We start from the raw sequence: 69,016 nt of genomic DNA, 5'->3' as shown, positions 1-69,016 counted from the left end.
ATAAGAAGCAACATGAGGCACCTAAGTTGACAAAGAGGGAAAAGTTTTGCATGAGTCAATCAAGTGAGATGGTGGCAATGAAGAAATGGGGAGCCACAATAAAGGAGGACTAAAGGGTAAGAACATGCATCAAAGCAATGTGGTAAGACTTTATACTATTTACGATTGATATTATTTATTATTTGCCACTTGCATTAGTTGTGTTATCATCAATCACCAAAAAAGGGGAGATTATAGCGAAAATAACCCTATTAGATCATGATTATGATTTTGGTGATTAATGACAACATAGTCATTGGGACTAACATGTTTGCCAAGAATATATATTAGTAGGTCTCATGGATGTAATACATTAAGAAGCCACTACAGCCGGGACAAAGTTTGATTGAATTAGAGAAGTCTCAGGTGAATTGAACTCACTGGATAGTCCGGTGCAGTAGAGTATGCATTCACCGGAGCATTGTGCATAGAGACCGATAGCCTCACCGGATAGTCCGGTGTTCTCATGTTGAACTTATCAGAGTGTTTCTATCAAGAGGAGGAGATAGAGGACCTCACCGGATAGTCCGGTGTCTGCACTAGATAGTACCGGAGCATTTCTTGCAGAGAAGAATGTAAGTGCAGAAGACTGAAGATCAACCTGCCAGAAGGTCCAGTGCTTGGTTTATGCTCACCGGATTATAGCACCTGAACATTTCTTGCGGAGGCGACTGCAAGTATTAAAGAATGAAGAACAACCCATCGAAAAGGTCCGGTACTTGGTTTATGCTCTCCGGATTATAGCGCCAGAGCATTTCTTGTAGAGGAGATTGCAAGTGTTAAAGAATAAAGAACAACCCACTGGAAGGTCCGGTGCTCTGAAGATCAATGCACCAAAGCATTTTACACGGAGAAGAAATGGCGCAATCTGGCTCAAGATAACTCACCGGAAGGTCCAATGATAAATTTGAATGCACACCGGTATATCTGGTGTCCACAGAGGTAATAAGTGGAGTTCCAACGGCTAGTTTATGAGTTTATACTCACCAGATGATCCGATGTTAGTACTATTATTCTCACTGGATCATCCGGTATTAATAGTTTTTCTGAGTCGTTGGGAAAATAACTAGTTGACAGGTTTGAGACTATAAATACTCCTTTACTCAGTCATTTGATATGTGACATACTGCTGAAGTCTAAAGGAAGCTCATACATATTTGAAAAGACATCTAAGCCACCAAAATGCTTAAATTATTCATCTAAGGCAATTTAGCACACTATTAGAGATTAGTACTATTAGACCTAGAGAGAAGTGTTCCTAGGTGCTGCAGCCTGGATAGTGGATTAAGGAGTGATTCAACTGTGTATCAAGAGGTACACCGACACCTTGAAGTTTTTTTGACTCGCCGACAACTTGTTGACCCTCCTACTTAGTGTGGAACGGCGACAAAACATGTGTACTGGGACATAGAGACCTTTGCATTGGTGGCTCAAGCTCTGAAGTGATCACGGCGGCGATTGACGGTAAGAAAGGCTAGCGGTGAGACCATACCTTGGTGGCTCATCCGGGTTAAGACATTATCTTTGTGACTTGGTGGCTCAATAGCCATGATCGGGTGCTGACTTGGGAGCATATCCTTTGTTAAGCTCTAACGTGGATTAGAGGTGATATTTATGTCATTGATATCACGTGATAAAAATCTTTTTTACCGAGTTTGTTTCTCTACTTTATTTACGTTTTCGTATTTACTTACTTACAATTTATCTTGCTAGAGTACGTTGCAATCCTCTTAAATGGTAGAGTAGACACCCTAGATAAATTTAGAGCATATTTAAATAGAATTTGAGATATATTTATATTGTAAAGTTTTTAAAATTAAATAATTCATAAATATTCTAATTCATCGTATTCTTAGAACATCAACGTTCCTCACACATGACTAAGGGAAAAAAACATGGCCAGCATGGGGCTACATGCTGCCTCTATCACTGGCGGTAAGTGTGTGTGGGAGACCGCAACGCCGGCATTAGGATATGTTTAGCAGAGCTTCCGATTCAAATTCTCTGCGAAAAAATAATTTTTCTAATAAGGTAATTTCGTAATTAAAATTGATTCTCTATGTATATTTTATGAAAAAATGATTTCACTCTGAAAACTAATGTTTGTTCTGCCAAACAGGCCGTACTTGCGACGGGGATCTCTCCCGCGGTCAGCCAACAACTCTTGGCATTTACAAGGTCACCGGCCGCAGCAGGTTGGCAGGTTCTCGTCAGGCAGAGCCCTTGTTGGCTTGTTCCGCGTGACTGCGTCAGATGCTCGTAAATGCAAGGACACGGCTCCGTCGATATGCTCTAAACAGTTCCCCAAGCTTCTCCGAGAACATGCACGGAAGCAGGCAATACGAGCAACAAAAGAAAACTGGACGCCATCTATCGAGATCACAGTTTCACAGACAATACAATATCGATGGGATTACCGTAAAAATTCACAAGACCACAGCAAAATTGCCCTCAAGAACCTAGATGCAAAACAGCCCCCTTGAACTGGAGGCGCACGCGCCGTGCTCTCCCATGTAACAAAAAGGTCTTTACACTTGATGACCCTCTTCTCTTCTGACTGAGCAGCAGTAGTACATAGCACGACCGGGCAAGCGCGCCTGTGATACAGAAGGGTCTGCCACGCCCCTGTGGCTTTGACCACGACGCACAACCGCCGCCCGTTTGCCTTATACCCATTCCCATTCCCATTCCAATTCCACCACCCATATTTACATCACTAACAAGTATAGCAGCACGCCGAGGCAGGGGTGAGCTTCCTTGTGCTTTGGCCACCCGCCCCGAGAGCTGATTGGCTGGCTGTAACCAGATACAACACCGGTGGAAAACAATTTTTCAGAGAACGCCCATCTCTAATTTACATCTGGTTAGCCGCGTATTTCATCCATCAGCGTAAGCTCATTAGGATACATGCCACTACGGCAAAAAGGACCCAGCAACAGGAAACATTCCATGTCCGGGTGGCGTAAGCTGCAATAGCAAATTAAGTAGTCAGTGAACAATACTATTGCTATTATGAGGTAAACATGAAATAGTAAACATGGTAATAGTGTCTGGATGAGTTCGTCAACACCATTTTATTACTATTAGCTGATCAGTGACACAAGTTTCCGTTCATAGTGACTGAAAAAGGGAAGGAGCTGTGCATGATTCTCAAATAATTGAACAACCCAGAGCTACAGAGTTCTGACTCCAGTACCAGGTTCCAAAACCTTGGTTCATGTCTTATTACCTTATGTCATCATGGAAAAACTATAATTTTCTTTGCCAACAATTAATTCTCAATCCATGCAAGTATTCACAGAAAAGAAGTTGGCAATTTAATGTCAACAAAATATGTAGGCAACTAGGCTTAAGATCAGATGTGTGATCAAGTGAACTGGATGTTTTTTTACGGAACCGAAATGGATATATTGTATTATTCTCATGAGTAGAAACTGTGATTAAAAAGGAAAAAGAAAAAGAAACTCAAATGAACTGTTCAAATCCTCCTGCAAGATATATAACAGTAGACATATTACCCATTGAACAACATCTTACTTCCCCAACAGTTGTGAAAATATAAATGGAAAAAGAACTCACATGAATGAGGTGCAGGTGCCACTTGTGACATCCCATTCCCAGCAGGACCTGCTTGCCTAGCCTGTTCACTTGGAGCAGGACTTGTCTTTGTTCCATGTTCACTTGGAGGATGTGCATGAGCAAATGAAACGGTGGGCAAAGGTGGCTCTGGTAAAACGGGAGGGGATGGAACAGGGGAGCCGCCGTGCGTATTGGGATCATGTGGAGGATGACTAGAAGGTGAAGGTGACCATCGATGTGGTGGTGAAGCAGTGGAAGCAGAATGGTGATCATTAGTGGCAGGCTCAGCTGCTGGTGTTATGGGGCCTCTTTTCTTTGGCTTGTTTGTTCCATACGGACACCCAGATGGAGGTGGAGCACCATATCTGGGTTGCGGGACAGGGAAATGCATTGGAGAAGGAGCTGGAGCCAGATGTCTGTTGCCGTCATGACCGTGGCGCTGGTGATGAGCATGATGATGCATGGGTGCAGGACTAGGTGCATCAGAACCGCCCCCACTATGTAAGGAATGCCTAAGATAAGACGAAAGGCTAATCTGCTTTACTCTGCCAAATACAGTATGATTCAGACCCAGGTTTCCAGAGGATGAAGATGAATTAGTAATTGTCCGTGCCAGCTGCTTCATCCTTGGCGCAGATGGCTGGTGATTTCCAACTTCACGAACAATGGATGTCTCAACAATAGTGGGAGGAAGAATAGTTGAACCTTGTGAATTCGTCAATTTGATATACAGATTCTGAAATGCAAAAAATCAGAAACTCAATTGAAGGGAAAAAACAGAGTTGGTACATTACTCATTTATGACTAGGCACTTTCTCCATTCGAAATTGCTCTCTTGGCTTAGTTTAGAACCACAGGTCCCCAGCAGTGCACAAAACAAAGTGCAGCAACTGTTTGTGCTTGTTCTTTTTTATGCAATTCTTTAAAAGAAATATGGTAGATAATTCCGTTCTGTGATTCCGTGAACCTAGTACCATGTGCCTGCATGATCTCTCATATTTACAGAATATTTGTTGGATCCTATTTGCAGTTGCATGAATGCCCAGCAAACTAATGAGTAAATGTCAGAAATTCAAGTCACAAATTGCAACATATCTACGAGATTATATGCACTATTTGCATCACACGCAAATTTTGTATAAACATTCATAGACATGAAGTGCCAGAATTACCAAATGACTAAACTTCTGGCACAATGAAGGCCGCTAGAGGGGGAATCAAATGAACAAAACATACATGTAAATGGGTATCCTCTTATGGTGTTATTAGATTGAAGTGATAATTTAGACAGACAAAAAGGAAAGTAGGCCAGAAGGTACCACTAACCTCGTATGGATCGAGTAGCAGTCCTGCTTTCATTTGATCCTTTAACTCGTTGGCTCTGTCTTGTATTTTATAGATTGGGTAGTTCAGAGTGAAATTAAAAGTTGCATGGGGCTTCTGAAGAAGAAAAGCAGTTTGTGGAGGGATAATTGTTATTCCTCCCGGGAATTTAAGTACTTCAAAGGAGGATGAATTCCCAAATAGAGACTCAGTCAAGTGGAGTGTTGACTGCCGTACAACCAAAGACATAAAATATGATCTCAGAATGCTCAACCATGTTGATGATATAGCCAGGTTTTCTGGGTAAGGGACAATGCTGAAGATGACGTTTGTCCAGTTTGATCCAACTAATGGATGTAGTAATTTCACAACCACCTGTACAGATATTTAAGCATCAGTCCAGATCACAAGGACGCAAGTAGCAAGAAACATGTAGATAAAGGATGTTGGAGGGCCCACAGTGGAGTTAGGGATGCCAATTTCCTCGTAGATGTCCACTGCGAGCTTAGATGTATTTTCACTCAGCTCAGGAACTGTCTTGTGCAGCCTAAAGCTTGCCATTATGTCATCTGCAAAATATAGGTTCATTAGAAAAATATGCTAGGATAAAGTGCTTTTTTTAGATGATGAAATAAAATTATCCCCACCTCTGTTGATAAAGTGCATAATTACATCATACAAGCTATGGACTCTCCAAATGATAGTAAAATTCAAGAACACCGCATGGTTTGGGAATAGACTGCAACTTTAATTGCTATCTAATGATCTATCAGGGCTCAAAGAGGAACAAGAAGTGACCAGAAATATCCAGTGAACAATTCCACAGCCTATGGAAACTTATTTCGAATAACGAGACAACACATTGTTAGTCAGCCACACAGAATCAGTACCCCTAACATCATCGAACATGACGAAGTATAGAATCTAAAATGCAACACATATCGACGATCAATGCAAAATAGCTGGGCACATTTTGGCAAATTCGGTCAGTGTTTGTGACCACGACCCAACCATTAGACAACCAGGGCAGCATAGTTGTCCATTTTTGGCAGCGAACGTTTTCCCCATATTTCCAAACTTACTATTTTCACCAAAAAAATAGCACCAACGCATGCCAACGCAGGTTCCTTTCTTGCAGTTGATTCAAACTTCCAACCATACACACAACCAATCACTCATTTCGGCAGAAAAGTTTCCAAAAGAATTCGAACCATATTCAATTGTGACAAAAGGAAAAAAGAGCACCGACACATGCCTAAACAGTAGAGATCAAATTGAAGCATAAAAATCCAGCAAAACCGAGCCATACGCGACTAAATTTGCAGGTTTTGCGATAATAGCAAGGCGAGACTACAGCAGAGAGTTCTAGACGATCCAGCTTGCGCTCCGAACCAACCAGAATTTACAACGCCCTGACCAAGTTCCTCGCAGTTGATTCAAATTTCCACCCCAAAGCCGCAACTATTCACTGCGTACAACCAGATCCAAAGCTGAGCATTCACCAGTAACCACCCGGCGAAAACTAAACTGAAATCGAACAAACAGCGACTACTCGTCGACCACTGCCACAGACGCACGAAACGGATTTGAACCTAAACCGAGATCTCGCAATGCAGACCCGCTCACCTCCGAAATCGTCGCCCGGATCCGGCCCCTCCGCGCCCCTGCCCCGCCGGGCGAACGGCGGGAGCCAGAACACCGCCGACAGCAGCACGGCCACGCCGAGCACGAGCGCCGCCACGCATTGCAGCCGCACCACCCTTCCTCCTCCGCTTCCTCCGCCGCCGCCGCCCGCCCAGTCCGGCGGCTGCTGCTGCTGCGCCTCGCCGGCGTCCTTCCCCATGCGGCGCGATCTCACGCATCGCGGCCGGCAACCGCGGCCGCCGCCGACAGCGAAGAGACGAGGCACCCCGCCATTGCTGCCGCCGAGAGTACCAGTGGCTGGGTTGGTGATGGCGCTAGGGTTAGGGTCGTGGGTCGCTCGCTCGTGGGCGTTGCTTAAGGAGGAGGCGATGGAGGTGGGCGAGGAAGGTGAGAGAAAGTGAGGGGTAAACCGAAGCGAGGTGAAATGGAATGGAGTGGAGGAGAGGGAGGTGAGGTGGTAAGTAGAAGGGCAGCAGGCGGTTGGAGACTTGCTTGAGGGAAAGACATTAGTGGTAGTGGTACAAGATTATCGGCTAGATAGTGGTGGATTTATAGTTTTTAGTTAGCTAAAAAGTAATTGTAACGGTTAAATTTTGGTTATTAGTTTTTTTAATAATTATTTATTTTCTTAACTCACTCAAAAAAAAACTAAAAAGACAGTCAGAACCTGTTTCTCAACTTTTATTTTATTTTAACTATAACTACTTTTTCAGTTAGCTAAAAATCATCCGAAACCGAAAACAGAAGCCAGCTATTTGTATATGTTCTGATTTTTTCAGAGAAAAACTAAAAAAACCTATCAAACAGGGTAAGAGTGATTAGTGATAAGCTTAGTGGGTAAAGCTCGTTTGGATGGGTTATTAAAGTCGTTAATCTGGTTGTGGTTGTGTTATTGTGGACTCTCTCTCTCTTTTTGCTTTTTGATTTTATGTGGTTGTTTTCGTTAGCTTGTTTGTATGCGTTTTTGTTGGGGATGGTTTGAAGATTTTGAATTCAGAAGCAGGATCTTCTATGGTCAATGGATCTGTGCTTTGATTATCACGGGGTAAATGTTCGATTGTATTTGTTATATATATCCTCTATAGCAACTTTAGTTTTAGTTCTACACATTTAATCTTAGTTTTCAAAATATATGCTTGATTTTGTAAGTTAAGTTAGACGGAAAGTAAGGTTTCACGTGGGTTTACGGTTTATCTAGAGCTTACCGCCGGTGTAGCAAATGAAGAGAAGAATGTAGAAACATCAAGGAGCATTGAACTTTCTAGATAACTGAATTAGCTAGAAATGAAGAACTGACGTTTCACGGAAGTAATCATACAGGTAGGCAAAAACAAAATGGAACATGGAGCGATTGCCGCATCCGTGAGAGGGCACGTATCCACCGTCACATCATCAAGTGGATTGCTGCGTCACCCAGCTACTGCCGTGCCACAGGAGATCCCATTGGCGTTTGGGTGCAGATGGATGGATGGATGAGCGACCCGCCGGAATCGCAGAGACCCGTGACGGTGGGCCCGGGCCCCCTCCCTCCCCTCTGGCTTTCTCGTGGTTTTCTTTCTTGCCACTTCCACCTCCCACGAGCCGGTTCATGCGCCTGGTCCACTGCGCCGTCACGGGACCCTAGCAGCCCCGTGCCGCCTGGCCGTGGAACCATTTGAAGGCCAGGTCCATAGAACCAAGGTGCACGGATGGATGGATTCCTACAACTTCTCAAGCCGGTCCACGTGCTTTCGCGTAAATTACGAAGCGTTACCACTGTGCGCCCTCGATACCGTGGGCACGGCGCACGTGGACCCTCTCCCACTGACTGCGCGGGCCCAATACGCGCTCTGGCGAGACGAGAGCCTGGTGCAGGGAGGTGTCGGGCCGTCGGTCGCACGAACGCCGATGTGAACGCCCGACGTCGACGCCGCGGAACAGCTCTCCGGCGAGCAGATGGAGCAGCAGAAGCTCCTCTCCGTGCCCGTCACACCGTCCTGCGGGCCCAGAAACTACAAGGCCCACCTGTCAGCGACTGCACGCCGCTCAGTCAGAGATGGGACTGTGGGTTAGGGGCTCGCTGTCGGCGATTGAGGAGGGGGACGCCACTTGGAGCCGGTCGCGTCCGCCGTTACAGGGACCATGCAACTGACAGGTGAGCGTGCCTCGCCGGCGTCGCCGCTCGTCAGCCGTCTCTAGAAGACTGGGGAAAAAATGCACCAACCTCCCCCATAAGTCACTCCATTTTTGAGATTCCCCTCATAAGCCATTTTGTTACAAAAACCCCCCTAACCGTAATTTAGATTTGCAAAAAACCCCAGCAATTGTTTAATCCAGAAAATAGGTTTTCTTTAATATAAAAAATATGTAAATTCTTTAATAATTTAGATAAAGGTTTTAAAAATAATTCCTTTGGTGAAATAAATAAAATGAAATGTTTTTAATTCTATTAATCTTATATATATATATATATGTTTTTCAATGATAAAATAAATGTTTTAATTATGAGAAAAATTTAGAAAATCTAGAATAATGTTTTAATAGGTTTTCTATATTTTTAATTATGGAAAAATGGTAAATAATTAGAAAATAAAGGGAATTTTTAATTTTTCTAGGTTTTCTATGTTTTTAATTTTAAATAACACAGAAGGCAAACGTATAAGTTGCAATGGTATAAAGAGAATCTTCTCTAATTTGTTCGGCCAGCTTACCCATTGGCATGGCACTACCGCATTCCAGCGCTTGGCCTCTCTTCCGTAGATACAGAGAGTTCGACAAGATTTAGCATCAGTCTCTATTGATTTGTCGTTATTTGTGAACGCAAATAATAAATAAAATTATATCCTTATTCCTCTAAGGGACATAATTAAAATATTTATTTTATCATTGAAAAACATATATATAAGATTAATAGAATTAAAAACATTTCATTTTATTTATTTCACCAAAGGAATCATTTTTAAAACCTTTATCTAAATTATTAAAGAATTTACGTATTTTTTATATTAATGAAAACCTATTTTCTGGATTAAAAATTTTCTGGGGGGTTTTTGCAAATCTAAATTACTGTTGGGGGGTTTTGCAACAAAATGGCTTATGGGGGGAATCTGAAAAATGGAGTGACTTATGGGGGGTTGTGCATTTTTCCCAGAAGACTGAGATGTTTCTTCAGCTTCTCCCCGTGCGTGCAGCGCACACGTGTGGGCTCTCTGTTCTCGCCTTGTCGGTCCGTGGACATTGAGATCGATGAACCGTCCATGCTTTCACGGATCAAGGGGCCTTAATTGGGATTATTATTACGATGTTGATGACCGATTAAGATTTAATGTACGGTGATAGTGTACTGCACTTAATTTATTCTCTACTTTGGTTTCATTCATTGAATTGTCGGTACGCACTGGTATAATTTGTAAATTCCCGCGTCATTTTCAGCATGTACTCTTCAATTTTATAATACCAGCAATTGCATTGCCACCGCTTTGAGATCTGCCCTTTATTATATTATACAGCGGCCCGAGTAAATCCAGTTGCCCAAAGTACGACCTGATTTGATGATTCGTGATCTGTTTCATCAAAGATGGATTCAAGCCCCTCTCCTACCGGCCGATACCACTCACCAGTGGCGGAGCCAGGTCTGAGTGGAAGGGGGGCTGATCTCCTTCTTCCTCCTTCAGCCCTCCTCCTTCCTCCTCCAGCCCCCCTTCTTTCTTCCTCTCCTCCTCAGGGGCAGCACATCGTAGGGGGGCTTGAGCCCCCAGAGCCCCTCCGTGGATCCGCCACTGCCACTCACCGATAGCCTTTTTTCATTTTTTGCAAGGGAAGTTGAAGAAAAGTAAAAGGAGATAGAGGAGGATGAATAAAAAGTATATCAGTTCTCTTTCACAACTTCGCTGCATCCATCACTGTATTTCATCGATAATGACATAAACATTGATTAGAGCACTAGTTCAGTTGGGGGATTGTAAAACTTGTAGAAAATCTCTCTTTTATCACCATAACACGCTTTTTGAATGAAAATAAGGTCAGGACTTCTCGCCCAGTTTGCTTGAAAAAAACACAACAATGTAGTCCTCATGTATATTCAAGAAAAAAAAAGAGTAAAAACATTAGTTACACAAGCTTCTTACAGCCTCCTCATAGTATTGAACTTAAGCTTGGAAAAGGAAAGGGACTGAGGGGGATTTATCGTACTAGCAAACTAGTAAGGTGGTGACTAGTCTTGATTTAATATTTTTATCATGATAATTTTTTATTAAAAAATAATCGCTTTAGTTTTTTTTTACAAAGTTAGTGCTATTTAGTTACAAAATGCATAAAAATAGAAGAAGAGATCAAATTTATGTTAGTCAAAGAGGAAATTATTTATGCTTCAAACTTGTATCTAGATCATATATATGTATTGGTTCAATTTGTATATGATTTTATCAATTGTCAAAATTGTGCGTCAGGTGTAAGACAACCCAATCAAAATAAAAATATATTTGCTTTACCTGCGTGATATATCTTGTCTGCTACCTGCTTGATGCGATGACCTTAAGCTACACTGTGTTTCTTAATCTATTATCTTAATAAGAATTTTGATTTTTTTCATTATTTTTATTATAAATTTTAGCTATTGATTAATTGTATTTTACATGGAATCTTTATTTAGGTATTTAATGTTTATAATACTTTTTTCTATGACTATATTTTATATGAATTCTTCTTTTTTCTATTATAACCCTAATTTCAATTATTATTTATTTTATTTTATTTAGACTCTTTATTTATATTTTTTCTTCCTAAACTGTAGAGAAATCGAATGGTTAATTTCTCATATCTTTTAATTCCGAATTACCTAATTGTTAATCGTATTTGGTATAAACTCTTTATTTAAATTTAGACCATTAGATATTTATAACAATAAGTAATTTATTTTTTAAAATTAACTTAATAATTTTGTGACTTGGCGTGACTTATTTTCCCCTCAAATACTAAGATAACATATATTCACGGACCAAACTGTCCAAACCGTCAGATCGAGACCTCACGGGCCAGATCAACGGGAGAAGAACCCCAGGCCCCACCCTCTCGAGCACGCACTACTAAACTAGTCAACGCGCCGTCTCCTCTACCGTCGCAGTCTTGCTGCTCTCCGATCCGATCCGATCCGATCCGAGGGTTTTCCGCTTTCCCTTCCTCCTCCGCTAGGGTTTTACTCCGTCGCCGCTCCAGCCGCCCCACCATGACGGCCACCGAGGCGCAGGAGGAGCTGCTCCGCGCGCAGCTCGAGGAGCAGAAGATCGAGGTGATCGTCCTCTACCCCCATCAATTTGGTGGCTTCTTTCTCAGCTCGAAAATACCATCATTTGTGCTTATGGAGCCCCCTAGATCGGTGTGTTTATTTAGATCATGGATTTATTAAGCAGCTAGATCTGGTTTGTCGACTAGGTTGGAGAGCGTTCGTTGGAGAACTGAGGGTGCGGTACTTGCACTATACTTTTCTGATGATCTCTTGTTGGCTCCTGCAACCTGGAGTTCGTTTCAGTGAGCGAAGCTTCTATTCTGAAGGGTGGCGGTTTTGGATGATCTTCGGGTACATTGATTTTAGATTCTACGCACATTCGTGCTGTCCTGTTCTGTTGTTGTGATGACTTTGTTGGTTGTTTCGTGCACAGATGCTCTGTTATTTGTACAAAGCATATGGTTATCTATCACAAAGTGCAATAGCGCAGAGCAGGGCACACATGAGTTTTGCAATGATGAAAGGATTTAGTGTTGGAAGTTTATTTAGAGCCTCAATATCTTGTGTGTTTGCACTTGCACTGTTGGACGTATTTCTGGTAGCAGCAATACATAGCAGCGTGCACTTTGTATTAGCAAATACTTCTGTTCTCAACGAAATGCTGATTGCTTCGCTTTTTTCTGCACAAAACCTTATTTATCATTTCCCTTTTATGATCTTCTCCCAGTACTTACTCTCGTGTGTCTAAGTCTGGTGTTGTAGACAAATTCACAAACATCCTTTTTTGGAAGGGTCTTGCTTGTTGATCGTGGCAGTCAAATTACATTTTTCTTTCTTTCTTTTGGCATTCTCTCAGGGAGATGAGCCTATTGTTGAGGATGACGATGATGAAGACGATGATGAGGATGACGACGACGATGATGCAGAGGGTATATTGACTTCCTATTTAGTGTATTAGTTGCTTTAGCTACAGAAATACGCATAATATATCATATTATTAGTTTAGTCCTTGTTCTAACATAAAAATATCAAGTTCATACTTATTTTGGGATTAAGGAGCGACCTTTATTTCTTTAATTTATCTAGTGTTGAGTACAAATTACCCATTTCATTGTCAAGCGGTTTTGATGTGATCTGTTCCTGCATTAATGCTATAACTCCATATTTTTCTTATTATGGATCATTCGACCTCTTACTGATTGAAGTAACATAAGCTGCTTATAACCCCCCCCCCCCATGTCCAGAATTCCAAATGTTCCATTATTTCTGTAATAGTTTTATTATGAAGTAGCGCTTGCTGTTTGCTTTGAATGTCTTTACCTCTCAACTGTGTCTGCAACCTTGTCTCAACATCTATATCTATTACCAGGTAAGTTAATGATAGATTACGTATTTAATGACAGTGGATGACTGCTTGAATGTCATATCTTGATTCCCAATAGTAGTCTAGGTGGAATTTGATGGATGGATTTGTTTGTCCTGCATTTCATTATTTAATATGTTAAGCTATAATGGAGTTTTTTCTTTATTCAAGGAGCTCAGGTGACAAAACTAAGAGGGGCACGTAGTTCAAGATGCTTAATTTTTTTATCATTAACTCTCAAGTTTTGTTTCAGTCTAGTGAGGCATTTTAAGAATGTTGCACTTTCCATTGCTGATGAGTGAAAATAATGATCAGTCATATGAATTTCTGGCCTTTTGTAAAATGTATTGTAGTTGCAAAATCTGATAAACTTTTATGCTTTCCAGCACCAGGAGGTGATGCTGGTGGAAGGTCTAAGCAGAGTAGGAGTGAGAAAAAGAGCAGGAAAGCCATGCTGAAACTTGGCATGAAGACCATCACTGGCGTGAGCCGTGTAACTATCAAAAAGAGCAAGAACGTGAGCTTTCAACTGTTGCAATTCCATTCGTCCTCTTGACACATTGTGTTAATAGTGCTGTTGCAGTTGCTTTACTTTCTCCAAATTTCCAGATGCTCTTCGTGATATCAAAACCAGATGTCTTCAAGAGCCCCAATTCAGACACCTATGTGATTTTTGGGGAGGCAAAGATTGAGGATCTGAGCTCGCAGCTGCAGACTCAAGCTGCTGAGCAGTTCAAGGCACCAGACCCGAGCAGCAGCATCTCAAAGGCGGAGCCATCTGCAGCAGCCCAGGATGACGAGGAGGTTGATGAGACTGGTGTTGAGCCAAAGGACATTGAGCTTGTGATGACGCAGGCCTCCGTGTCGAGATCCAGGGCAGTGAAGGCGCTGAAGGCTGCAGATGGTGACATCGTCACTGCCATCATGGAGCTGACTAACTAGTGAATTGTGACACTGTGAGAGGCAGAGTTTGTGTCCCAGTAGACTTGCTGGTTAAATTTCCCGTCGTTTTCATGTAGGATACATATCGAAAGTTTGATATTGCAAAGCTGGAAGTCCACTTATGTTTCCTTTTTCCAGCTTTGTGGCATGCAATGCTATCATGGCATACATTTCAATATTAGTATCCTCTTTGAATTGCTCAAATCACAACTGCTATTCCTAGTACATTTCTCCATGCTTTCATGAAATGAATTTCGAAGATTGAATTGCACGTTTGATTGCTCCACTTCCTCCGAAGCGTAATTTGTTCCACCACGTTTTTAAATGTTGATTTGTGCCCAACAAAAACTTCTGTACACACTGTGGTCTCTCACGACAGACATTACTCCACACAACTTTTGAAAGAAGCTTTAGCTAAAACTTACAGGGTTTCTGTCTAAAAATACCATAAAGGTTTTCAAAGTATGAATCTATCTTATACGATGCACCATTCGGAACTCAGCAGTTGAAACCTCGAGACGTCTGCCCGTGTTGGTGAGGCAGTAGCACAAACGGCACCAATCATATGCATATTACTTTAGAGAAATTTTGAAAAAAAATATATATATATATAGCGGATGGTATTCTTCGTACGCCTGCTTTTAGTTTTGTTTTCAGGCAATACCTTTCATCCGTCCAATCTCGATCAACACATTTCTTGCTTTCTTCTTCCCCGCACTCTCTTGACCTATCAAGCGCACACTCTCCCACCATCTCGTCTAATCCACCCACGGTCGGTGACACCCCGTCCCACCGCGCTAACTACTCTATTTTAGAGCTCGTTACATCAGCACCAGCACACTGATCGTCCTTCGCTACGAGCTAACTGATCCGCTCCCACGTTCATCTCCTCCACTAGACCAACCTCTCTCTCCCGAACCTCTAAAGCCGGCGAGAAAGGAACCTCCCCCGAATCAATCTCCCGCCACGAACCGCCGGCGAAACACGCCTCCCCATCGTCGGCGCGTGGTCACACCGAGCGCTTGAAATCCTTTGATCAGTAGTGTGAGTGAAAAATATTTGTTTATTTTGGGGCTAAATATGTTGGGCCTGGCTCCGTCAAAAGCAGGCCCGGTCCGATTATCCGAAGGCCAGCACTAGACCTGAAACCAGCACGGCTCAGGCGCTCGCACCACCGTCCTCTTCCCCAGCGCCGACGCCGTCGAACCCGCGTCCAACCACGTTCGGCAAGCAAGCCACCAAAGAAATATTCGCTCGTCTTCGTCGCCGTCCCCGCTCTCGGTCTCTGCTTCTGCCTTCTTCCTTCCGCACGCGTCGCCCATACACCGGCCGGCGCTCTCGGTCTCGGCTTCTGCCTTGCGCATGCGTCGCCCATCCACCAGCCGGCGGCTTCTGCCTTGCGCACGCGTCGCCCATCGCAACGTGAGCGCTCCCCTTCTACCCCCCTGATGCTGATCGAGAGAGACTGCGTTTCTGACGGTTTCCTCCCTCTTCTGGCGGCCGCCAGAGCTCGCCGGGTGGTAGATCCGCTCCTGCTCGTGACTGATTCCTTTTGTTGGTATGAACCCTAACTTGCTCCGATTGAGTTTCCTTTTATTTTCCCTTAAATTGGGTTGTTCCGGGAGATCTTTTTACTGATACGAGCAATCAAATCCATATCCTTCTCTTTCCATCAGTTAGTGGCGGATTTTTTTAGTAGCGCTGAAGGTCCAATCGATGCCCCCGAGAAGGCCGGCCTGCACATCAGAGGCTAAAGGGTTGGTGATCCAGAGATGCGTTTTTCTGGAAATGAGCTGATAGGGTTGGCGTTCATTGTGTTTGGCATCACATTGTTCGTGGGTTTCTTCTACGTCGCCATTGTGTCCAAGCTGCTGCCATCATATGAAAACCGGTTTCTGGATGTAATCCAAAATGATTGGTGAGGAAGCCTGGGCTGATGATTATCTAATTCTTTTTCTTTTGCCAACTGATATTTGAGCATAGAGTGTTCATTTATGTACTAACTTTTTAGTAGTATTATCTAATCAGCTAGTAGTGTCATTTGCCGTGCTTATGGATGTTCTTGGTTTTTGCTCCCTGGGAAAGAGCGAGGTTCGTGTAACCACATATATTTTGTAATTGATTTACAAATTCACCTGACAAGTTTGCTTTGTAATTCACAGGTATTACTGCCTACTCGTGCCATTGACGCTTCCTGTGATAATCGTGGCTGTCTATCTGCATTGGCTTAGCATGAAGATGTTCAAACATGCGTGAAACAACAACTCCATGGATTTTATGGAGCAAGTATGCAGCTTTGTTCTAACTTCAGAAACTCAGAATCATAGTGACGATCAAGGTAGTTTAGCCGAAAATATCAAGTCAATTGTAGTCTTGTACAATCCATAATTTGTTTTTGCCACCTCCAATATGTAATTTGATTATGCTTCAATCAGAAATACTTGTCAATGCTTTTCATACCAACAATTGCCACCGAGTGCTACGAGTGGATGTTGCTGGGAATGCCTACTGCCCTTTCATGAAATCTTTGAGGAGGAGCTTTGGTGCTAATTTTGAATCTGTTTCTAAGTGTTGGTTTTGTTATAAGAAGTTTCTGCTTTGAATTTTGTTAGTCGTGCCACCTCGCTGAGGTTGTGGAAACTAAGAAATGCCTCTGTTTATGGAATGCAGTTTGGTCGGATATTAGGGAATTACGGTGCTATGCTAAAAACTGGAAGCTTTTATGCCCTAAGACCAAGCTGGAGTACCAAATCAGTGTATTGGAACTATGGAGGGGAAACAATATTTGCTGGGGCTGGGCGTGGATAAAGAACCACCGAGTTGCTGTTTGCAGCACCGTCACCTGGTGGTCTCCCTGGACGCTGAAGGAGGCAGAACATGCTACACCTGAAAAGGATCTGGAGTTTGGTGTTCTGCTGGAGTGATTTCTATATTTTTGAGTTCTAGGTAGTGAATGAAACATATCTTTTAGAATAAATTCCTTGTATGCCATTGAAACATATATATATACTATTCCTTTATGTGCCATCCAAATTTTACTCCACTCCCGTCACAGTAGGATAGCGACCAAGTATGATAGGAAACACTTTTTCCCTGTTCTGTTGCGGAGGTTCTGCTTTCAGTGCGTTTGATGGCACGTACTTGGAGCTGTAAACGCTAACTCTTGTCGATTTTTACTAAAATGAGATGGGTGCTCCGCACTAAAATCGATGTTATTTGCATTAGATAGCAAAGTATAGCGATTTGTTCAGTACAATTCCTTGGGTTGGAATTCAATTCAATTTGGGAAGAGGATACGAATACCACATGCGTAGACAAAACAGAATATATATATATATACACACACACACACATATGCAGTCCGGGTGTCTCGTTAAACATGAGAAGCAATGCATCGGCGTTGCTATATTTATCCACGATATGCATGGGGCCGGAGATCGATTAGGATAGGAGGTTGTGGCAGTTTTGATCCCGTCGAAGCAGCAGCAGCAGCAGATCGCTCCCTGTTCCCCCGGACTCCGCGGCAAGGCAAGTGGCACTCCAAGCAAGCCAATGCCTGCATGCATGCATGCCCACGACCCACAACAGCAAAACACAAACACGGGGGAGGGAGAAAGAAGAGGGAGAGCTGCAAGGGTGAGAGAGAGGGCCAGCCATGGAGGTTCTGGTTCGGACTTGATTGTTTCGTGCGCATGCAGTTGGAAGGTAGCTAGTGGCGATTGATCACAGACAAGGCGGGCTCGGTTGGTCGATCGGTCGATCATGGCGTACCTCCGGAACAAGTCGATGGAGTTTCTGAAGAGGTTCGAGATGCCGGCGAAAAACCCGTCGGAGGACGCGCAGCGCCGGTGGCGGGAGGCCGTCGGCACGCTCGTCAAGAACCGCCGCCGCCGCTTCCGCATGGTCCCCGACCTCGACAAGCGCTCCAAGGCCGAGACACAGCGCCGCCAGATCCAGGTCGGTCGCTCGCTCACCTCTACCATGATTGATTGATTTCTACTTAATCTTCTCCCTAATTAACCTAGCCAGCTAGCACTTACGGCTAGATTAAAAGCATAAAATTAATTGAATTAGATATGCAACTGCAACTTATGCATATCAGCACATGCACAATAAATATGGTTAACATATATAATTGATGCTACAAAGATACGATGTCCTCCTGCATCTAGAAATAATGCACAACAAATATGGTTAACATGATGCTTCCCTAGTGTGTATTCTAGAAATATAATGGATAACATATATGGTTGATATAATGGATAACATATATGGTTTATATAAACATGGGAAATACAACTCCGCATGGACTTGTGAAAGTATGACTTATCTCAACTGTTCATTTATCCCACCTGATGCAAATCTTATATGTTGATTTTCCTAATCTACCATATGATTCTTTCCATATATCTCTCCAGCATAAATTTCAACGCAAATAATGGATTTGATTGTGTGTAAAGGCTAGTGAAAATTTCGCATTCAAAGATACACTATCCCTCGTGCATATTCTCGAGAGAGAGAAATGCATAACAGATACGGTTGATAAAAAGATACGCCACTTACGCGCGTATTCTCTAAAAAATAAGGCACAACGTATCATTGATAAAAAGATGCGCTGCATGCCCTTGTGCGTGTTCTCCAAAAACTAATGAACTGTACATATATTATTGATACAGAGACATGCCACCCTCGTGCGTATTCTTGAAAAGAAAATGCGCAACACATATGGCTGATAAAAAAAGATACGCCGCTGATAAAAAAAGATACGCTGCCATCGTGCATATTTTTCGAAAACAATGCACAACGTACATGTATGAGTTATGACAATGGCTGTTATGGCAGGTAAGTCTGTGGCCTAACGCTCTGGTCAAAATCTTTTTTCAATTTAGTGCACAGATTAGATTAGAGTACAACGGAAAATTGCACTGTAAATACGAGTTTAAGATCTCATTAATTAAGAATACACACTTGAAGGTGCCTTCTTTGACTGTATTTAAACACAGCCAAGTCCAGTACCTGCTTCTGAATTTTAAGCCGTGTCAAGGGACTGACAAGAGAGTTCAATTCAGAACACGAAGCAGGAAGAATAGATGTTGTGCCTGTGAATCGCTGCTTCGGAATTTTTCACATGTGCATGCTCACATACGGTTTATCAGAACTATTCATTTGCATTAAGGTTCATACTGGAGAAGTAGTTAAAAAATTATGAGGTAGATAAAGAGAATCAAAAGATTAAGTATCAAGTGAAAGAGATGAACAATTGAGATAAGTGGTTTGCATTTCCCGTGCTCCATAATTCTTATTGTTATTGCACACAGTACATCAATTCCCTCTTTGTGTAACCTACATGAAAGAATTAAGCTGCTTTAATTGTCAGGTCTTCAGGTTTTGAAGACTAACTAATAGCATTGTGTCCTGCTCTGTTACGCATTTAAGTTTGTCTGATAAGAAAACTTATTGAATGAAGAAATTTTACTGGTCAACATTACAGCATGACAGAACAAACGGACATTTTATTGATATTTCCTTTTTAATTAGTATCTAGCTGGAAATAACTAACATGTTTAATATGCTCTCGTGCCTGTCCACACCCAAACACTCAAAATGTTGCTTGCTCACTCACAGGAGAAGCTTCGTGTTGCACTCTACGTGCAGAAGGCTGCACTGCAGTTCATCGACGGTACACTAGAACATCCTCTCAATTTACCACATTCAATTCGGATTGGATCAATCTGTGCTGTTCCTCTGATCCTAACAATGCCGATGCCGGGATCCGCCGCAGCCGCCCGCAAGACGGAGCACCCGCTGCCGGAGATCGCGCGGCAATGCGGCCTCTCCATCAGCGCCGAGGAGCTGGCCTCGGTGGTGCGCGGCAAGGACGCCAAGAGCCTGAGGCACCACAAGGGCCTCGACGGCATCGCGCGGAAGGTCAATGTCTCCCTCGCCGACGGCGTCAAGTCTGACGACACCGGCCTCCGCGCCGAGGTCTACGGCACCAACCAGTACACCGAGAAGCCCCCGAGGACGTTCTGGATGTACCTGTGGGACGCCAGCCAGGACATGACGCTCATGCTCCTCGCCTTCTGCGCGGTCATCTCCGTCGTCATCGGCCTCGCCACCGAGGGTTGGCCGAGCGGTATGTACGACGGCGTCGGCATCATGCTCACCATCTTTCTCGTGGTCATGATCACGGCGGCCAGCGACTACAGGCAGTCGCTGCAGTTCCGGGACCTCGACAACGAGAAGAAGAAGATTGACATACACGTCACCCGCGACGGGTACCGGCAGAAGGTGTCCATCTACGACATTGTCGTCGGCGACATTGTCCACCTGTCCATCGGCGACCAGGTGCCGTCCGACGGCTTGTACATCGACGGCTACTCGTTGTTGGTGGATGAGTCGAGCTTGTCCGGCGAGAGCGAGCCGGTGAACGTGTCGACCGCGAACCCGTTCTTGCTCGGCGGGACCAAGGTGCAGGACGGCTCGGCGCGGATGCTGGTGACGGCAGTCGGGATGCGCACGGAGTGGGGGAACCTGATGGAGACCCTGAGCCAGGGCGGCGAGGACGAGACGCCGCTGCAGGTCAAGCTCAACGGCGTGGCCACCATCATCGGCAAGATCGGGCTGGCGTTCTCGGTGCTCACCTTCACCGTGCTCATGGCACGGTTCCTGGTGAGCAAGGCGCACGCGCCCGGCGGGCTGCTGCGGTGGAGGGTCGCCGACGCGCTCTCGATACTCAACTTCTTCGCTGTCGCGGTTACCATCGTCGTCGTCGCCGTGCCCGAGGGGCTCCCGCTCGCCGTCACGCTCAGCCTGGCGTTCGCCATGAAGAAGCTCATGCAAGAGCGCGCGCTTGTGAGACACCTCTCGGCTTGCGAGACCATGGGGTCGGCGAGCTGCATCTGCACCGACAAGACCGGCACACTCACCACGAACCACATGGTCGTCGAGAAGGTCTGGGCGTCCGGGGCGGCGCAGACCGTGAGCACAGCCAAGGGCTTCGACCAACTCAAATCGTCAGTGTCAGAGAATTTTTCGATGGTGCTACTAGAGGGCGTGTTCCATTGTTCCGGCTCTGAGATCGTCCGGGACAAGGACGGCAAGACCACCATCATGGGCACGCCCACCGAGACGGCCATCCTCGAGTTTGGCCTGGAGGTGGAGAAGCACATGAAAGTCGAGCACGCCGGCGCCAAGAAGCTCAAGGTGGAACCGTTCAACTCGGTGAAGAAGACAATGGCCGTGGTCGTCGCGTCCCCGAATGCCGCTGGCCGCCCCCGCGCTTTCCTGAAGGGCGCGTCCGAGGTCGTCCTGCAGCGGTGCATTAGCGTCATTGACGGCACCGGTGGTATCGAGAAACTCACAGAAGCAAAGACGAAGCGGGTGGCCAGCGCCATCGACGCGTTTGCGGGCGAGGCACTGCGCACCCTCTGCTTGGCGTACCAGGACGTCGGCACTGGCAACGACATTCCCAGCGACGGGTACACTCTCATTGCAGTTTTCGGCATCAAGGACCCCCTCCGTCCGAGCGTTAGGGAGGCCGTGAAGACGTGCCACGCCGCTGGTATCAATGTCCGTATGGTCACCGGCGACAACATCAACACGGCAAAGGCGATAGCGAGGGAGTGCGGCATCCTGACCGACGACGGCATCGCCATCGAGGGGCCCGAGTTCCGGGTGAAGAGCCCTGACGAGATGAGGGAGATCATACCCAGAATCCAGGCACGTAGCTTCGTGCCCTCCTTCTCTGAGGAATTTTGCACTGCGAACACTGAGGCGACTAATTTACTGTGTCTGCAGGTGATGGCTCGATCGCTACCGTTGGACAAGCACACGCTGGTGACCAACCTGAGGGGCATGTTCAACGAGGTGGTGGCGGTGACCGGCGACGGTACAAACGACGCGCCGGCGCTGCACGAGGCTGACATCGGCCTCGCCATGGGCATTGCTGGGACAGAGGTTTGTAGTATGTTTATTCATGAGCGCTCGACTCGATGTTTCGGACTGCTTCACGTTTGCGAATGCTCAGGTTGCCAAGGAGAACGCCGACGTGATCATCATGGACGACAACTTCTCGACCATCATCAACGTTGCGAAATGGGGTCGTTCCGTCTACATCAACATCCAGAAGTTTGTGCAGTTCCAGCTCACGGTGAATGTTGTCGCCCTGATGGTGAACTTCGTCTCTGCATCTTTCACAGGTGCAGACAACACGCCATTCCTCACACCATCTCTACTTATCTTACGATGTCACATTGCTACACCCTCTGAGTTGCTTCTTGTGATAACTGAACAACAACGATTGCTACACCCTCTGAGTTGCTTCTTGTGATAACTGAACAACAACGATTCAGGAAGCGCCCCACTGACCATTGTACAACTGCTGTGGGTGAACCTGATTATGGACACCCTCGGCGCGCTGGCGCTGGCAACGGAGCCCCCCAACGAGGCGATGATGCAGAGGCCGCCGGTCGGCAGAGGCGACAACTTCATCACCAAGGTTATGTGGAGGAACATCATCGGCCAGAGCATCTACCAGCTGATCGTGCTCGGCGTTCTCCTCTTCAGAGGGAAGAGCCTCCTGCAGATGAACGGCGCTCACGCTGACGCCCTGCTCAACACGTTCATATTCAACACTTTTGTGCTCTGCCAGGTACACACATACACATCTTGCCGGAGCCTCTAAAGAAACTAAATGCCGTGGTCTGAATTTTTACTGTTTCCATTTACAATGTCTGCTCTTCGGTGCACAAGGTTTTCAACGAGGTGAACAGTAGGGAGATGGAGAAGATCAATGTCTTCAGCGGCATTTTCAGCAGCTGGATCTTCTCGGCGGTCGTTGGCGCCACCGTAGCATTCCAGGTGATCATCGTGGAACTCCTGGGGACGTTTGCCAGCACGGTTCATCTTAGCTTGAGGCTGTGGCTCATCAGTCTGTTGATCGGGTCAGTCAGCCTGGTGATTGGTGCCATCTTGAAGTGCATCCCTGTCGATTCCAGCAATGACTCGTCGGATCACCACGATGGCTACCAGCCTATCCCAACCGGCCCCAATGCCGTGTGATTTTGGAGGCGTTTCACCGTTCTTCTTTTTTTAGAAAAAAAAGGAATTGAATTCTCAAATGTATTCCTCATTTTAAATAGTTTAAATAGGAGCGATGGTTATGACCGTCCTTAGCAATTTGATCTTCATCTGGCAAATATTTTGTCTTTCTAGCAAACAATATGTTTAATTGTCGATGATAGAATCAATGTTCTTAGCGATTAATAGTAGAATCTATGCAAATTTTTAAATATCAGTACACTTCATTGCATGATTGTTTTGCCTTTCTAGCAAACAATGTTTCTGAGTGTCATGATAACAAAGTACAACAAGAAAGAAAGGGCACCAAAAGAATTAAGGTACCCCGGACGCTTCCCCAAATAATAACTAATGATTAAACTTGATTTTTATTCAATAGTTTCAAACCATGAGTTACACCTAATTCCACGGTATTTAAAATTGGTTTTCCGCTCAAAACTAAAACCATATAGCTTGGTCCTTGATTTTTTTTCTTAAGCATCTACCAAACCTCTTAAGTAGTATTAGGGTTTGTTTGAGTAATGAAAATTCTTTAGTCAAACTTGTGTACTGAATTTTCATATTAGGAGCTGGAGAGTGACTCTGAGTACGACGGTGAAGCATAAAAGATTAAGACTACGTCCACACTCAAGTTGCATGTGGTATTAGGCTTATTGTATTTTTCATCGTTGAGTTCTCCTTCGACCGGCTGTGGATACAATATGTGTAGATTCGTCATGCATTTTTTACCGGAGGGAGTAACATAGATTAGCTTCTCCATTATAGGTTTAATTTTAGTCTTAAATTCACCACCGGTTCACACTGTAATTTTTGTCATATATTTTTTATTAGAGGGAGTAATATAGATTAACTTATCCGTCATGGTCAATTTTAATCTTAGATCCGTCGTCGGTCAGTTCACGCCGTAATTTTTGTCATGTATTTTTTACTTAGAGGGAATGACATACATTATCTTCTCCGTCATAGATCAATTTTAATCCTAGCTCCGTCACCGTTCACGCCGTAATTGTAGCTACCATCGATCGTGCACGATTTCTTCCTCAACGCTGTCACCTTTAGGGTTGCCTTGGTCAGACACCCCAACCTTATTCTCTGATTCTACTCGCCCGCGAGAAGAGGCAGCCCAGCTCGGGGTGTCCGACCGTGAGTCGGCCATTGCAACGAAGACGCGGGAAGTACTGCTCAGACAATGGTCCAGCCCAATACCACTTCACCTTGGGGGTGCTGCTACTTATGTCCAAACTCATCGTCAGATAGACCAGCTGCAAGCTCATTGTCAATCCACAATTCTCCTCGGCGTTGCGTCCCGCAACATCTGCGAGACACAAGATCAACGATAACATTCAGACCGATTATTGGGCTCGTGGTAGCGTGAAGAAATCCAAAAGAGCTAGCCATCACCGACGATTGAGAGAGAGAGAGAGAGAGAGAGAGAGAGAGAGAGAGAGAGAGAGAGAGAGAGAGAGAGAGAGCACCTGTTGGATAGCAGCTGCTCCAGAAATTTCAAGGGACGCGGTTCCAGAAATTTCAATGATCGTGGTTCGCTCATTGGGTTCCGGCCTCGTTCTCGTGACTCCACTCCAGATGCTTTTATCAAAGGGAGATTGGTGGTTGCAGTGCATTTGCTCGATCTCGGTTAACCTCTATGGTGATCGGATGACTATTCAATTTGCAGTACAAAAGATATGATCTCAGGGCAGAGAGGAGCCTCCTGTTCCCATTATAGATCAACGCTTGTGTGGACTAGCTAGAATCTGAGCTGGCGGAACCGATGCGCCAACGCTTGTGTGGACTAGCTAGAATCTGAGCTAGATCAAATTGCGTATAATCATCGGACTCAACTGATGTACGTACGTATATCTGCTTGCGAGTCCAAGTCAACTTGACTACACTATCCATCCGATTGGATCAGCAATTCCGGTCCCTAGGTAAGCTAGCTCTCGCTCGCACTATATATCCAGATGAGCAAGACATAAATCTAATTCACGCTAGTCAATCCTCACATGCTGAATAATCTTAATTGAGCACCAATTAACCCGTCCCCGAATAATCTCGGCCGGATTAACTCTAGTTCTATGAACCATCCAGAAATTATATCGAATAATAGTACTACAGGAAACTTTTGAATAATGAACTCCGTCTCGCCATGCACGTTGATAGGTACGTACAAGGTAAGACACCATGCATATATGTCGTACGGCAATAAAGAGAGAATAGCATGGGAAAACTCCCGCATGACGCAGTGGGTTAGGATTGGGAGACACTACGAATCTACGATCCACACCCCCTCTCATGCTGCAAGTGCTGTAGAATCAGCACGGTTTTGATTATTATCGGCTGGATCATATCGATCAACTGGAGGTACTCAGGGCGTATTTGGACCGGACTAGCACGACCAGGATCGGTCTAGCTGAGGATCTTGTACCACCTATCTTCTATGCACAAGAGTAAAAGCTATCTGCCCTGCCTCCTCTCCGTTGTTAGTCACTGAATTCTTACTCTTGATATTAGCTGAATTTTTACTCTCATCGAGAGAGGATGACACTAGAAGTTAGCCTTGTTAGTCGCTGAATTCTTACTCTTGGTAGTAGCTGAATTCTTACTCTCATCGAGAGAGGATGACACTAGGAGTTGGGGCAATTTTTCTGGTTTATTTCTCACACAAATGTCATACCAACCTGAGGGGTTGGGGATACATATTTATAGGCTGCTAGCCAGCCAAGCATATGCTAAGATGCTGTCCTAGATGCTGTCCTAGCTGTCCTAGATGCTAAGATGCTGTCCTAGATGCTAAGATGCTGTCCTAGATGCTGTTCTAACTGTCCTAGATGCTAAGATGCTGTCCTAGATACTAAGATGCTGTCCTAGATGCTGTAGCCCTAGAAAGGACCACAAAGACCAGCTAAGGACCATCTGAAGCAGCCTCACAAAAACCATATGCAGCACAGAGACGCAGCACAGAGACTTATCCCATCATTCTCCCCCTAAGTCTTGTGCGTCGTCTTGTGGGAAAGTTGAATCATCCCGGTCCTGGAGCAGAGCTAAAGGAACTTGATCCTCCCAAGAGGCTTGGTAAGCAGGTCCGCGAGCTGGTCCTTGGTGTTGATGTAGCTCGCCTTGATGCTCCCTTCCTCCAAACAGCCTCGGATGAAGTGGTACCTCACCCGAATGTGCTTACTCCGTTCATGGAAAACGGGGTTCTTTACCAGGGCCAGAGCGGACTTGATGTCCATCCTGAGCTCCACCGCTCTAGTGTCTCTGCCGAGGAGATCACCAAGCAGTCGAGCGAGCCAGAGCGCCTGAGTTGAAGCGGTGGAGGTCGCTATGTACTCGGCCTCGCAGCTGGACAGGGCCACCACCTGCTGCTTGACCGACTGCCAGCTAACGAGGCACTTGCCGAGGAGGAAGAGGATCCCGCTCGTGCTCTTGCTGGTGTCGATGTCGCCGGCGTGGTCACTGTCGCTGTACCCGACGAAGTGTGCCGCCCCAGGGCACCTAGGGTAGTAGAGGCCGTGGTCGAGAGTCCCCGCAACGTAGCGGATGATTCTCTTCACAGCCTGCTGGTGCTCCGTCGTCGGTCGCTGCATGAACCGACTGACGTAGCCGACGGAGAATGCCAAGTCCGGCCGTGTGTGGGCGAGGTAGCGAAGGCTCCCCACAAGACGCCGGTACTGCGTAGCGTCCACCTCCTCCGTCGTGCTGTCGCGGCTCAGCTTCAGCCTCTCCTCCATCGGAGTGAGAGCTGGGTTGCAGTCGGTGAGCCCAGCTAGCTCAACGACGCGCTTGGCGTAGGCGGTTTGTCGGAGCGTGATCCCGGAGTCATCCTGGTGCACCTCGATTTCCAGGTAGAAGGAGAGAGGCCCCAGGTCACTCATCTGGAAAGTGGCCTTCATCTCTTCCTTGAATGCCGCCACCTCCGCATCCTTGGTGCCGGTGATCACCAAGTCGTCGACGTAGACACCCACCAGCAGAGCATTTCCTCCACTGCCCCGTCGGTAGATGGCCGCCTCGTGCGGGCTTTGCTCGAAGCCCATCCCCTTTAGCGTGAAATCCAACTTGGCATTCCACGCCCTCGGCGCCTGCCGCAAGCCGTAGAGGGCCTTGCGCAGGCGGAGCACCTTGCCCTCCTTGCCGGGGATCACAAATCCCGGCGGCTGGTGCACGTAGACCTCCTCCTTCAAGTCGCCGTTAAGGAACGCCGACTTGACGTCCATGTGATGAACACGCCAGCCCTCCTTGGCAGCTAGCGCAAGGAGGAGTCGCACGGACTCCATCCGTGCCACGGGAGCGAAGGCGTCGTCGAAGTCGACCCCCTCCTGTTGCACGAAGCCTCGTGCCACCAAGCGAGCCTTGTGCTTGACGATGGCGCCGGCTTCATCCCTCTTCAGCTTGTACACCCACTTAAGGGTGATCGCGCGGTGACCACGAGGAAGGTCAGCAAGCTCCCAGGTGCGGTTCTTCTCAACCGCATCCATCTCCAACTGCATCGCGGCGCGCCATGCCGCGTGTCTCTCGGCCTCTGCAAACGACCGAGGCTCGCCGTTGTCACACGCAAGGTGCAACTGCGCCTCCAGGTCGTGAGGCACCAGTCCCGGCACCGGCTGGTCGCCGAGAAGGTTCTCTATCGTACGGTACCGCAACGGCTCGCCGTCGTGGTACGCGTCGATGCGCTCCTCGTCGTGAGAGAGCGGAGTAGCGAGCTCAACCGGGCTGTGCTCGACACGAGCTGGTGTTGGAGTAGACGTGCCCGGAGAGGTGCCTGTCGGTGCTGGTGCCAGCTGTGGTGGAGCCAGCGAAGAACTCATCGCAGCCAAGGTCCTGGCTGGAGAGTGTGGTGCTGTCGGAGTAGCAGGCGCCGGGGTCGGAGAAGGCTCGGGGACTGGGGTAGACGTGCTCGTCGAAGAAGAGCTGCCTACTCCCCCAGCTTCCTCGAAGTGGACGTACTCGACAGTGAAGTCGTCGTACGTTGGAGCAGAGCTGTCGTCCACCGCCTTGTCCCACGCCCATCCTCGCCCTTCGTTGAACACAACGTCGCGCGCCGTGCGCACACGCTGTGTCTTCGGGTCGAGGATGCGGTAGGCCTTCGAGCCCTCCGCGTAGCCGATGAACACTCCCGGAGTGCTCCTGTCGTCGAGCTTGCTGATGTGGCCAAGCTCCTTGGCGAACGCGAGGCAGCCGAAGACTCGCAAGTGGGAGACCGCCGGCTTGCGCCCATGCCAAGCCTCGTACGGCGTCCTGCCGTCGAGCGCCTTGGTAGGCGAGCGGTTGAGGATGTAGACGGCCGACACCACCGCCTCTCCCCAGAAGACAGCCGGCATCCCCCTCTGTTTGAGAAGGGCCCGAGCCATCCCCACAACCGTCTGGTTGCGTCGCTCGACGACGCCGTTCTGCTGCGGGCTGTATGGCGCGGAGTAGTGGCGCTGAATGCCCTTATCAGCGCAGTACGACGCGAATTCAGCCGCCGTGAATTCGCCGCCGTTGTCGGTGCGCAGCATGCGCAGCTTGCGGCCACACTCCGCCTCTGCAGCAGCCTGCGCACGCCTGATGGCGTCCGCAGCCTCTCCCTTGCTGCCGAGGACCATCACCCACATGTAGCGGGAGAGGTCGTCGACGAGCAGCAGGAAGTAGCGTCGTCCTCCCGGTGTGGCCGGTGTCACCGGACCACACAAGTCCCCGTGCACAAGCTCGAGCCTCTCCTTGGCTCGAAAGCTCGCCCGCTGGGGAAAGGGGAGTCGCCTCTGCTTCGTCAATACGCAGACGTCGCAGAGCTGCTCCACATGGTCGAGGCACGGCAGGCCTCGCACCATTTCCGTGGCACTGAGCCGCTTCAGGGCCTCGAAGTGAAGGTGCCCGAAGCGCTCGTGCCACTGCCACGCCTCGTCATCCCGACGAGTAGCGAGACAGAGGGGTTGTGCCACCTGCACGTTAAGGACGTAGAGTCGATTTGCGCTTCTGGTTACCTTGGCAAGAAGGCGACGACGGCGATCCCAAATCCTCATGACTCCATCCTTAACCACCACGCGCGAACCGTTCTCATCCAGCTGTCCCAAGCTGATGATAGAGTTCCTCAACGCGGGGATGTAGTAGACTCCGGTGAGCAGCCTGTGCTCACCAGACACGGCGGTGAAGATGACGGAGCCGACGCCCTTGATCTCCACGCCGGAGGCATCCCCAAACTTGACGGAGCCTCGGACGCTAGAGTCAAGCTCGGTGAAGAACTCCCGTCGACCGGTCATGTGATGGGTGGCGCCGGTGTCGAGGCACCACCCGTCAGTCTTGTCGTTGCCGGAGCCGTTGCCGAGGAGGGCGTGTGCTTTTGGCTCGTCAAGGTGGAGGAGAGCCGCTGCGGCCGGTGCCGCTGGAGGTAGCTCGATGCTTGCATGTGCCATGAACAGAGCCGGCTCCTCCGCCTGTGCGACATGGGCCTGGCCGCGTCGTGGCTGTCGACAGTCCTTGGCCCAATGGCCAAGCTGGCCGCAGTTGCGGCAGGTGTCGTCTCGTGCTGGCTTGTACTTGCCAGCGGCGCCGCCCTGGGCGCCTCCGCGGGCATCACCCTCGGCACGTCCTCGCGCCCCGGCCTGGGCGTCTCTGCGTGCCTTGCGCGGCTTGCCACGCTTGCGGCCGCCTGTCGCGGAAGAAGGCTCCCCCTTCTTCCGATCACCTTGGTAGGCAGCCCACTGCTCCCGAGTGAGAAGGAGCTTCCCGCCAGTGGTAATGGGCCCCAAGAGAGACTGTGACTTATCGCTGTCGACGACCTTGAGTCGACCTATCGCCTCCTCGATCGACATCGTGGAGAGATCCAGCAGGGACTCGATCGAGCGAGCCATCTGCTTGTACTTCTCGGGGACGCAACGGAAGAGATTTTTGACAGCTCTCTCCTCGTCGTAGGTGTCATCGCCGAACTGCACCATCTTCTGCAACAGAGTGTTGAGACGGAGAGCAAAGTCATCAACGTCCTCACCTGGCTTGAAGGCCAGGTTCTCCCACTCCTTGCGAAGTGCCTGCAGTGTGGACTTGCGGGCGCGGTCGCTGCCGATGCGTGCCGCAGCGATGGCGTCCCAAGCCTCCTTGGCAGTCCGCTTATTGGTAAGCGAGAACTGCATCTCGGACGGGACTGCAGCGATGAGGGCATCCAGCGCCCGTCGATCCTGGTCGTAGTCGACGTCGCCGTACCGGACTGCCTCCCACATGTGCCGCACCTGGAGCTTTACCCTCATCACCGCAGCCCACTCGACATAGTTGGTCTTAGTGAGGGTAGGCCACCCACCGCCGGGGCCGACGTCCCTGACAACAGCCTGAAGCCCGTGGTAACCACGGTACCGATCCGGGGAGAGAGAGCCACGCTGCCTGTGAAGGCCGCGCTCTCCATCGGCCCGTCCGCCACCGTTGCCGTGCTCGCCCCCTCCAGGAGCGCCACCGCCGTGCTCGCCTCCTCCAGGAGCGCCACCGCCGTGCGCGCCTCCTCCAGGAGCGCCACCGCCGTGCGCGCCTCCTCCAGGAGCGCCACCGCCGTGCGCGCCTCCTCCAGGAGCGCCGCCGGCGCGTCCGCGTCTGTCTGGGCTGCCGCCGCGCTCGTGGGCGTGCGCGGCTGCCCACTGCGCCGCCCGCGCTCGCGCTGCCTCCCTCCCCAGCAACTCGAGGTCCGCGTCGGCGCTGTCGTCAGCAGAAACGGAGCTGCTGATGCTGCCGCGCAGAGCCTCGACCTCTGCTGCCGCCGCATGCGCTGCATCCGCCGCCGCCGCTGCTTCCGCCTCCGCTCTGACTGCTGCCAGCTCCGCCGCTGCCAGCCTCGACGCGCTTGCCGCCGCCGCAGCGGTCTCTGCCGCCGCTCGCTCGCGTTCCTCTGCCGCGGCAAGTTTGGCCTCCTGCCGACGCCGCGTGCTCGAGGCGACCGAGCGCTGAGACTGCCCTGCGGACATGACGCGCTACCCGGGGGCTGCTGCGTAGGGAGAGGGCTGCTTCAGACGAGCTGCTGCTCGTCTGCGCAGAGGGAGAGAAGTGAGCAGGAGCGGCCGGAGCTGCTGCTGCTCCCAGCTGGGGCTGTTGCGCGGCTGGGAAAGGAGGTGAGCAGGAGATGCTCAGGCTACAGGATACTACGGCTCTGATACCACTTGTTAGTCGCTGAATTCTTACTCTTGGTAGTAGCTGAATTCTTACTTTCATCGAGAGAGGATGACACTAGGAGTTGGCCTTGTTAGTCGCTGAATTCTTACTCTTGGTAGTAGCTGAATTCTTACTCTCATCGAGAGAGGATGACACTAGGAGTTGAGGCAATTTTTCTGGTTTATTTCTCACACAAATGCCATGCCAACCTGAGGGGTTGGGGATACATATTTATAGGCTGCTAGCCAGCCAAGCATATGCTAAGATGCTGTCCTAGATGCTGTCCTAGCTGTCCTAGATGCTAAGATGCTGTCCTAAATGCTGTCCTAGCTGTCCTAGATGCTAAGATGCTGTCATAGATGCTAAGATGCTGTCCTAGATGCTGTAGCCCTAGAAAGGACCACAAAGACCAGCCAAGGACCATCTGAAGCAGCCTCACAAAGACCATATGCAGCACAGAGACGTAGCACAGAGACTTATCCCATCATCCGTCGCGTACTAGTTCACAGAGCTCAGGGGACGCCGGCGAGCAACGACGTACACAGGCCTAAGCTGCTATCCCGGCACCCATTGGTTCTGAGAGCTCACTGGGGAACGCCGGCGAGCAACGACGTCTTTGCCGACGACACTTTGGCCTTAACCTCGTGCATGTCGGTTCTATGCAATCGCCGCACCTGAGGATCGAGATGTGGTTCCTGATGTCTTCTATTCCCAATGCACTACATCACCCTACTATTGCTCCCTGTTTCTCTTGACTCCATAAGTATTGCTTCCGGCTACTAGCTATCCTAAGACCATCTGGATAATATAAGGAGATATGACGAGACAAGGCGATACATATGTCTTGTATAAGAAGAGTCGCGCTTTGACAAGGAGAGGTTGTTGGGTGCACAGCTGCCTTAGCTCCCCATTAACCCCACACACATGACCGAATCCTGTCGTACATAAGATCTACATCATTTATATGCTTCAACAGTCATATACATGTTTTGAAACGTCTTTCATTCATACTGGTGAGAGGAGCAGATGAACGGATAAATTTCTTAGTGCTTGATTGTTCATACAATAGCAGAGGATCCTTGCATGCTACTACCTCATCAAAGTGCCACCGTACTGGATTGGTTCTACCAGAACTTTGAATAGACTCATTGATGGAATGATATGCCTAAACGACTAAACCATGTAAGCAACAGCATACCATGGCCAGTTGGCCACAACCCTACAACAAAAACATTCCAAAATCCGAAATGGCCTGTGTGCCTAGAGCCAATGGAGCGCCCATGATCATGCGGAGGGTCAGACGCTGGAACGATAAATACATTCAAGTGTGTACTGCATGGAATACGAGTAATTAGAGAAACATAAGTATGTATGTACAGAAGGGCTTTGCTCGTCTTGCATGGCACCTACCCTACCCAGATCTTGCTCACATGGGGTTTTCCCGGAAAAGGCGATACCTGCAACACAAACGACACCAAGATGTTCATGAAACAACATAATGCTAGAATGTTAAGAGAGCAAGCATGAACTTTTCCAACTCTAGCTTCTGAGTGGCAATACCATTCAGCAAAAGCTCCGAGTCAAACACTTCGAAACCTGAAACAGTTGTACAACACTTGTTACCTTAGATAGCGAGAAATGGAGGGAGCAACAGAAAAAGATCTTTTTTGTAGAGAATTTTTTTAACACGTACCATTCTTAATTAATGGCGTACAGATCCTGTGGTCTTGTTCACAAGAGATTACAAAGTCTCCATCAAAATTCCTGTTCTTCATCATAGAGGCTGAGATTCGCTCCAACAGCTGACAAAATTTAATTAGCACTAAAGCAAATTAGCCAATGAAAATTATGTATCCAAGCATGAAACCATGACATGTATAGTTATTCATAACATGAAATTGCACTAAAACCGAAACTAAAATTATCTGATCTTTCCTATTTTGCTTTGTGGCTATATGGTTGATAAATAAATGCATGGAAGGTAGACTAGCAAGGACAATGGGATCGTTACCAGAAGAAAAATGCAGACTGATATGGATAGATTAGATTACCAGTTGCATACCTGACCATGAGCTGCCACTACTAAACTTTTCAGAATCTCCTTGCTAGGCTTGGAATTTGGTGTGATTAGTACTCTTCTACCCTAAAATGAATTTTGGAAAACTCGGGAAACATTAACATAATGCAAGTAGTACAAAAGAAAGTGCCATCAAAATATACAACAAATGTTGAAATTCAATTGGATCCTTCACTGCTAAGAAATTAGAGGCAAACCTTGAGCAATGTTTTTTTTTGCAGGCTCGGCTTACTGAGACAGCCATGCTAAAGCCTAGCTCCTTTTTCCTTCTTCATATCCCTCATAATGTATTTCTTTTCATCAATGAAGCACCTTGCTTCTCCACAGCATTCAAGCCATGATGGTGTGACTATAGGTATTCCCATAGCCATCGCTTCTAGCATGTTCCTTGTACGAGCAAACTTTTCAGCAACGAAGTGTGTGGCCTCTGCAATAGTCATCGCCACAGGTAGTCCAAAGTGTATCAATATCTGCCAAAGTTCAAGAAAATTTAAAAGGTGGGAGCCATCAAGAGACCTTCAATTACTGTTTTTAGTATGTATAACTAACGTTTTGAACACTACCTTTGTTTGCAGTTCGATGGTTTCCTTGTCCATGCTTTGGCTGAAAAAAACACAGACTTTAGACATATTTCTTCTTCGCCTCCTTGATTGCAAAACTGGACGTACTTCATTACTGAACAGACAGGCAAGTTCTCGGGAACCTAGTGATTTCAGAAGGCCTCTCTTCAGTGGCTTCTCAGATATCTTTGCCCTAGATTGGGGGCCTGTGCCATTTAGCTCTCTCAGTGGTACTCTGCTTGTCAAACTAGAGTTATGATCTTTCTGTACAGATGTGGATTGTTTTTCCAGTTCAGCAAGCTGATTGAAATCAGGGCCAGATATGCTAACTGTTTTTTCTGTTGATGAGTCTTCTACTTCTGTACTTTTTTGGCTGTAAGTGTAGTTGGCCTGCTAGATTTATTGAATTGAACTTTCGAGCTTCCTGAGATAAACATGTGTTCTCTTCCTTTTAGGATGGATTACAGCATCTGAACCTAGAATATTTGAGTCATCTGAGCCGGATCCCATGATTCCTTCGGACACCTCATGATTTATGGCTCCTCGTATAATCCCACTGTCTATGCTTCCTTTGGCTTTCCCTGCCATTTGTTTTGGAGTCTTCCTGTTCTCCGACTTGCTGGGGTGCTTTGTCAAAGAACCTGAGCTTTCACCAATTCGCTTTTGAATTGGTGATTCAACTGAACATATCTTATCTGCTTTGCTTTCTTTTCTGAGAATAAAACTTTCAGGATGAGCATTCTCCCTGACAACATCATTGACAGTTGATGCATTGGACAATGGTTCCATGGCTTCAGCTGCCATTTGAGTACCTGGCCCAATATCATATGCTTCATATAAATCATCAGTAGAACCAACTGGCTCTGGTTTCTTAAAATAACTCACGCCTGAGTCATCATCAACACATTCTGGTATGAATTCAGGCCAGATGTTTCACTTGAGTGTTAGCATGGATCCTTTGTTTTTTCCTGGAAAAGATACTGACTGTGCATTCATCATTATTGGGATCATCAACCCAGTCGAAAATATCTGCCTTTTGGAGCGGGCTACTGCACTGGGCCCTTTTGGCCAGACACTGAGCTACTTTTGAGCCTAATATAGAAGCTGATTTTGTGCCACTAATCTGGTTGGTGCTTATTTTCTGAGAAGTTTCTATACCATCTTCTACTAGCAGCCTTTCCACAATATCAACAGCAGCGGCCTGTGATGCATCACCAGGCTCCTGCGAATTAAGGTAATCTAACCTTCCCTGAACTATTACGGTACTCATTGTGCTCATACTGTGATATCTGACATAGATAGGCAAGCACCTATCATGAACTTATAAACTTGAAACCATGAATGGTGTTACCAACAGCAGACAAATCATGATCTGACATGCTGAAAACATCTCAGATTGAAATGGTTGGAAGATGTGAATACTGAATAATACACCAAAACTGCATAAATGAAAGAAACATTTCTGAAATCACCAAAGTATCCAAGTGCACATAACCCCAAATGTTTCACAAGATAAATGACTTGTGCTATGTTGTCCAGGGATATGGAGGACTATGGCAATCCAGCCAACAGCAAGCAGAGGTTCACAATAAACAGATTACAGGTGCTAGCTGAAAATTTAAACCGAGGCAAACTTTACATAGCAAATTTAAGGCTATCTGCGGATGGTAGCCACTAGCCAAGGGTTAAAGTGTTGAGATTCAGATCAGATGATGCTCACCAATTAATGCATATCCATAATTTTCTTTTAAAGAGAAAGGAATCCAGATGGACTAGAAGCTTGCCTCACTGAAAATGGCAAGACGGCAATTAGTTGCTGCCCGAAAAGAAGATTAGACATTAGAAGCGGAAAGTTTGAATAACAAAACAACTTATAGTCCTAAACCCTAATAAAGGGCTCTGGAAACATGACACCTTGAGTCCTTGATTATCCTAGAAATCAGTAATGATGCAAAAATTCTCAACAACATCAATCGCAATTACACAGAGCCCACCCTCACTTAAACAACTACATTTCACGATGGAAGTTTCTCCATGACGATCTTATGCTCCTTGTAAGAATTACCCCGGGCGACGCGCGAAGTGGTGATAGATATCTACTTTGGATATAAATAGGCTAATATGCGTGGTGATTGGGAGCACCGAGACCGAGATCTTTGCTTTCGATATAAACATGCTAATATGCTTAGTACTTGCTCTAGTCATAAATATTTGACGTTTTCTATAGTATCCAGTCAAACTTTAAAATGTTTATTTAAGAGACGTAGAAAACATAAATTGTGCGATTATTGGTGATTCATCAAAATTTCATGGGGGAAGGGGGTTGACTCCTCACTGAAGAAACTTGATCCGGACTTGAATACCCGGCAAAAACGCTTAATCCGGAGGCATCTCACGGTCGTGCTCCGTGTGAGGGCGCCAGAGAAGACAGGAGACCACGATTCGGTAATACAGAATCATGATCAAAATACCAGCAAAAAAACCCGCAACGCGATGCGAAAAATTTACGGGAATCGTACCTCGGTTTCTAGTAGGAGGAAGGCCACACACTTGGAGAGTTTTGCGTCTTCGCTTCAGCACTAATCCGCCATCGATCGAAGCGAGAAAGGGTTCGTCCGATTTGGGTGCGAGGTTTTGGGTTTTGGTGCCGCGCGAGTGGGATGGGGAAATGGGGAAGCGTACTGAAGAAGCCAAATGTCGCGCTACCCGCTAATCTCTGGCTTTCTCTCGCGCACTTCGTTTTTGTGGGATGAAAAAAATTTGGACCGATATTTTTCAGCGAGAGCGCGAAAATAAATTTGGTAAGTTTGAAATGCTCGTAGGACGGTAGGAGTATTCGAAAGTAGCTGTTTGGCACCATTAATGTTTCTGCACAATCTGTTTTTTTAGAGAATTATATGAAAAACAGATTTTGCTTCTTCATATTATATAATTTATTCTCAAAACCTGTTTATTGATAATCTACAGTAAAATTCTACTGTTTGGCATAACTTATTTTGTTTGAAAATTATCAACACGCGCTATAGACAAAAATTTCAGCGAATGGTGCAAACGAGAACGACGGTAGATAACAATGTGTAGATTAGAATATGTGACAAATTTGTTAAAAGAAAAGAGCTCATTTGTTAAAAGAGTATCTTAAAACGTGTATTGAAAGAGTAGATCATGCATCGAAGTACGTAAATAACCTTCAGAACCAGCCACTTGATATACACAGGAAAGATAGAAGTTACCGATCAAAAAACCCTAACCTGGAGCACAGTGAATAATGCGTGCATGTTCTTTTTCCAAACAAAGCTAACCAGGCTCTGGAAAAAAAAGAGTATCATACATGATTGTCACCAATCAAAAGATAAATGGTGTAGCATCTAGTCCTAACTCCTAACAGCATCTAATTGTCATAACAGAGTTACATGATTCCAACATCAGGCATGTAGCATTGTTGCACAGCAATCACAAGGGAACACCGAATAAATGTCAGAAAAAAGCACTTCCTATATCTGACGACAACCCACTGTTGTCTACGAATCTAGGTTGCAGTAAGCCAGCAACATTAACGTCTTTTTTTTTTTGGACTCAGCAACATCCTTCAATCATACCGCACATCCAGGACAACAGGAGCCAGTCCGTACACGTGTCGATGAAATCCAAATAGAGGTTCAGGTTCACAAAATGTTAAATGCTACTCTTTGAGCTGAGCCACAAACAGTTTGCTCATATCTTCAGTAACAACGTTGCTCCTGTGAAGCAGTAACCAAAAAGATAAACATTGCTCAGGAATAGAAAATATATAATGTGAATACTTGGCAAATACATTCTGGGATTGGGCCCATATGCCTTAGTTCACTAAAAGCATTTGACTGGGGAAAAATTGAAAAATTGAGGAGACCACCTAGGATAGGATTGGTTCCATGCCATAATACCAAAGTGACGGGAAAAAGGAAAACTAACCTTCCACGAAGCTGTGGTGGAATTAGAGTGTTCCCTGCAGCACTCCTTGAACCATGGGGTAGTGATTGCATCCTTGGAAATTTACTGCATGAGTCATTAAAAGTAGATCCATTTGATTCTCTCTTCCTTGAAGCATTCTCTCTAGAGGAATGGCCAGTAGCTCTTGACTGTAGAGACTGAAGAGAAGGTGGAGCAAAGAGATCTGCAACATCTGGGAGGTCTAATGACGGTGTAGGCAAGGAGACATTACTTGAACTAGTGGGTGCTACATTCCTGGAGCAAAAACAAAAATTCAAGAAGTTAAGAACTCTCTGATACCACATCAAAACCTAGAAAGCAGTGGTGAGGAGGATTGGTAGTACTGTACTTGCATTTAGCAAATCTGACAAGTCTGCATCCAGAATAACAGTTCAGCCCACGCAGTTACAACCAAAAACAAAACAAAACAAAAAATCAAGAAGAAACAAAAAAAAAAAAGGCCAGCACCAAAATGAAGAGGGGCCAATGAAGTATAACAAAGGAAGTAAATTAATATGCAATTTGATAAGGAGATGAAATGCGAAGGGAAGTGTCTGCTTTAGATAACCAACATTACTTGTTATCTTTCTGCCCAACAAACCAACACAGCACAGGACATCCAATACCCAACTTGCCATGTTAGGAGTACCACCTTTTTTCTTTCTAAAAAAAAATGATTAGCGACAAGGCAAACATGGTTTTTCTTTCTTGTTGGACTTCAGAGAAACTATAAGGCCCATTAAAGGGAGCATACCAGGCATATCGTCCACTAGTGACTTATTCTGATGACAAGTGGCCTGGAAAAATCATGATAAGAGGAACCCAGCACCTCATAGAAACTACCACCAAATTGTGTCATACGTTAGAATTGTAGTTACAAACTGATTTATAATGGCATACTAAAGTTGATGATGTAACCATCATCATCAAATTATGGTGAACGATGAGCACTGACAGAATGGACCGTGCAGCATCCACTGCAGCAGCAGAATTATGAACGAACAAATTGTTCCAGAAGTGATACCTGACTGACTTGTTCACATATGTAGTTACTGTTGCCACAAACAAAATAAACTCCACACAAGGTAGGTCGCATTCATAATCCGTAAGTAAGCATTCCAAACATTGCAAAATAGAGTATCATTAAGTATCAGAAAGCAGAAGCGGTTTGAAAGTGGACTGTAAGTGTAGACTGCAAGTCCAAACTCGGTTCCCACGCGAGCAAGAATTTTGATGTAGTCAACCCCAATATTAGAGGGCAGAACTGATTTCAATTTTTCGGTTTTTGATAGGACATCTTTGATAATAAAAAAATTTAGGGTGCAATATAGAAATACTTTAGGTTTTCAGCGACTAAGCTGGAAGTGACAGAAGGTGCGGAGAAGGATAGTATAAACAACGCAACGATGAAGGGTGATGTGCAGGCATACTCAGCAGCTTGGCACTATTGTTGGAGAAGCTGGCTGAGAACCCAACGATGGTGTGGACATGGTGGTGGACGACATTTCCTGGATAAGCCTTATCATTGTAGTTACATGGTGGTGTTCTTTTGTGTTGGCCTGAAGTGAACTCAATTAGAGATGAAGTTTACAGACTTTGTATCTGGGGAGACAATATCAGGTTTCCCTCGAGAGCTGCTAAGCTTTTGTGAACTGAATGTACTGATATGGTTTCCTATTATACAAAAAGTGGAACTGTAGGTGTCTTCCCCGATTTCTACAGAAAAGGGCAGAAGCTGTGCTATATATAACTTCTCAAGCATACCCTGATATTTGGGATGCAAGTTTTGTATTTTCTGGATCATTGGGTCGATCCAAAATTCTAAAAAAAAAGAGCTAAAGATTCACCCCCACCCAATTAAGTTAAGGAAAAAAATTAACTAAGTGCTGACCTAGAACTACCCATTGGGTAACCACTTGCATCCCTACCTGATATGTATAGAGCTTTCTTCAGGGTTTTGAAGTTACATAAATACCCACCAATAAAAGGAGCGCATTGCCTAATATATCCAACATATGGATGCAAATTATCATTTCGAATTATACCTTCACTATCATAGGTGTTGTGCTACTGTGAGCTATTCGGGAACCATGACTTGCAGTTGATGTAGGATTTGCTAGTACGGTGATTTGATAGCCAGTAGCTTCAGCTTTAGTACAGTACACTAAAACAGCCAGCCATCGCCGCCAGTTGGTCACCGACCAAGCGACCCCCGTTTCTACAAGCGAAACCCTAGAGAGACAAGACAGCAAGGGCTTACTGGCGGGGGGAAGGCGGAGTGGGCTGGGGAGCGGCGCCCACCGACGTCGAAGGCGACGGAGGCCTCGGCTGCGGCACGATGGAGGAGGCTATGAGGGGTGGTGAGGCCGTCGCCGCGGCGGGAGGCTCGGCGGCGGCGTCCTCGTCGGAGGAGGCGTCGTAGGCGACCAGCGACATCGGGTCCGTGTCAGCCGCGATGTTCTGGCTTCTGGGTTGGGTTCCCTTTCGGTTTCGGCTCTGTTTACATGTAGGCGGTGAGCCGGTGGGCCCAAATATTCTGCTGAGTTTTCTAATATTAAAATTGCAGAAATATACGCCCATTTCGAAAATATAGGTCCCGATCAATGCCGCCACAAAACCGACATGAAGTCATCGCCGATCCCGCACAGTCGTCGCCTCCTTCTTCCTCCTCGATGGCCACCGCATCGGTCGCCGCACGACGCACTCGGCGATGGAGATCAGATGACTGCTACTACGATCTGATCTCTGAGCTGAGCTAACGTAGTGGTAGTGGTAGTTGCAACTCACAAGTGAGAAAGAAGCGTGCGTACATATATGCTGCGTACTTAAAAGAAAGGTAAGAATGTAAGTTTTATATTTTATAGGTTACTAGATCGATTTAAAACTAAAAAATAGATTAAAGATTCATTTCCACCAAATTAAGATAAGAAAAAATAAACTAAATGCGGATCCAAAACTACACAATATGTACCCACTTATATCTTAAAAGAGATATATCAGTTTGTGTTCATAGAGCTAAGAAACAAAACAAGGTAACTGTCGATACAGTCTCACAATATAAATGAACGCTCCATTTTCTTAATCTGTCCGTAGGCTAGGTCACGTTAAAGTCATTTTACTCTAAACCAAAAAATATTATACACCTAATCGAAAAATATTACATAATTAATTAAAAAAAAAGTTGAACTAGTTACGAAACCAGAATATATTACTTAACTAACCGAAAAATACCTCTTAAAATATTGAACCGGGGGATCCTAATCCCTGCAGGCTATCTGATTTATGAAATTCTATCTCTATCGTCCCTGGCACAGCAGTATTGCAGTGCAGTTTCAGTTCATTTCAGCACTCTGCTTGCATCCATGTATATTTGGCTACATGGTAAGCCGAGCGCATTCCAGCCGTGGAACATGGGCGACCATACTTCTTGAATTTGGCTACATGAATATTGAGAGAGGATATACAAAAACGCAAAAGTATAAACTTGTGCCGAAAAAGATATGTTATACTTTAGTAAGTTTTATCCATATATCATCATAGCTGAAATTAGCAATCAAAGCTCCATTCATGGATGGATAAACTCCATTTTCAACACTTTTGAACTGCTGGGGATAGTCAGTGGCCTTCCCAGGCATCGTCTCTGCGAGAAGGCGAAAGCAAGCACGGCCAGCTCGGGAAGAAGCGAGCGAAGCAAGACCATGTCCCCCTCCTCCCCCACTCTTCGCTCGCTCGCTCATTAATGGCGGCCACGGCATGGTTGGCGCCATCCATCTCTATTAATTCCTCCACCCACCTCCGGGGCGCCCCGCCCCATTTACTTAACCAATCCGATCGAGCGCTTGCTTCCAATCCAGGGTCGAGCCGTTGCATCCATGCGCCAACCGCCCCCACCTTGCCCTCCTTACCACAATGCCGGCTGCCGGCCAGCTCCGCCCCCGGGATCCTTGAGCTGGAGGTGGGTGGCGACGTAAAGGCGGCCGCTTGCTTTACGTGCCTCGATCCACTTACTTATCCCTGCGTCGGGGGCGCTGTTCTTGGATTGTGCTTGATTTGTGTCTTGCGTTGTGTGGTTGTGGGTGGTGGTGGATGACATGGTGTTCTTGGCATTTTCTGAGGGGAAGAGTGGGGGTGCTGTATTAGGTTCCTGGTTGGTGAGCGGCGTTTGAAGCGATTTCGTGCGTGGCGGAGTCGTTGGGTGATGCAAGAATTGGACTCTGGGCGGGTGGGAAAGCCTCGCGCTCAGGGTGTTCGATTAATTGCCTCAGAGAGCACACGCCTCTGAGTTTGAGCTGAGCCATTTTTGGTGTACTGGTTTCTGAATTCTGATCGGTCGCGAGAGGGATGGTTGGGAGCGTGCACATGAATGGATCGGTGCACGGTGCTAATGGCACTGAGGAGCGGCTGGACCAGCTGCGCCGGCTGCTCGGCAAGTCGGACAGCGACTTGCTCAAGATCGTCAGCATTGGTGCCGGCGCGTGGGGCAGTGTCTTTGCTGCTCTCCTGCAGGACGCCTATGGTCATTTCCGGGAGAAGGTGCAGATAAGGATTTGGCGCCGCCCGGGGCGGACAGTGGACCGGTCCGTTGCCGAGCATTTGTTCGAGGTGATCAACTGGAGGGAGGACGTGCTGAGGCGCCTGATCTGCCGGTGCGCCTACCTGAAGTATGTCGAGGCACGGCTCGGGGACCGGACGTTATATGCCGATGAGATACTGAAGGATGGATTCTGTTTGAACATGATCGACACACCACTCTGCCCTTTGAAGGTCGTCACCAACCTGCAGGAAGCTGTCTGGGACGCTGACATTGTGGTGAATGGGTTACCATCCACTGAGACGAGGGAGGTGTTTGAGGAGATTAGCAAATATTGGAAGGAGAGGATCAGTGTTCCAGTAATAATTTCCCTTGCAAAGGGGATAGAAGCCTCATTGAATCCAATTCCTCGTATCATTACACCTACACAAATGATTAGTTCTGCAAGTAAGAATCTCTCATCAATATCTTGTCCCTGCCTATTCTACACCGAATGACTCAATCATTTAGTTTCCTGAAGAAAGAGGAATGGAATTGGTTTCAGAAAAAAAGATCCAAGGCTTATGACATGCGTGATCAACTAATTATCATAGTGTTTGCAGTACTTGGCTATTTACTAGCGTAATGATTTCATAGCACAATGTTTGATGAGTAAAAAACAAATTGCTACCATCTGAAAAGCTCATCTTTGTACTACACACTGTTTGAGGTACTCAGCACGTTACCTTCCATATTATTATTTTAGATTTTTAGTTGTTAGCCCAGGTTATTGTCCTTTGACAGGTACATGAGACAGCGTGAGCTTATTTATTATTTGTCTGTTACCATTACCTGCATAATTGTGTCACTAGCTGCTTAGCACATTTAGTTTGTGGCTATGCACTCACCAACATTTCATTTCACTCAGTCAAATCAAGTAGTCTGTTTTCCATCTGAAGACTGCACTTGATGCGTTTGCTTGTCTATTTCATTTCTTTATCTAGCATTGTGACGTCTATTTCAGTCAAAACACGCTAAGCTTGTAAATTATGGCATGATGATGGCATGGTGCATATTTCCGTTTCAAAAAAATAAAAAAGAGACATGGTGCATATCTTCAATGCCCTGCTAGAAAGAAGTGTCTTTGAAATGCACCTAGTTGAAACATATAATCAGTTTTTGTGGCCGTGCTTAATGCTCAACCTACGGATTTAAGCTACAGTACAAGCTGATATTTTTTAGAGAAAAAAAAATGCAGCTGGAGTTCCAACTGAGAATATACTCTATCTTGGAGGACCAAACATTGCCTCAGAAATTTATAACAAAGAATATGCAAACGCTCGAATCTGTGGATCAGACAAGTGGAGGAAACCTCTTGCTAAGTTTTTGAGGCAGCCACATTTCATTGTCTGGGACAACGGTGATCTTGTCACTCATGAGGTGATGGGTGGCCTGAAGAATGTCTATGCTATTGGCGCCGGTAACTCTATCTTCCATTTGTATCTTCATTTGAAGTATCACATATTAACTACTTACCAAACACTAAATTTAGTTTTCCTAACTGTAACTGTCAACATTTATGGAGTTGACATCCTACCCTTGATGTTGATCATTTTCTATGATGTTGAAGAAAGATAACAAACATTGACACAGTTTATGCTCAAATTTTACTATATCTGTTTAGTACTCACCAATCACCATAACCTCTTGCCTTAATAGTGTGTACATGGGCTACACCGAAATCAATATGGTTCCTCAAAATTTTATGAAAAAGACGATCTTATTGAAAACCCCTGTAATATAGACATAGGGTTTAAATATTTGCTTCTTACCTTTTGATATCCTCCGTTTTTTGTCTCAACATCATATTTGTCGTAATGGCTATGCAACTTTGGTTCACTACATTTTGTGAGATCCTGTATCATTTTTTTTTTCTGTCATAGGAATGATGGCAGCTTTGACAAATGAGAGCGCAACGAGCAAATCTGTATATTTTGCTCATTGCACGTCGGAGATGATATTCATTACTCACTTACTGACAGAGCAACCTGAGAAACTTGCTGGTCCTCTACTGGCTGACACTTATGTAACTCTCCTAAAAGGTCGTAATGCATGGTATGGGCAAATGCTTGCCAAGGGAGAACTCAGTCCTGACATGGGTGATAGCATCAAGGGAAAGGGGATGATTCAGGTAATCTCGAAATACTGTTTTTTTATTCTGAGAATCTCTTTGAAGAATGTTAAAAGTTGAAATTTGTAGAAGCCGTCAAAATTTCCTGGATATTTTGACAAAACTGATATTTGCAACTGTCCCTTTTTTACATCGTGTGTTTCACTATTATGTTTTGTATATGCCATGCACTGACCATGATCCTTTTTAACATCCATTGGACAGGGTATCTCTGCCGTTGGTGCATTTTTTGAGCTACTTAGTCAACCCAGCTTAAGTGTGCAACACCCAGAAGAAAACAAGCAAGTTGCTCCTGCTGAACTATGCCCGATTCTGAAGAGGCTTTATAGAATACTGATAAAAAGGTTTGTGCTCTGTATCACCATTGCTCTCTGCATAACTGGACAATTTACACCCTTCTCACTCAGGCATTCTAACTGCTTTAGGTTACTGTTCTTATATATGCTTAACGCTTATCAAAATCTGCAGGGAGCTCCCAGTAAGAGGCATTCTCCAAGCCCTGAGAGATGAAACAATGAATGATCCTCGCGAAAGGATTGAGATGGCACAAAGCCATGCATTCTACCGCCCGTCTCTCCTCGGAAAACCATGATCTTATTAGTCCTGTATATGAGTCGAATATAAACGAAGGCTGGATAAAATTAAATTTGCTATGCTACCGATCATTCTTGATCAAACTTGGAGCAGGTATCTCTGCATTGATGCTGGCCTGTGTCTGAGTTGCAGGGGCTTTATTAGTTGTGGAATTCTTTGTGCTTCTTGCATTGCCATATTGTACAAGAGATTACTGAATCAATAAATGTTATAAGCACCTATTATATGACCACCCAGTTGAGAGTACTCGAGGAAGAAAATTTTCTTTATGGAAATTAGCAATCTGCAATGTGTCAGGTCTAGTATATGTGCGAATGTGTTTGATTTTCATATTCAACGACCGAACAGTGTTTATGTGGGCTTTGGTAGGCCGTCTTTGGGCAAAACAAAAGCCCCCTTTCCATGCTTTCTAAGCATATGTGAAGTCATTTTCAGTCATGAGGTGACCATAGCCTTCATTGGTTGGATGCTGACTGAGCTCTACCATTATGTCTTGTTTGGTGTAACATCCTAAGTTTTAGCATATAGAAATATAGTAAAACTCACTCTAAATTAAAAAAATTAATATAAAATCAAAGAAATATATATTTGAATATATATGTACTTGTATGTGCGTATTCAAATATATTATTTTGGCTAAGTATTTCAGAGATTACTAAATTAATTTCTAAATTAATCATTGCAATAAGTTGATCGTATGTATTTTGGTTTAATTGTTCTTATGGTTCTTTGAGTGAAGATTTAGAATTGAAGGTCTCTCAATTTCAAATCTATTTCTTAGATTCAATTTAGTTGAAATCCAAATTGAATTCAACTCTTTTAAATTCAAACTTGTCTAAAATCTCGAGGCTTCACTTTTGAATCTTTAATTCAAATACTCCTATTTGAATTAATGCTAAACCCAAATTCAGATCCAAATTCAAATACTCGTATTTGAATTTAATCCCAAATATTTCAGATCCAGATTTATTCAAATCTTCATTAATTTTGTATTCAAATGCGAATTCAAATCATCAGAGATATATATTCGAATGCGTCCAGTTTAATCGCTTCGCAAACTCGATTCAATTTCTAAATTCGAGTTCGAATCTCATTATTCGAATTCTCATTCCAAAGTCATTTCAATTTCCAAGTCAAATCCAATTGAATTGCCACCAAACCGATCCAAATACAAGTTATTTATTTGAATCATCATACATCTCATTTCTAATTCAAATACGTTTATTGGATTTTTCCAACTCAATTCAAATTCAAATTCAAATTATTCAATTTGAATTATTACAAATTCCTTTCAATTCAATTACATTCTTTTGAATTTGTCATTTAAATATCAATCTCTCTCACTCTCACCCACATAGCCGCAAGCTGCTGGCCACGTTCACACTAGTCGCAATAGCAAAAGATCTCATCGTCGCCATTTCCTCTCTCGTTCACACCACCATACCTCTCCTCTGATCTTTCATCGAGTAGCCAAAGGCAACTTCCCCTTCTCCTCCTCTCTTCCTTCACAGGCAAGCAACCTCACGGACACAACAGCATACACCATACATACACACATGCATACACACTAGTAGACACCCTCACACAACAGCAGCATCGACCGTTCTACTCCTCTCCCTTCCCCTGTACAAGCACACCACACTACAACCTTGCTGTCGGTCCGCACCATCGCGTCGCGCTGCTCCACTTGCGCACGCCGTCCCAAGCTCCACCCAGTCGTGGCCGTGCCAAGCCGCGTCACGTCGCACCCCTAGCCGCACCAAGCTGCACCACTCTAACTTTCGTGCTGTCATCGTGCTCAATGTCGTCGTGTGCACAAACCAACTTGGTGAGCACCCCTCTACTCCCTGATCTGCTCGCCTCTCTCTCTCTCTCTCTCTCTCTCTCTCTCTCTCTCTCTTTCTCTGTTCAGCATAGTCGGCCGCGCCGTGCGCGTCGCCCAGCCCGTTGGCCCGTGCCATCACGCCGTTCCCAAGCGTAGTCGTTGTCGCGCTGTCTCCTTGTGCCGATGGCCAACACCACCAACATGGCCTGCCCCGTCGTGTGCGTCGTCCCAGCCTCTCGACCGTAGGCCAGCGTGCCACATCGCCTCCCTCGCGTTGCGCCAGCTTGCGCGCTCAGCTATGCGCTCCTCCGCGTCGTTGCCGCACACGGCCACTGCCGTTGCGTTTGGGCGCCAGTAGCCTCGCAGCGCTCCCTCCCATGCACCGCCACGCCCTCCGCCGCCCGCGAACGCATCATTCCGGTTGCCCCAGTGCGCCGTCGCATCGAGCGCCCTTCCATTCGGCCCCAGCTAACACCATCATCCCGCGCACGTCACCGCCCACTAACGTGTCGTCGCGCCGCGCATCATCCCCTCGGTGCCACTCCTTTGTGCCCTCCGGCTTCGAGCCGTCACCGACGAGCTCCCAACAATCCCTCCTCCACTGACCCGGCCTTCCTTGCTTGCACGCCACCCTTGCTTTTCCCGCTGCCTCCACCTCCTCTACGCCGTGCGCTGTCGCCAGTGAGCTCTAACGTGTCGTTAGTGAGCCCTATCCCCAGCCAGCCATCCCTCTCTGCCCGCTCCCTTTCCCTCCCTCCGCCTCTCTCTATCTCTATGAGCCTCACCTGAGGAGAGAGAGCCAATCGGCCCGCACCGCCGCTGCTCGACCGCGTCAGGCCGGCGCGCCATGCCGCCATGCTCAGTCATGCATGCCGCGACATCCGTGCGATGTCCCTACCGGCCTCGCACCTCCGACGCCTCCCTCACTCCCTCTCTCTGAGCCTCACGGGCACACAAAAAGACCGACCAGCCTTATCCCTTTTCTTAGGCCAGCCCATGTCCACAGCTTCGGTCCACGGTGGACTGCACACCCAAGCCGCCCCGGTCCACCGGTCTGTGAGCCGAGCCCACTGCACCGAGCCCCTCTCCAGTCTACGGTGGACTCCACTCACTAACCTCCCTTAGGTCCATAGCTCTGTAGACCAAGTTCGTGGAATAGTACTTATTTTCCTTTTTCTTGAATTATCCCTTCCAACATATCTTTCGAGAGTTATGCCTCCTTTGTTTTAACTCCGATTTTAACGATTCTTTCGCCAATATTCCTCTAAAATCATAATCTATCTTTTCGTCAAATCTTGTAAATTTTGAAGTTCGTTTAATTTTCTCGTCCGGTATTTATTTCGTGTCACGGCGATTAACCTAGGTTTTATCTTTATTAAATAAAGCTGAGTTTAGATAATCTGATAACCATGTTTAGGTTATAATAGTAGTATAGTAGCATGTGATAATATAGTTTAAGTGTAGATTAATCATCATGTTAATTAAAAATAGTTTTTAGACTAAGCAAAAGAATTAATCTTTTAATTAATGTTGCAATATATTGTTATTTCATGTGATAGTTTATAGATTAATCTTGGTCTAACTAATGTAATAAGATTAACATATGTAGATGTTAAATAAATAAATATCAGTCATTAGAAGATGATAAAATAATTTAATGTTGGTAATTAATTAATTGAATACATTTTTAATAATTAATTAATTAGTTTTAAAGAATAGTTTAACCAAATTAATTAATTATATAAATACTCTTATGATGGCAACAAAATATAACTTAATTATTGTGACAATTAAACAATACTAGGTAATTAAAATTAATTACTAGATAAACCTAGTTTAGTGCTATAGATTAAAATATTTATCTTGAACACTTATAGTTTTAATCACCTAGAGCTCTATTTACGTATATATGTATACATGCTTACATACATATAGATGTAAATATCGCACATACATTTATATTTGTACACGTGCACTTACCTACACGTAGAAACCCTAACTGTCACCTTTCGATAGTTAAGTTAGTAGATGCTCACCTAGTTGTTAATAATTTGTTTAGACTTTCTCTTAAGTTAATAAAAAAACTAGTTAATAACTTGACCTAGTTTCACTAGATAATCTCGCTAGTCTCTGTATATCACTTCCGCTTAGCTAGAGCTGCTAATCATCTTCCCGCTAGGTTAGCTTTTGTTGCTTTTCTAGCCGTTCTTCTTTCACTTTGGTGTTCTTTTGGTTTTATTTTGGTGTTTATTTATTAGTTGCTGTGCGCTTTTCGTCGTTAATCTGCATAGGATCGAAGTCAAGGAACTAAGCAAGAACGTGAAGAAGGAACTAAAGGCGAAGCTGATGATGAAGAACCCAGGATGCTCGAATGACAAGACGAATCATGAATTCGTCAAGGCAAGTACTAATTTCTTGATCATATTGAACCCATAATTTCAATATAATAACATGACGAACTAAAAACATGGCAGTTATACTTGCATGCTATATAAAGGATTCTCTTGAAAATTCTATTATTAGTTATAACCTATTTACTGAACCATATTACAACCACTACTCACAATATTCAAATAGTAACCCTATAATCATCATAATACCTGATATAATGATACTGTATGAACCCATGTCAACTAGTATGCTTAGGGTTGGTTACTCTGCTCTCTTTGAAGACGCTTGATCTCTTCTCGGAGAGTACTTAATCATTTTTTTATTATGATCACGTGCTTTGCAAATGAGTGAAATGTGTTGAGGTGTTTGATTGTGTGAGTAATAGAAAATGGTGTTGGTGTTAAGAAAACCATGAAACCACTTTGGCGGGGTGAGCAGGGTAGTCCTCTGAAAGTTGAAGACTATCTCATACGGGTATTCCTTTGGGAAGGATGCTATTGGAGGCTTGAGGTGATACTCATTGCCAATGTTGAAGATACTTGCCCTGACCATGTAAGGACCGAATCAATTGTGATCATGCTAAGCCACCTCGTGCAACCATGCATCATGTATGGGCACGACTTGATATCACACCCCATTAGCTAAGCTCGATACCCACCTTGGAGGCTATAGTGCAACGGGAGCCAAAAAAGACTTGCAGAAATCGAAGTCAGCTAGTGATATTGTAATGGTCGGATTCGAGCTATTTTTAAAAGGAGGGTGGAGCTTTAGGCCCTTAGTCGATGATTTCCTGTGGGTGGTTGCTCGATGGGTACGCGATTTCGGTATGATTTTCTCCTCTGCTTGCAATGGATGGAGGTTGAACATATCGTGTGGGTACAGTGTACAACCTCTGTAGAATGTAAACCTATTCAAATAGTAGTATCCATAGTCTTGGACATGTGAAAGTTACAAAATTACAATGGTTAGTTTTATGGTGTGTGTACCCCTTCGTGTGAGTGGGCAGTGTGCCCATATTTTAGAGAAAGCCAGCTGTATACCGTTGAATCTGGTTGAACTAGATCTCACACAGCTAAAAGATAGGAACTACGGGGACGGATAGCTTTCCCCTAGGGCCAACAACCTTTATTAATAAAACCTGATTTTTATTTAACTGGTTTAAACTAAGTGCTTTTGCGTCCAAACTATAGACCTATAGTTTTTATCCTTGATTACCTTTCTTATGCATCTATTCAACCCTTTTAAGTAGTATTAGGACTTTTTGAGTACATTCCGTACTCAGTATGGCCAATTTAGATTGTTGATGTAGAGATTAACCTCTACCCAGATGAAATTAAAGAGAAGAAGTCTAAGATCGCGTCTGCACCCTAGTTACTTGTGACATTAGGTTGTCTGCTTGTTTTGCTCCGCTCCGCTGTAGGCTCTTCTGCTTGACTGATCTGCTGTGGATCTTTCACAAGATCATCTTTTACTTTTTTCAGGTAATAATTTTACTTTATTTTATTCGAAATATGTATTTAATATTATTCTGTTAAATTCTATACGTATCAGCTACTTAATTCAGGAATTGATATATGAAATATAGGAAACCCGATGTCTGTATCCTGATATTTGGTGTGAAGTTTGGAGAGTACAATGGAGAGACAACAATAAATATATCTAGTTCCTAAAATTCATGAGAAGTTTGGTTGCAGGAAGGAATAAGCAGCCAGCCATACTTCGTACGAAATAAGGTAATCGAGCACAAACTCAGAATTTGCACTCATGCTGCAAATAGTTCTTGATTGTGCTTTGAGCAGGTATCTTCATCGATGCTGTGTCTGAATTCGGAGAGCTTTATTAGTTGTAGAATTTTTTGTGGTTTTTACATTGCCATGTTGTACAAAAGGTTACTGAATCAATAAATTTACTATATGACCACCCAGATGAAAGTGTCAAGAATATTTCTTGCTTTTTTTAGACTAGAAAATTTTCTTGCTGGAAATTAGCATTTTGGAATCTGTCAGGTCATATTTTCTAGATGATTCTGTCAGGTCAAGTGAATATGTGAACGTTTGAATCATATATATGTGGGCCTTGTTACTATGGATCGAGATCCTCTCCAGTGCTAAAGCAAGTACAGAGGGGAACAATAATGTGCATTAGATCTATTTTCGTCTGTCTAATCAAAATTCAACAGCTCAGATCGGATGCTATAACACCGGTGAACAATAAAAACGACGTTGCAGTAACACAGAAGAACTGTATCTACACGACTTACTACCGTGTTAATGCACGTTTCTGTTTTCACCCTCGCAAAATAACTGTAGCAGCTGATGTAGTGATCTGAATTTGCTTTAGCACTGAAAATAATCTCGACCCAGGATGGCATGGTCCAAAAGCCTACGAAAATAGAGCAAAACACACTTCCCAGGCTACAGTGCCTAATTTTGCGCTACCAACTTAATAAGAATTTTTAACGATGAAGGTTCTATTTTTAATAAATTTTTTTATCACTACCAACTTAAAGGGAGGCCATAGGAGGTAGAGTCGATCGATAGTGGAGGACAATTGCATAGGCGGTGCCGAGACGAGGAAGAGCGAAAACAATAAGATGGTAGCCACGAATTTAATGTCTGAGATGCCGTAGGAGACAAGAGGTGTAGAAGAGTGAGCAAACATGATGTAACTACGGGAGAAAGGAGATAAACAGTACCCACGCGTTGCGGACCATCGAATGGCCGTCGGAAGACGACGGTTCGTCGTATGAAAAAAAAACTAGTTTTAGACATTTGAAATATAGCATCTCCCGGAGCAAAATTTTTCGGCCCAATATCTGCACTTCGGGCTTTTGGTCCGGAAACCGGCCTAGTTAGGCCCAAACTTAGGCACTCGATGTGCCTGGGATATTTCCTCTCCTCTTCTGGAATCCCCTTCTCTTACAGCCACCACTCCCAGCCTCCACACCCCCACCTCACCGGAAGGCGAAGCGCTGATCGAGCCATGGCGGCGACCCCTCCCCCTCCCGCGGCGGCGCTGGAGCAGATGAGCAGCACCAAGATGTTCGGAGGGCGCAACCTTCGCTTCCACCACCAGAGCACCACCCTCGACTGCCCCATGACCTTCTCCATCTACCTCCCCCCGTCCCCGGCGTCCAACCTCCCTGTGCGTGCTAAGCCTTGGTTTGCACCTTGTGCCTCATCCGAGCCTCAGTATCTGATGGCTGGTGTCGTGCTGCTGCTTTGCAGGTGCTGTACTGGCTCTCGGGCCTCACCTGCACTGACGAGAACTTCATCATCAAGGCCGGCGCCCAGCGCGCCGCCGCCGCCGCCCACGGCATCGACCTTGTCGCCCCCGACACCTCTCCACGTATGGCGAAGTTAAACCCTGCTCTGGCCGCGTTCTAATTCTAGGGTTTATGTTTCCCCGTCTCTTTATGTTGGAAGTACGGTGTGGTCGCAAACCAGGATGGTTACGATTTTTTTTTTTTGGCGAAATGTTGGTTTGCTTCTCTTTGAGAATCGTAATCTCAATCGTCAAGGAGATCTTAGTGTGCATAATTTTGTAGTTGTGACGGCTAATGTTTGCCTGCATAGTTCGGCTGATTGCCCTGTAATAAGCTGTGACGGATATCCCAAATTTTCATGTACAATGAGAGGCCTCATTTATTGTCAGGCTAGAATCAGACGTTGTTACACTCCTTTAATAGGTTGCAAGGACCAGAATTATACCTTAACGGTTTTAGTAAGTACATTATCACGTACGCACTCAATGGCTGGCGACGCTGGGGCCTATTCTATAGGACTTCGATCGCCTTACCATGTCCTTTTGGCACCATGATCACCGGGTGTCATGGCAAGGTTTGCCGGGACCCGTTTGCCCCCGGCTGCACATGCTCACAGGTCGCGGCTCTTGGAGGCCTTGCTCGTCGAGTTCGGAGATGTCTTCGCCATGCCCACAGGATTACCTCCGCCACGATCCCGAGACCACCGCATTCATTTGCTTCCTGGCACGACATCGGTGGCCGTTCGCTCGTATCGTTACCCTGCCCGACACAAGGATGAGTTGGAGCGACAATGCCGGACAATGGCGGAACAAGGAATCATCCGGCATAGCACCTTCGCCTTCTCACCAGTGCTGTTGGTGAAGAAGGCTGATAGTCATGGCGATTCTGTGTCAATTATCACGCTCTTAACAATCGCACGGTGAAAGACAAATTCCCCATTCCCGCGGTGGATAAGCTGCTTGACGAACTTCATGGCGCAACGATCTTCACCAAGTTGGACCTCAGATTAGGATACCATTAGGTGCGCATGGTCCCGGATGATGTCGAGAAGACTGCCTTTCGCACCCAAGACGACATGTATGAATTCCTCGTCATGCCATTCGGCCTGACGAACGCGCCGGCAACATTCCAAGCGCTAATGAATGATGTTCTGCGCCCCTTTCTCCGGCAATTCGTCCTCGTCTTCTCCGACAACATATTGATATACAACTTGTCGTAGTCTCCCCATCTTCGTCATGTCCGTGTTGTTCTAGAGGTCCTCCGAGCGCATGAGCTGTTCATCAAGAGGACAAAGTGCTCCTTCAGGGACAACTCGGTCACCTATCTCGGCCATGTGGTGTCGGCTGATGGGGTGGCCATGGACGCTAGCAAGATTCAGGCGGTACTTGACTGACTCAGTCCCGCTCCGCTCGCGCATTGCGTGGTTTCCTGGGGCTCGCAGGGTACTACCGCAAATTCATCCACGCATTCGGAGCAGTCGCGACACCACTAACCCAACTGCTGAAGGATAGTTTCGCGTGGTCCCCAGCAGTTGACATGGCGTTCTCGGCGCTCAAGAGCGCACTTACATTGGCCCCTTTCCTCCGCCTATCGGGCTTCGACAAAACTTTCACCGTGGAGTGCAAACCTTTCACCATGGAGTGCGACGCCTCCGGCACGGGATTCGACACAGTCCTGCATCAAGGCGAGGGACCTATTTCCTTCTACAGCCGACCTGTGGCGCCTCGACATCAAGCATTGGTGCCCTACGAACGAGAACTCATTTGGTCTAGTTCAGGTCGTCCGGCAATGGCAGTCATACCTTTGGGGATGGCGGTTCACGGTAAAGACTGATTATTATAGTTTGAAATACTTGCTCGATCAGCGCCTAGCTACAATCCCACAACATCACTAGCTGAGCAAAATCTGGGGCTTTGACTTCACGATGGAGTACAAGTCGAGGTGCCTGAACGTCGTGGCCGACGCTCTCTCGCATCGCAACGCGGACCTGGGAGCCATGCATGCCGTCTCGGCACCCACCTTTGACCTCCTCGGCGACGTCTGCACGACAAACTCCATTGACCCGGTTCTGGTGGTGCTCAGCGACCAAATTCGAGCAGGCTCCCTTGGGGTTCCATGGGCACTCACGGATGGACATGTGACGTACCAGCACTGCCTGTACGTGCCACCGGCGTCCCCGTTGCTCAAAGCCATCCTCTATGCGGTACACGACGACAACCATGAGTGTGTGCAGAAGACCTTGCATCGTTTCTGTCGCGATTTCCACACACCCCACGAGTGCGCAGTGGTGTTAGGAGTTTGTGCGTGCCTGCGCGACATGTCAGCACCACAAGATGGAGCATTTGCACCCAGCTGGCCTCTTGCTTCCTCTTTCGGTGCTCAGCGTAATATGGTCGGATGTGCCCTTGGTTTTCATTGAAGGACTACCCAAGGTGGGCGGCAAGACGGTGATCCTCACGGTTGTCGATCGTTTCTCCAAGTATGCTCACTTCACCGCGTTGGTACACCCATACACTACAGAGTCTATCGCCAAGGTGTTCTTCGCCGAGATCGTTCGCCTCCATGGGATCCCGACATCCATCGTCTCTGACAGGGACCCGGTGTTCATGTCTGCGTCTGGCAAGAACTGTTCTGCGCCACGGAATCCAAGCTCCACATGAGCTCGGCGTTTCACCCATAGTCCGACGGCCAATCTGAGGCGGTGAACAAGGTGATCGCCATGTATCTACGCTGCATGACGGAGGATCGACTGTGGAATTGGGTACGGTGGCTGCCGTGACTGGAGTACACTTACAATACCTCGTTCCACTCGGCTCTCTGCGTCACCTCTTTCTGCGTGGTATATGGCCGCAATCCACCGTCTCTTCGCTCCTATGATGTGGGCGACGTTCGGGTCGCCGCAGTTGCGCGAACAATGGAAGACCGTGACAAATTCCTGCAAGGTGTATGTTTTCACTTGGAGTAGGCCCAGGAGCATGCCAAGCGGACCTATGACCGTGGTCACAAGGACATCTCCTTCGAGGTGGGCGACTGGGTCTGGTTACGTCTCCGCCACCGCACGCCTGCTGGCATCCCGGACTCCACGAAAGGCAAGTTGCGGTCGCATTTCTATGGACCATACAAGATCATTGCACAAGTCAACCTGGTGGCATTTCGCCTTGAGCTTCCCCTCGCAGCTCACATTCACGATGTCTTCCACATCAGGCTCTTCAAGAAGTTCGTCGGCTCACCACCAGATGCCCCTTTGGCCCTGCCTCTGCTACACCATGGCGCAGTAATTCCGGTTCTAGCACGTGGTCTCAAGGCCTGCCTTTGTTGCGTTGTTCATCAGTTGCTCATCAAGTGGGATGGCCTACTGGACTCGGTGGTTCCTAGGAAGACCTTGACTCCTTCCGGCAACGATACCCGGCGTTCCAGCTCGAGGACGAGCTGCTAGTCGAAGGGGGAGAGATGTTATGTGGGGCATCCAGTATGGCCGGCGCAACAAGAAGGGCGTCACGGCCTAGGCCCTGGATCAGGCTTGCCAGTAGTTTGGGTTAGTTAGTTTGGATTGAGTTAGTTAGATTGCTACGGTTTGGATTGATAGGATTGTTGTTAGTTAGTTAGCAAGAATGTAAGCCTCTCCTATATAAAGGACGACAATTCAATGAATAAAAGGCAAGCAGAATTGATCTCCATCTAAACTCCCGGTGGAAAGCACCGTCTATCCACCATAACTCCGGGGCGGCGAGGGATCAAACCTTGCCCTCGCGTTGAGCACCAGTATTCCTTGCGCAACCTTTCCCAGCCACCACGCCATAACATGTACCAACTTGGCAAGTTTCATCCAAGTTAAGTGTCCAACTTGGCAGGTTATCCCATGATATTTCCACTGTATCATCCTCCACCTCCCTCATTATACATTGCTTCCTTCACCATTTCAGTGAGAGCTTATAGGCGAGTCTGAATTAGTGAACTATATAATGACATTTTGTTAGGTGTGCCTGAGATTTGTTGGAACATACTGTTCCGTGTATGTAACATGTATAGCAGCCTGTTGCATTGCACGGCACTTTCACTAGTCTTGTGTCTAAAGTTAAGGGCAAAACATGGCATGAGAGATTGCCACATAATAACATGATTTATGTACGGTAATATTCAGATCCGATGAACACAAATACACCTAAAATAAATGCTAAATAAATCATACGTTCTATATCCTACCATAAATTCCAAGGAGCATGTGCTAAGACTAAGGCCATCTTCAACATAAACTCTAAAAATTCACTTCCTATAACACTATTATAGCATCCTCTAACACTATTACAGCATCCTCTATTTTTTCCATCTCTAACAGCCACCTTATTTCCTATATTCCATTACTCTCCTCCCCGCGGACCCACGGGCATACTCTTGCTACAGTGATACGGGAGACCTTTTTCTCCGGCAAATATGCCGCTGCCGAGGTCGAACCGTTTTTCTCCCGCAATACTATTCATCTGGATACGGTCTCCATTGGACCAGCTATGCGGCAGCAAGAAACGGCAAACTCGAAGCACAGTGATGCAGGAGAGAATGTACGGTCTTCGTTGGAGTTGGTCTAAAGCCATATGTCCTTGATTGGTGTACTTATTACATAATTATCCACAGTGATCTACATGAGCATTTTTGTCATTCATTGGTAATACAAACTCATACTAAATTACAAAAGGAGAATATAAATCCTGCAAAAACATGTGGGTTCAATCCCAGTGGACCGAACAACTTGGTAAGCTATTGGTAAAGTAACAATTGAATCAACATTCAACACATAAGTACGGTCTTCGTTGGAGTTGGTCTAAAGCCATATGTCCTTGATTGGTGTACTTATTACATAATTATCCACAGTGATCTACATGAGCATTTTTGTCATTCATTGGTAATACAAACTCATACTAAATTACAAAAGGAGAATATAAATCCTGCAAAAACATGTGGGTTCAATCCCAGTGGACCGAACAACTTGGTAAGCTATTGGTAAAGTAACAATTGAATCAACATTCAACACATAAGTACTAATCATGTTAACTTCCATGTCGGTGTATCTGGAGTTCTGGATAAGAGCACTTACCTCCTGTAACCCTGCTGGCTAATATTTTTATAGTTCTAGCTAGACAATTTTTTTGTGCCTTTTACCAATTATTGTGATCTGGTAGCATGCCCACTCTGTGTTAACTTATGTACCTGTGGATTTGGCATATTTTACAAGAGAACATGCAGGCATTTTTTGTTTGTATTGCCCTGTGTATGATCATGATGATACGATAACTGAATACATAGCATCGTTTGGTCGTGACATGATTGCTGTTCTTGAAATTATAAGATTTTTGTATGCGTTTTGAGAGAGAGGGAGAATGACAATGTTTCATAGCAAGTAGGTGGCAATGGATGAATTGTTTGCTTCAGCAGTAAGGGGTGATGCTTTACATTGTCACGACATTCCTTTTGGAACAGTATTGAGGCACCACTTGAAGTTTGTATATACTAGCAGTTTGAATGAATTTTATGTCTGTACATGTGTTCAACGATTTTATTTTCATTGTTTTTTATTAGGTGCCGGGTTCTATTTGAATGCCACAAATGAACAATGGAAAAATTGGCACACGTATGACTATGTTGTGAAGGAACTCCCAAAAGTTCTAAGTGACCACTCTGAAGAGCATCAATTTTTGGGCACTCAATGGGAGGGCATGGTGCACTGACAATTTACTTGAAAAACATTGACAAATACAAGGTATTATTCACATGTCATCTTGTTTACACTTCAGCATTTTCAAGTCACTTCTGCGAAGCTTTTTTAAACTAAGATGACATGAAAGGTTGTGAACTTGTGCTCCACTGTTTCTAGTTTGCTAGTCCATAGAGACTAGAGAGACCTTTCCAATTGACCCATAGCATTTTGTACCAAATCTCACCTAGCATTTTGGGTTTATCTTACATTTCAGTCATTATCAGCATTTGCTCCAATTATCAACCCAATTAACTGCCCATGGGGTCAGAAAGCATTCTCAAATTACCTGGGCTCAACTAGTAAGATTGGTAGGTATCTCTTCTCTTTGGAAATCATTTATCTCTCTCTGATATGTTGAAATACTTATTAGTGCCTTCATACTATAGGAATGTTAATCAAGCAGTGCAAAGAAGTTTCAACTCCTATCCTAATTGACCAGGTATGGTGTTGCCATGGATTCATTCGTGCCCCGTTTCTGCTATCACTATATTACTAGCCCAGTTAATTGTTTTCCTTTTGTATAATCAGAAGTTCAGAACATTGAAAATGGAGGGAAAATCTTTTAAACCGACTTGAGTGTAGTGACATATTTCCATGACACCAGTTCACCTGTCGCCATGCATGCTTGTTCCATCATTTCATGAGGCGACTAGTCCTTTAGTTCATATATCTGACATCTCTCATTATTGAAATTGAAACCTCTCTCGACCACCCAGCCCATATTGGAGCAAATTCAGTAGAGGTAGGTGGCACGATATACATTCAAAGGTGTTTTCAGTGCTATAGCTGGGAAAATTTCCTTGAAAATACCATTGGGCATGACTCAAGTACCTTTAGTCAGATGTATGTGACAATGTGATAGAGTTGCCCTTGCGGATAATAGGTAAGTGACAAGTTGATGGCAAATGGGGGCCCTAGAACAATGTCAAATGAGTTAGTGTCCGCTTCACATTTTCTTTGTTTTGCCTGTTGCGTATGATGAGTACAACCATTTGGTGGTCTTATACACTTTGGATTTGATTAGCTCATCAAATGAAGAGGCCTCTACTGGTTAACTTAGGGCCTATTGTTGGATTGTTGAAGGTAGGTATTCCTAGCTCTAGAAATTCGTTGAGCTGGAGCTGTGGGTACACTAAGGTATTCGGGTGAGCAATCTTATTCCTATTTTTGACTAAAAATAGAGACTTAAACCACTTTATTTTAGCTTACAAACTAAAAAGATCTGACGTGGAGCTGGAAGGTGGAGTTCTACCATACATGGTCTTAGCCTTTGTAGGGCTCTACATGTTCAGTAATCAGAGTCTATCAAGGTCACTGAACAGTGTCAGACACCTACTGCCTGAATGGATTGATTTAACTTAACTGACATGTTTTGATTGAACAGGAAGTCTAGGCTCCTAAATAGTTGAGTAGGGCCAGGCTCATGAACTGTTTCTGACAGATTTCAGAGCTTATTACTATCATACATAACCCACTGGGTGCCGCTGTTTGCAAATTCAATGTCTAAGAGTTAAGGCTACTACAATCTAGTTCTTTGTTTATTCTACAAATTAGAAGTAAAAAAGTTATTTCTGTTAGAAACTTATTTGCTATGTTGTTATTGACAATTTGATTAGGGGGAGGATGACAAGTTCCTGGCAGAGCAGCTGTTACCTTGCAATTTTGAGGAGGCATGCAAGGCTGTGGGGGTTCCTTTGATCTTGCGCATGCAGCCTGGATATGACCATTCATACTTTTTCATTGCTACATTTGTTGATGATCACATTGCACACCAGGCTCAATTTCTCAAGAGCGCCTGACTGCAAGGTCACCTGTAATGTAAGGAAGCAATCAAGAGAAAATGGGGAGACAGCTCTGTCGTTTCAAGGCGTCTTCATACCGTATGTGTTATTATTTCCTGGTGTGGACACTCGTCGCTGTTCTTTTGTCTGTTAGCCTGAGGTGAACAATATACCCAGATGCAACTAAGATGAAAGATTTGTCGATTCTAGCGGAAATGGGATCTTCTTGTCACAATTTAAGTGCGTTTCTTGTCCTCCATTCTTGCAATTATTCGCCCTGGTGCAGCAATTTCTGGAGCAAGAAATGATTGGATTTGTGTTATTGACTCTTCTTTGCGTCTGTAGTGGAGCAAATCATATGAATATATGATCAGCCTGGTTTATATCGTTGTCGCCTCACGTCAGTATCCTGCTATGTTGCCTCTTGTTGTCGTCTTTAGTTGTTCTTGTGTGTTCGGTTACTCTTGTGGCAATTTGCTGCTGTCGTAATTTGCAACGTGCATTGTTTCTTTCTGGAAGGATTCTGTAGTCTACGTGAGCCTTTGGCCGAGCTGGAGGCAGGACCACGACGACGATGCGGTGGATGTAGGGGAGGCCTAGGACTAGCTCAGTACTAAATTCAGATAATATTTGGGTTATGCCAATGAATGAAGTGACGCCTTTACACTGACACATTTCCACATTCATAGACTTGGATGAATACAACTGGATTAGCATAGGAAACTGTTAGGATGGGACTTGTTTCAGTCTTGGAGCATAGATTGTGACCAGGAAAATTGTGATTTTCCTCGCATCATTCCCAGTTGCGAGTGAGAGAGAGCGTGCATTGGCAGTAGGTTCAGGTTCGGTTGGGCCTGGAACGCAGCTTGACGCCGCGTCCACACTAGCATGACAGACGAGGCACACCGTATCTTGAGCCAGGTACGGCAGATTGTGTTGAACCATCGGACCGAGCTAGACACGGCGGCCTCGCCACCGTCCATGGCGCCTCTGGACCCCGCCGGTCCTTCCAGTACCTACCGGGAGGGACCAGGGCATGCATCATGGAAAATCTTTCACTCAGAAAAAGCAGCTAGCAGTCGTCGTGCTGCACAGCTGCAGTGCGAGGCTTCAGGCTCAGTCACGTGGATGAGTCTTTTTCTTTCCGACGGACGGCAGCTGCTTTGGATTTGCAGGTGCAGGGGTCGTAGTCGAGCACCTGTAGCTCGAAACCAGCTCGCTGCTGCGTGCATGCCGCAGACGACGACGCCACCGGCACACGTGCTTCCTCGTGCCCTGCGTGTGGTGTGGCTGCTTGTTGTCCCTTTTCTCTGGATCTTATTTTGGATACTGCAGTAACAATTGTCCTTTTTTAAAGATAAAAGTAATAAATATCCCGATCTCTGCATCCGAAGATAGACATGGCATCGTGGTATCACGTTGTCTGGGTATCTTCTACTATTGGTCATCTACTGAAATGAAATGTAATACTCCGACAAATCACATCAAATGCTTTACATAAAGAAGTAAATCACATTTCTGTAGCAATAGAGCTTATGCCCTTTTGTGACTTCTTAGGTCACGCGAATGCGAATCCCTTGGCTCCCAACCACTTATCCCTCCGAGACATGATACGAAACAAATCAATTCTCAAAAGAGAGATTCGCTGTTGCTGATCCACCCACCCACCCATCCATGCACCCAAAGTGAAGAAGCAAAAAGGAGAGGAGAATCAGCACTGTTGCGTGCGTGTAAATCATAAATAATGGCATGGTGAGCATCTTTAGGCAGCAGCATGAATGGTTGGTGACAGGGGCAGGCAGCAAGACAGGGGGGCAGGATTGGAGGTGGAATGTAGCGAACTGGAGAGACATGAGCTGAGTGGAGAAGTGATTTGCCCTGCCCTAAGCCCTAGCATAGCTGATTATCTCCGCTACTGCCATCTCTTCTTCTCTTTCTTTTCACCACCTCCCTGCTGCTTCTCCCATTTGCCCCTACCTAGTTCTTGCACATGTCTACCTCTAGCTTAGCTAGCACTAGATGATAATTGTGTCTCATAACCCATCTACCCATAACTAAATACCCTAATAGAATTAGGTATGTTCTTTGTTCTCTACCCATAGGCACGATCGTGAGCGATCAGCTCTATGTGACAGACAAACTGGTAAAGGTATGGACAAGGGGTCCAAACATGAAACCAAAAGTCCCTAACCAATCGCGGCACGAGTAGAGCTCCCTTGTACCTATGCCCGCTAAATTTTTCTCACCCTCAGGCATAACCATGGGTGACGGGTGCTCGCAGGCAACAGATATGTTCCAGTTATTTGCCCATCCTTATTAACGAGCATGCCCGTGAGTGAGAAAAATCTGGCTGCATGGGTATAGAGAAGCTCTGTTCCAATTGTGGTCAGGCAATGGTAATAAGATTGGTGATGTAGCGCTGTTCCAATTGTCTCCAGAACTAGAGACTGGCCATGTTCATCAGGGGACATATCATATATATCGTCTTTAGGGTCTAGATTCTTGGTGATCCATTATGTTGTTACTCGTATCATGCCTTTGTGTCTTGGAGTGATTTTTTTTTCCTGAAAGTATTCTGATCAGAATCTAGCCACCGTAGACTTTATTCTCGGCACTTGGAAATGCTGTTTTTTTTCCTCTTCAAATTTATGTGGAATTAAACACTTTATTATGGTTTTTTAAACAAAATCTTGAATTTTTTGAAACAGCGAAATCTTGAATTCATTGAGGTAAAGGCAAGCATTTCGATTTCATACTTCAACAATGAATATTATTAGAAAAATGTTCAAGAATTTATTGGTATATATGCTGACAAGCAAGGGCATTTTGTCATATGATTCAAATGAAAGACGGCATAAAGGATCGTGACATTGGTAGTACATACAATGCCCCATTTGGTGTCAAGTAGTACAACTATTTGGACTGAAATGGAGTACATTATTGCCTCATAGAGCAAAAAAAAGAGGGCCTTTCCACCCCTCCTGCAGCTGCAGCAATGATAATGCTCCCTTCCCACCCTCAGAATTGGCCTGTCACCCCTTTATCCAACTTGATCTTGGCCCCTCACTTTTCTTAACTTGTGGCTTCGACTTTACTCATCCATATATAGGAGCTGTTGCCGTATTTGCATGCTACATGTATTATAATTTCATCACACTGCTTAGGGAATTAAATAACGTAAAAGATCAACAAGAAAATATTAAATGCATCTCTAGGTGAAGAATAATTTGTCACACCTATGACTACAGAATGCATAGGATATCAGATAAATTTTCGTTTTCTAATTATCCATCACATATAAGACATCTAGATCCCTAACAGGCTAGTTCACGGCAGCCCACTACCCATTCATAATATGCATGGGACATCTAATTATTTTTATTCAGAGCCCAGTACCCTATACCAAAATTTTATGCACGCTACCTTTCATTCAGCGGTAATCTCACCGCTCCCAAATCTTGTGACGCTCTCTTCATTTTATGGTTGCCATGTTTCTCTCTCTTTTGGTGGGGTTAATCCAGATTAAACAAGGCTTTAGCATAATGAGGATTATCGTGATGCGGTATATTGAAATAAAGGCGTATTAAACCCGGTTATGTTTTGTCTTTGCATTGTCATCAACGATTTATAACCTTGTTGTGTACTGCAGCTATAATTGAACAAAAAGGGTGAGAAACTAAATTAAATGTATTTTGATTTATGTGTGATGAGCAATTGATAATGCTATCGATTTGGTTTATCGTGTTTCAGATTGCTTGAGCTTGGTTTGCTTGAAGTTCAATCCGGAAGCTTAGTCCAACATCCGGAATATACAGCCCAATCAGAATCTGGAACTTCTGATATCAATCTGGAACTTTTGGGTGAACCAGAATCCGAAACTTCCAAATTGATGTGAAAGCTGAGACAGAGAAGGGACATTCGGAGCTCAATCCGGAATGTCCGAAATCCGGAACTTTCGGATGAACAATATTTTCAGCTATAATGAATAGTGTTCTTAGTTTTGAATTTCTTTTATGCATTGAAACTTTTTGGAAAGTACTTTGAATTGATTTGAGGTTTCAATTGAGCATTTTGATTATGGTCTAACTTGAGTTGGAGTTAGAGATATGTGTTTGCTTGTCTCGTGTTGTGTAAGTGACGGATGCAACTTGGCGGTCGACGACGAGTGATCGAGGCCAAGCGGGGTGCTTGGTGCCGGACGATCAAGGAGGTCGGGTGGAGTCAAGGGTGATTCTAGCTATACACGTGGAGGTTAAGAAAATCATAGAAGATGGATGAAGATGATGTGTTGATAAAGTCAAGTAAAAGGGATACTGGTGCAAGTGAGAAGGCGGCTCGAGGAATCAAGAGCGGAAGAGACTTGTTGGTGGTCAAGATCGCTAGAAGGAGTACACATGTCGACATTGAGATGCTTGCTTGAGGTCAAGCGAGTGGCAGTGAGTCATACTTTGAGAAGCGTGCAAAGAGTTTTGCAGTTTGGCCTTAAAACCGTGGGAATAATGAAAGTGCACGTGGTATCATCGTGAAACTTATGTCGAGGCGAAGCTAATTTAGAAAACTTAGGGATCAAAGAATCTAAGCTATAAATAGAGGGATAGAGTTATGTGGGAGAGGAGAACCATCCACTTGAACCCCTTGTGCCACATAAATGAGAGCCTTGTATTAGGGTTTTAGAGGAGAGGGAGATGAGCGCTTTTATATGAAAAACTGTAATCCGTCTAAAATAGAGCTGACCTCTGCAAGTAATGAAATTTATGTTTACTCTTGTGCTTGAATTCACCCTATTTTAGTTTCTCTCTATTGGTTTCTTTACGATTTTGCAAGTTCTTCGTTCTTCGGTTGCAATTTTCGTTTTCGTGCTTAACCTAAAATTTCTCACCTTGTTAGAGTGGTTCTTCTCGCTGCTAGAGGCATAAAATTAGCGTACAAATATACACAATTGAGTATTAAATTTCCTTGCCTCCTATCTATCAACTTGAAGACTATCTTCACCCGGTGTTCATTTTCTGATCTTTGGGTGATTCTTCTCAAGTTCTAAGATTTGTGTGGGGATAAGTCATGATTGGTTTATTGTCGAACATAGTGTTCGATTTCAACCATGAGACAAACCCATCTTTTATTGAATTTGCAAGTGTGGATTTTGAATTGTAAGCTGCTTTTCTGTCCAACCCGAAACTTCCAGACTGAAGTGTCACTTTATGACAAAGAACCCCGACCTGGAAATTTATTCGGAACTCAGATATTCCGGATTTCACCCTGAAGTTCCGATGAACCGTATTTTCAGCAATGAATTCTCTCTTCTTGTTGGATCTTTTGGTGTCCTTTGAGTGCGCATTTTTGTCAAGTTTTCGCTGCGTTTTTGTTGCGCCTTGTTGTAATTTTCTTGTAAGGTGCGTTAGGTAATAAAATAGGAAAAAATCATCTGCTTCGAAAGAAATTATTAAGATATTTATTTACCTCCTCTGATCATCGTTCTCGGTCCTAAAAATGATCCATGTCGTATTGATCTATTGGACATGAAGAGATGTATAATTAAGATGGCAAATTAGATTGCGCTTACATCATACAACTGCGGGCATGATTAACGAAAATAGGGTTGAAAACGACACCAAGAGCAACCTGGACTAAAAGAATAATACTTGTCCTTGTAAAGTACAACATTTCATACATGTCCGTAAAACGAGCCAAACATACATACTCCAAGATCGAACATGGTGATGACCCATCCAATTAAATACATACGACTAGAATATAATGAAATATAAGATGGACCTCATGCCTGACTCATGAGAACTTTGTAGAGATCACAAATAATTATGCAACAAGTTGTTATATGTATTGCCATATGGTGTTTTTAAAAGCTAATATTAAAAGTGAACTAGAAATAAATCCTAATGGATTCGTAGTATATATCTTCATGAAAGTAATTGAACTCATAAATGATCTTTTACAGTAATTACTTTAACTTGTGCATTGCTTTCATACAGATTTGTGATCCAACTGATTCTTTTACTAGCCAGATCTGCTTCTAACAACAGCGACACATGAAGTGAAAACATGATTAACTTTTGTACTAAAAGCATCAAATAGAACAATTCGAAAACGACACCAAACAAACACGTTTCATCCAAAGGGAACTAAAATGATAGGTGCTTGCACCCGGAAAGATGTACATTATTCATTTTTTATATAAGTTCTTTCGTCGACTCAGTGGAGGCGTTACTTATGCATTAATAATCGCATGAACAATCGACACGTCATAGAATGGAATCCAACGTGTTTCTTTTGAGACAGCATCATCCAATGTGTCTAAAAAAGGATAATACAAAATCTAATAGATGTTGACGTTCCTATAGATAGAATATATAAGGGAATTATTACATTTTGCTTATTAATTAGGGTACATGCATTGCAACGTAGACATGATGCAAGGTATCTTAATTTTATCTTTGTCACCTGATCTACCACTGAGTGCAATGTGGCCAACAAAAATTACATTGCTCCAAAGTGCAGAATAGACATCTACCGCGTGCATTCAACTGATGATCAAGAGGAATGAACTGCTAGTAAAAAGAATGATCACGTACACTATTAGTACAGAAGAAATTTGTTGGGCTTCCTTCAATTCAACAACGATATTTGAAAAAAAAACCAGGAAGAGTACGTGCAATTAGTATATGGCAGGGATCAATGTATTCATGAGGGATAAAATCCATTGAAGCTGCTAGGAAGAATGATGTCTTGGTGTCGATTTCAAATCAAGAACAAAGCACAAACACGTTTATCACAATCTGATACTGCTGAACTTCGACTCACGTACTAGTCACGACTGACCAGATTGTTCTAGCTGATATCTATGCACGCTAGAACTGAAAAGATGAAATTAAATTGCATATTTTCAGGGATTATTTAACATTATTTAGAGATACTAAAAATTCATGATGTTAATTAGAGAAGCTATCGATCGTCAGTTCCAGAAACAGTGAAAAATAAATTAACCAGAGGATCAATATTCCATACAAGGACATAAAAATATTCTGATTCTGGTTTTTGAAGCAACCAATCACCATGCACGACGGAGGGCACATTCCGAGGCAACGAATTCCTTCAATACACTATAGTTTCAGAGTGGGGCTCTCGTCGCTGGTTCTTTTGGCGACATGTTGCCGGGCAAAACACAATCAGAATTGGGTTCTAATTTATCCGGCATGCACTCAGCACGCACCAAAAAGATCTCGTAACATCAACGCTGCTGCACTGGTTAATTTGCAAATTAAAGAGGTCGCAAATGGGAAATCGGCCGCCTGCTGCGGTGTACAACGTTGTAACTGTGGACAAAAAAACGTTGCCTATTCATCAAAAGATCTTCAGATTAGATGGTCGTGTAGATTTGTATGCATGCTGTTGCTACCTTGCAGACGGTTGGCTAGCAATTGAGATGATCTCTCATATGTTGTTGCACTCTTGTCTTTGTATGCTGTGCTTTAGTGCTTTTGATATATCAGTTGCTAATTGTATCGATGTAACCAGCTTAATCACTCACTATAATTAAGCTAGTGACCAAACAAGGCTGCATATATTTATATGCCAACTAAGTTATGGTGTTTGTTGTCAAAGGTTCACTGATTCATACTCGATCAGCAAAAGTTGGGATTAATTACATGAAAGCTAGTAATGTGGTCTAGTTAGGCTCTTGCAACTTGACATAAACTTAATTATAGCTACAGTTACGTTTAAGAGGCCACTTTACTTTACTATAGTTAATTAGGCATACATATGTATACAGCAGTGTCAGTGAGATCCAATGAGGTGTGAGTGTGACACCATCCAAGTAAGATAATATATATATATATATATATATATATATATATATATATATATATATATATATATATGAGTTGCATATGAAACATCTATATGTCTTATCCTAATTTTTCTTAGGATTATAACGCATTATGTTCTCTTATGTATAAATGGAGCTTTATTATCTGTCCATATATATATTTCAAGGTTACTATTTAAATTCGAGTTACTATGGACTATTAGCAGGATGACTCACCTGCGTCTCTTTCAATATTTATCATTAGCATACGACGGTGTAAGGATATAATATTATAATATACTTCAATAACTCGGTCATTTCCTGCGTGTAATTTTATATTTGAGAATTACTATTTAGATACCATTTGGTATTATTTAGATACTATTTAGTACTATTTACACACCGCATGAACGGTAAAAACTTATTTTAATATTATTAAAATACTATTTTAACAGTAATAAGAATACTAAAATATTCAATATTGAAAGTGATCTTTCTTGATTCAGTAGTGCTAAGTGATGCTGTTTAGGATACTATTCATAGTTACTATTCACAAAATACTATGTAGGATCTTTGCAGTTTGGCGAAACCAACATTCAGCTAGTTGCACAATAATTATAAAAATCCTACTCGGTATTCACCATTCTTATCGTTAGCTTATTTCAGAGTAGTAAAGTTTTCTCTAGATATCTCTAGTCATGAACATATGTGATAAGTTTTTATTATCACTCTAAATAATTCTACCTAAAGGGAACACTTCTCTACAGACACAGAGTTCTCCTCATGCTATTATGGTCATGCTAGATGCAGGAATTACCTGAGAACTACCGAAGAGGTTTATCCTATAGGGTACATAGTATAAAAACTCGTCTTATATAGACAAACTAGAATATCAAGAGATTTTCAAAAACAACACTACTTTATTTTCACAAGCATAGCTTACAAATGGTTTTATCTTCAGGAACCCTAAATACTTGCACACACAGAGGATTACCTTACAGCGAC

At 45.0% G+C, this 69,016-nt stretch overlaps 7 protein-coding genes and 2 pseudogenes across 9 annotated transcripts; 5 read left to right on the top strand and 4 right to left on the bottom strand.

Annotated features, from left to right (window-relative positions):
* Positions 1-2,424: 2,424 nt before the first annotated feature.
* On the bottom strand, positions 2,425-7,093 carry LOC133928723 (uncharacterized). The gene is made up of 5 exons (XM_062375181.1): positions 6,568-7,093; positions 5,401-5,510; positions 4,945-5,316; positions 3,619-4,354; positions 2,425-3,006 (listed from the first exon to the last, which is right to left on the bottom strand). Exons 1-5 carry the CDS (start codon positions 6,782-6,784, stop codon positions 2,924-2,926), a joined length of 1,518 nt encoding a protein of 505 aa, XP_062231165.1. The 5' UTR covers positions 6,785-7,093; the 3' UTR covers positions 2,425-2,923.
* A 4,578-nt stretch (positions 7,094-11,671) lies between these two features.
* LOC133928715 (nascent polypeptide-associated complex subunit alpha-like protein 1) lies at positions 11,672-14,297 on the top strand. The gene is made up of 4 exons (XM_062375172.1): positions 11,672-11,851; positions 12,645-12,717; positions 13,538-13,668; positions 13,761-14,297. The coding sequence occupies exons 1-4, from the start codon at positions 11,789-11,791 to the stop codon at positions 14,091-14,093; spliced, it is 600 nt and encodes a 199-aa protein (XP_062231156.1). The 5' UTR covers positions 11,672-11,788; the 3' UTR covers positions 14,094-14,297.
* A 1,471-nt stretch (positions 14,298-15,768) lies between these two features.
* LOC133886380 (uncharacterized) lies at positions 15,769-16,343 on the bottom strand (annotated as a pseudogene).
* LOC133928708 (uncharacterized) lies at positions 15,913-17,131 on the top strand. Its single transcript, XM_062375164.1, has 3 exons — positions 15,913-16,431; positions 16,529-16,636; positions 16,764-17,131. The coding sequence occupies exons 1-3, from the start codon at positions 16,362-16,364 to the stop codon at positions 17,015-17,017; spliced, it is 432 nt and encodes a 143-aa protein (XP_062231148.1). The 5' UTR covers positions 15,913-16,361; the 3' UTR covers positions 17,018-17,131.
* A 557-nt stretch (positions 17,132-17,688) lies between these two features.
* Positions 17,689-23,156, top strand: LOC133891018 (calcium-transporting ATPase 1, plasma membrane-type-like). 2 transcript variants are annotated; one of them, XM_062331713.1, is made up of 7 exons: positions 17,689-18,050; positions 19,719-19,771; positions 19,940-21,815; positions 21,894-22,052; positions 22,123-22,294; positions 22,448-22,746; positions 22,848-23,156. In XM_062331713.1, the coding sequence occupies exons 1-7, from the start codon at positions 17,856-17,858 to the stop codon at positions 23,154-23,156; spliced, it is 3,063 nt and encodes a 1,020-aa protein (XP_062187697.1). In that variant the 5' UTR covers positions 17,689-17,855. The 2 variants fall into 2 exon arrangements, with proteins under 2 accessions (XP_062187697.1, XP_062187688.1); XM_062331704.1 differs by having other exon boundaries at positions 19,719-19,773; positions 19,876-21,815.
* Positions 23,157-32,332: 9,176 nt separating this feature from the next.
* Positions 32,333-36,605, bottom strand: LOC133928702 (uncharacterized; annotated as a pseudogene).
* Positions 36,606-37,180: 575 nt separating this feature from the next.
* LOC133928693 (proline-rich receptor-like protein kinase PERK5) lies at positions 37,181-40,378 on the bottom strand. The gene is made up of 3 exons (XM_062375141.1): positions 40,144-40,378; positions 37,866-38,138; positions 37,181-37,654 (listed from the first exon to the last, which is right to left on the bottom strand). The coding sequence occupies exons 1-3, from the start codon at positions 40,317-40,319 to the stop codon at positions 37,597-37,599; spliced, it is 507 nt and encodes a 168-aa protein (XP_062231125.1). The 5' UTR covers positions 40,320-40,378; the 3' UTR covers positions 37,181-37,596.
* Positions 40,379-41,425: 1,047 nt separating this feature from the next.
* Positions 41,426-45,470, top strand: LOC133928683 (probable glycerol-3-phosphate dehydrogenase [NAD(+)] 1, cytosolic). Its single transcript, XM_062375131.1, has 6 exons — positions 41,426-41,639; positions 41,738-42,861; positions 43,652-43,873; positions 44,337-44,584; positions 44,789-44,928; positions 45,053-45,470. Exons 2-6 carry the CDS (start codon positions 42,225-42,227, stop codon positions 45,174-45,176), a joined length of 1,371 nt encoding a protein of 456 aa, XP_062231115.1. The 5' UTR covers positions 41,426-41,639; positions 41,738-42,224; the 3' UTR covers positions 45,177-45,470.
* Positions 45,471-52,292: 6,822 nt separating this feature from the next.
* Positions 52,293-60,517, top strand: LOC133928672 (S-formylglutathione hydrolase-like). Of its 2 annotated transcripts, XM_062375110.1 has the most exons (5): positions 52,293-52,538; positions 52,622-52,742; positions 58,231-58,411; positions 58,623-58,716; positions 58,795-60,517. In XM_062375110.1, the coding sequence occupies exons 1-3, from the start codon at positions 52,377-52,379 to the stop codon at positions 58,377-58,379; spliced, it is 432 nt and encodes a 143-aa protein (XP_062231094.1). In that variant the 5' UTR covers positions 52,293-52,376; the 3' UTR covers positions 58,380-58,411; positions 58,623-58,716; positions 58,795-60,517. The 2 variants fall into 2 exon arrangements, with proteins under 2 accessions (XP_062231094.1, XP_062231103.1); XM_062375119.1 differs by lacking the exons at positions 58,231-58,411; positions 58,623-58,716 and having other exon boundaries at positions 52,294-52,538; positions 60,025-60,517.
* The last annotated feature ends 8,499 nt before the right edge of the window (positions 60,518-69,016 follow it).

Source organism: Phragmites australis, chromosome 1, assembly GCF_958298935.1.
Source record: "Phragmites australis chromosome 1, lpPhrAust1.1, whole genome shotgun sequence".
NCBI lineage: Eukaryota > Viridiplantae > Streptophyta > Magnoliopsida > Poales > Poaceae > Phragmites > Phragmites australis.
Note: the sequence above shows the minus strand (reverse complement) of the source record. Positions and strands in the feature narration are given on the sequence as shown.

Coding starts and splice junctions, on each gene's coding strand:
- LOC133928723 (XM_062375181.1), bottom strand. CDS start 6,784: ATGGGGAAGGACGCCGGCGAGGCGCAGCAGCAGCAGCCGCCGGACTGG. Junction 5,511..6,567: donor TCCGGGCGACGATTTCGGAG/GTGAGCGGGTCT, acceptor TATATTTTGCAG/ATGACATAATGGCAAGCTTT. Junction 4,355..4,944: donor TGCTACTCGATCCATACGAG/GTTAGTGGTACC, acceptor TTTGCATTTCAG/AATCTGTATATCAAATTGAC.
- LOC133928715 (XM_062375172.1), top strand. CDS start 11,789: ATGACGGCCACCGAGGCGCAGGAGGAGCTGCTCCGCGCGCAGCTCGAG. Junction 11,852..12,644: donor TCGAGGAGCAGAAGATCGAG/GTGATCGTCCTC, acceptor GCATTCTCTCAG/GGAGATGAGCCTATTGTTGA. Junction 13,669..13,760: donor CTATCAAAAAGAGCAAGAAC/GTGAGCTTTCAA, acceptor CCAAATTTCCAG/ATGCTCTTCGTGATATCAAA.
- LOC133928708 (XM_062375164.1), top strand. CDS start 16,362: ATGGATTTTATGGAGCAAGTATGCAGCTTTGTTCTAACTTCAGAAACT. Junction 16,432..16,528: donor GAATCATAGTGACGATCAAG/GTAGTTTAGCCG, acceptor TGCTTCAATCAG/AAATACTTGTCAATGCTTTT. Junction 16,637..16,763: donor ATCTTTGAGGAGGAGCTTTG/GTGCTAATTTTG, acceptor TATGGAATGCAG/TTTGGTCGGATATTAGGGAA.
- LOC133891018 (XM_062331704.1), top strand. CDS start 17,856: ATGGCGTACCTCCGGAACAAGTCGATGGAGTTTCTGAAGAGGTTCGAG. Junction 18,051..19,718: donor CACAGCGCCGCCAGATCCAG/GTCGGTCGCTCG, acceptor GCTCACTCACAG/GAGAAGCTTCGTGTTGCACT. Junction 21,816..21,893: donor AGATCATACCCAGAATCCAG/GCACGTAGCTTC, acceptor CTGTGTCTGCAG/GTGATGGCTCGATCGCTACC.
- LOC133928693 (XM_062375141.1), bottom strand. CDS start 40,319: ATGTCGCTGGTCGCCTACGACGCCTCCTCCGACGAGGACGCCGCCGCC. Junction 38,139..40,143: donor ACTCCGCCTTCCCCCCGCCA/GTAAGCCCTTGC, acceptor TTTTTGCTCCAG/GAATGTAGCACCCACTAGTT. Junction 37,655..37,865: donor CCACCACAGCTTCGTGGAAG/GTTAGTTTTCCT, acceptor ACTGCTTCACAG/GAGCAACGTTGTTACTGAAG.
- LOC133928683 (XM_062375131.1), top strand. CDS start 42,225: ATGGTTGGGAGCGTGCACATGAATGGATCGGTGCACGGTGCTAATGGC. Junction 42,862..43,651: donor ACAAATGATTAGTTCTGCAA/GTAAGAATCTCT, acceptor AAAAAAATGCAG/CTGGAGTTCCAACTGAGAAT. Junction 43,874..44,336: donor TGTCTATGCTATTGGCGCCG/GTAACTCTATCT, acceptor TTTCTGTCATAG/GAATGATGGCAGCTTTGACA.
- LOC133928672 (XM_062375110.1), top strand. CDS start 52,377: ATGGCGGCGACCCCTCCCCCTCCCGCGGCGGCGCTGGAGCAGATGAGC. Junction 52,539..52,621: donor CCCCGGCGTCCAACCTCCCT/GTGCGTGCTAAG, acceptor GCTGCTTTGCAG/GTGCTGTACTGGCTCTCGGG. Junction 52,743..58,230: donor CGCCCCCGACACCTCTCCAC/GTATGGCGAAGT, acceptor GTTTTTTATTAG/GTGCCGGGTTCTATTTGAAT.